This window comes from Cetorhinus maximus, chromosome 6, assembly GCF_964194155.1.
Source record: "Cetorhinus maximus chromosome 6, sCetMax3.hap1.1, whole genome shotgun sequence".
NCBI lineage: Eukaryota > Metazoa > Chordata > Chondrichthyes > Lamniformes > Cetorhinidae > Cetorhinus > Cetorhinus maximus.
The window spans coordinates 18,458,668-18,530,756 of NC_135884.1; the positions used below are offsets into that span (position 1 = coordinate 18,458,668).

General features: G+C 42.0%; 1 protein-coding gene across 2 annotated transcripts; it reads left to right on the plus strand.

Annotated features, from left to right (window-relative positions):
• Positions 1-16,902: 16,902 nt before the first annotated feature.
• On the plus strand, positions 16,903-58,462 carry LOC144681592 (NUAK family SNF1-like kinase 1). 2 transcript variants are annotated; one of them, XM_078543314.1, is made up of 7 exons: positions 16,904-17,706; positions 44,537-44,657; positions 45,460-45,611; positions 47,420-47,485; positions 51,083-51,202; positions 52,404-52,536; positions 54,813-58,462. In XM_078543314.1, the coding sequence occupies exons 1-7, from the start codon at positions 17,482-17,484 to the stop codon at positions 55,952-55,954; spliced, it is 1,959 nt and encodes a 652-aa protein (XP_078399440.1). In that variant the 5' UTR covers positions 16,904-17,481; the 3' UTR covers positions 55,955-58,462. The 2 variants fall into 2 exon arrangements, with proteins under 2 accessions (XP_078399441.1, XP_078399440.1); XM_078543315.1 differs by lacking the exons at positions 44,537-44,657; positions 45,460-45,611 and having other exon boundaries at positions 16,903-17,706.
• Positions 58,463-72,089: the final 13,627 nt, after the last annotated feature.

Below are 72,089 nucleotides of genomic sequence, written 5' to 3' on the forward strand. Positions count from 1 at the left end.
AAAATGGTAAAAAGGCAAAATTAATGGCTCTTTACTTAAATGCATGTAGTATTCAGGACAAATAAATGAATTAACGGCACAAATAGAAGTTAAAGGGTATGATCTTATAACCACTATGGAGACGTGGTTATAAGGAGATCAAAGCTGGGAACTAAATGTTCAGGGGTATGTGACTTTTCGGAAGGATAGATAGGAAGGAAAGGGTAGTGGGTAGCTTTGTTAGTACAAGATAGTTGGATCGGAATATGTAGAATCCATATGGGTGGAGGTAAGAAATAACAAGGGGAAGAGACACTGGTGGGAGTAGTCTATAGGCCCCCTGACAGTAGCTATACTGTAGGACAGAGAATAAATCAGGAGATAATGAGGGCATATAAAAAAGGCAGTATATTAATTTTTAATCTTCATGTAGATTGGGAAAATCAAATTGGTAGAGGTAGACAAGAGCAAGAATTCATAGGGTGTATTTGGGACAGTTGCTTAGAATAATATGTTGTGAATCCAACCAGGGATCAGGCTATTTTGGATCTGGTAATGTGTAATGAGGCAGGTTTAATAAATGATCTCAGAGTAAAGGATCCTCTAGGAAACAGTGACTATAATATGGTAGAATTTAGCATTCAGTTTGAGAGTGAGAACTTGGGTTGGAAACAACTGTGCTAAACTTAAGTAATGGTAATTACAATGGAGTGATGGCAGAGCTGGTTGGAGTGAACTGAGAAAGCAGTTTAGCAGAAAAGACAGTTGATGAACAATGGCAGACGTTTAAGAAAATGACTCTCAACAAAGATGAGGAAGAAGGATTCAAGGAAGGGCATAAACTAACCATGGTTAACCAAGGAAGTTAAAGATCAAATTGAAAGAAAAAACATACAATGTGGCAAAGGTTAGTGGTAAGCCAGAGAATTGGGAAAGTTTTAAAAATGAACAAAAGATGACCAAAAAAAAAAAATAAAGAGGGAGAAAATAAACTTTGAAGATAAACTAGCAAGTAATATAAAAATGGACAGTAAGAGCTTCTTTAAATATATAAAAATGAAGAGAGAGGCCAAAGACAATAAAGGCCCCTTAGAGAATGAGGCTGGGGAAATAATAATGGGGAACCAGGAAATGGCAGAGGAGTTGAATAAATACTTTGCTTCAGTCTTCACAGGAGAAGACACTAATAACATTCCAAAAATACTAAATAATCACGGGGCAAAAGGGAGGAGGAAATAAATACATTAACTATCACTAGAGAAAAAGTACTGTGGTAACTAATGGGACTAAAGGCCAATAAGTCCCCTGGACCTGATGTGTTGCATCCTAGGATATTAAAGGAATTAGCTACAGAAATAGTGGATGCACTGGTAGTAATCTTCCAAGAATCCTTAGATTCTGGAAAAGTCCCAGAGGATCAGAGAACGGCCAATGGAACACCCTTATTCAAAAAGGGAGGGAGACAAAAAATAGGTAACTATAGGCCAGTTAGCTTAACATCTGTCATTGGGAAAATGTTGGAGACTATTATAAAGGATGTAATAGCAGAGCATTTAGAAATACATAATCTAATCAAGCGGTCAGCATGGCTTCATGAAGGGGAAATCATGCCTAACAAATTTATTAGAATTCTTTGAGGAGGTAATGAGCAGGATCGATAAAAAGGGAAACCAGTAGACGTAATATTTTGTGGATTTCCAAAAGGCGTTCAATAAGGTACCACACATAAGGCTACTTAATAAGATAAGAGCCCATGGTGTTAGGGTTAGTACATTAACATAGATAGAGGGTTGGCTAACTAATAGAAGACAGAGAGTCGGGATAAGGGGGCATTTTCGGGATGGCAACCTGTAACTAGTGGAGTGCCACAGGGGTCAGTGCTGGGGCCACAATTATTTACAATATATATTAATGACTTGGATGAGGGAAGTGAATGTACTATTGCCAAGTTTGCGGATGACACAAAAATAGGTGGGAAGGCAAGTGGTGAGGATGACACAAGGAGTCTACAGAGGGATATAGACAGGTTAAGTGAGTGGGGGAAAACATGGCAGATGGAATATAATGTGGGAAAATGTGAGGTTATGCACTTTGGCAGGAAGAATCGAGGAGCTGAATATTATTTAAAAGGAGAAAGACTGCAGAAGGCTGCAGCACAGAGGGATTTGGGAGTCCTTGTGCATGAATCCCAAAAAGCTAACATACAAGTTCAACAGGTAATAGGTAAGGCAAATGGAATGTAGGCCTTTATTTCAAAGGGAATGGAGTATGAAAATAGGGAAGTTTTGCTAAAATTATACAAGGCACTAGTTAGACCACAGCTAGAATACTGTGAACAATTTTGGTCCCCTTATCTAAGGAAAGATATACTGGTATTGGAGGCAGTCCAGAGAAGGTATTTTCTTATGAGGAGAGGTTGAGTAGGTTGGGCCTGTACTCATTGGAATATAGAAGAATGAGAGGAGACCTTATTGAAACATATAAGATGCTTAGGGAGCTCGACAGGGTAGATGCTGAGAGGTTGTTTGCTCTTGTGAGAGAGTCTAGGACCAGAGGGCATGATCTCAGAGTAAGGGGGTGCCCATTTAAAACAGAGATGAGGAAGAATTTTTTCTCTTCGAGGTTAGTCAATCTGTGAAATCCTTTACCGCAGAGGGCTGTAGAGGCTGGATCATTAAGTATATTCAAGGATAATATAGACAGATTTTTAATCAGTAAGGGAATCAAGGGTTATGGGGAAAAGGCAGAAAAGTGGAGTTGAGGATTATCAAATCAGCCATGAATCTCATTGAACTGCAGGGCAGACTCGATGGGCCGAATAGCCTACTTCTGCTCCTACATCTTATAGCCTTATGACACAGGGAGCCTCAGGATGCTGTGGTTCCTCAGGAAGGGGATGGAGCAGCACCAGACCCCGAAGGTCAAGAGGAACCCTCAGAAACCCTCAGCAGAGGCTTGGGGAACTGGAGGAATGGCACCTCATCTTCTGATTAGGCACTTTACAGCCTTCTGGACTTAACATTGAGTTCAGCAACTGCAAATCATGAACTCTGTCCTTCATTTTGATATTCTTTTCCCAATGCCTTCCCCCCACAGGGCCAGTTTGTAACTTGTTTTTATATTTAGCTTTCAGAGAGCCCTGACCCTTGTCCTGCAATTAACACCTTCTGCTATCTGACCTTTATGTCACCATTAGCACCCTATTCTATAACACTGTCATTGCCACTCCCTTTGCCTTGTGTCAATGACATCTTTGTCAAATCTCTCCTGAGCTCCCACCTATCCCTGACCTTCCAATTTGCTCCACCTGCTTCACCTCCTCTTAAACAGTACACAACTCGTTACATTTCTACCTCTCTTCAGCTCTGAAGAAGAGTCATATGAACTCGAAACACTAACTCCTTTTGTCTCTCCACAGATGCCGCCAGACCTGCTAAGGTTTTCCAGCATATTCTGCTTTTATTTCAAATTTCCAGCACATGCAGTATTTCCCCTTTATTTTAGTTAAAATTTAAATTGACTTACCTGGCCAAACTGGGAGATGTACAAATCTTCACTGTATATAGTAGATGTGCTTAATTCATCATCTGATGGGTCAGCTGACTCTGTCAAGTGCCAGGGTGCCTTTTAAAATGCTGACCATTACCTTGTTCCAGGTGCTTGCAGCTTCTGAGACTAGGCACCCGCCCTTCAGCATTCTTTGGGCGGGATGACAGCCTGTCGTTATTGCCGCTAATTCGCGGCAATTAGCATATTATTAGGGGCGGACTGACGGCAAGTCCAGAAGTCCAAATGCAACCAGGTTCCAGGTGCAGAACACACCATTGGCAAGCAACCATTTTATTCAACCCTAAGTCTCCGTATTTGCAAATTTCTGCCATCCAGTACAAATCATTGATGAATGAATCGACAGGTTCTCCTGGCTGCTGGATTTGCTTGTGAAATTCAGCTCTTTCGAGTATTTTATTGCTTCTTAGATCAAAATAAATGTCAAATGATTTTAGTGCTTCAAATTTAGCAGATGATTCATTGATTCCCTGCATTGTAATAATGTCATCTGCATTTGGGCCTACTGAGTAAAGCTGTGTGTTAACCTGCTCTGCTATTGACTTTTTGTCTAAACCTGAAGGAATCTTTTCCTTCAAAGTCCCCAATCATGTGATTGATCTGGACCTTGGATTAGTCCAAATTGATTTGGAAGTGTGGAGCTCTGATCCATGGTTTAATTTCTTTAAGTATGGGTTCTGCTTTAAGAGCTCTCTGAATTTCAAGACAGTGTCACTGTTCACTTGGAGTTTTGGTGGGCTCTACTACAGTGGCGACCACGCCCAACTTGGAAAAAAAAATTAATAATGACAACCTGGATCGACTGCCTGCAGAATTCTCTTGCTCAGCAATTTACTCTAAAGTCATGTATTTATCGAATCCTGACTTTTGCTTTCCCTCAGCTGAGTTTAGAAGCCACGATTCCATGAATTATCTAATGAATTATTTTTTCAGTTTCAGAGTGAGTTCAGACATGTTCAGGCAGTGACTCGGGGATTGGGTTTTAGCAATAGGTTTTCCAAACTGAACTTCTGACTCTGAATTATTTAACAATTTCTCAGGACTTGCTGTAGCCTGGAGTTTTAAAAGATTTATCTCACTCCTGCTAGGTCTCTGGGATTGGAAGCTGGACTTCCAAAGGAGATTCAATGGAGTCTTCTGCTAGTAGTAAGGAATTTTAAATTTCTGCCTCCAGCTTCTACGTCTTTCTTGGAAATTTTTCCTGGAGATTTTTCCTCTGCGCCTTTGCTTCTGGAGCGTCTTTTCATTTCAGACTGTTTTGCTGAACTTTTTCTCAGTTTTCCAGCATGTTAGTTTTTCTCTGCATTTTCTGCGATGTCTCGGGTTTTTCCACAAGCTGCCACCATGTGGTAAGGTGTTGATTACAGTTTGATAGGTCTGAAGAAATTTTCGTAGACATGCATAGGTTAATTGCATGTCTTTATTGACTTTAGAACTACTTATAAACATATAGTAAAGTGTACAAGCTAGGAGCTGTCTCCATGCTTGCTGGTACACACGGCTCTGTCCAACACTAGATTGACCCTGGATGAAGATCATGAGCACCTAATATCACTGTGTGGGCAGTACTGTACTTAGTCCTACATTAACCCTATATGTGCCAAACCTTATACAACATGTACCATGAGGTCTTGCATGTAAATAAATAGTTTAAGAAGAACTAAATACTATTTCCAACTCACTCAGAGTAAGAGAAACATCATCAAATCAGAAGACATTGTCAGGAAAGGGCTACAAGTTGAAAAATTCTAAATTTTTACCACAATGGCCAGCAGATAGGTGTACATGTACAAAGTCCTGAATGTTGTTGTAGCAAAGATTCATGCATTGTGCCCATTATAAACAAACTTGCTAAATGGTGTGTAGATTAGTGATTTATCTAACTGGATGGTGTTCCTAACTAAAACTCCTCTAAGGTTCTGAGATAATTAATGCCTTTCTCCACCAATATTCAGATTATGATTTGTTCTATCATCACTAATGCTTTGTGGACAGCCTGCTTGAAGACTATAACAATCTACATGCATTTATATTAATGTGCTGTCCTGGGATGGAATCTTTGTACTGGTAACATTTTGAAACTGACAGCTTGCTTAGTCAGTTGGTGTTGAATTTGTGATCCAGCACCAAACCTTTCAAACAAAAAACAGAAGGATCCATATAAACCAGCAATCTTAAAACACAGAGTTTACAAACGGGCTAAGCACTCAGTTTGTCCCCAGCCAGTAAAACAGTAGTGGGCGGTATCACTGATTTCAGCTGTTCAGATTTCTGTATTGATATTACTATCTCTGGCAATTCAGGGAAAGAACAGATTTTGAAGCCATTTTTTTGCACTGTCAAAGGCTGTAATGCTGCCTCATTTACCAACGTTGTTTAAGTCAGGCCAATGGTGTGGTAGCATTGTACTGTAGTTGAGAACTCTGCCTAGATATAAACTCTCAGTATGTATAACCACTGACACATTGCTCATCCTTTCAACCCCACTTCCTTCTGTGCCTGCAGTGGAAAGATGTCTCCCACAGAGCGATTACAACTTCACTCTCAAACTTCAATTGCCTAGCCTTAGGCTCTTCATTCATCATGCTCCTTCTGCAGCCACCAATCTGTTCAACAATCCATCGCTTCCACCTTTTGATGCCCTTGTTTCCAGAAATGCCTTTCCTCTCTCCCACTCTGGTTATTCCTCCAGTATGCTGCTCAGCTTCATTCCCCTCAAGACATAGGCCTGAGAGTATTTGGTTTAGTCATTCATCACCAGATATGACTAGGTCTCACCAATCACTGTCACACTTCCCTCTCTTCTGCCAAAACTGCGCACTGCTTCAGGATTATCCTGAAGAGCAAAGTTTATAATCTCCGCTATTTTACTTCCCTTAAAATACCTCTTCCTTGCCATTCTGCCAAATGATCCCTCCATTTCCTCCAACTAAACATTGGGAAGTTTGAAGTCATCATCGCTGTACCCTTGCCACAACCTTAATACCTGTCCATGACTATTGTGTGGAATTATATGGAATATACAGCACAGAATCAGACCATTTGACTAACCAGTCCATGCGCTGTTCATGTTCCACTTGAGCATTCTCCTATCCTTCCTCATCTAATTCAATTAGTTTAATCCACTATTCCCTTCTCCTTCATATGCTTATCTAGCTTCCCCTTAAATGCATCTATACTATTCACCTCACCTACTCCCTGTGTTACCAAGTTCCATTTTCTCACCATTCTCTGGGTAAAGAAGTTTCTGCTGAATTCCCTATTTGATTTCTTGGGGACTACCTTATACGATGGTCAGTTTGGCTCTTCTCCACAAGTGGAAAAATTCTCTCTGTCTACATTGTCTCAGGCTGATCAGACTGTTCACAACCTTGATATCCTGTTCAACTTTGCACTGAGCTTATGACCCTATATCCTCTTTCGCAAAGCGCCTACTTCAAAATCCATTGTAAGGCCTGCATCTGCCCCTATCTCAGCCCATTTGCTGCTATTAAAGTACTCACCTAGGCCACTGTCAGCATTGCACTCAACTATTGCAATCCTCTCCTGGTTATCCTCCCATCTTCTGTAATCTACATTTCATCCAAAGCTCTGCTGTTCATATCCTGTTCACATCAGGTACCACTCACCTATCATCCCTATCCTCACTGATTCCCAGGCCCCTAACTACTCCAATATGAAGTGATCAGTGAGAGCCATCATATGTTTTTAAAGGGAAGGTCATATCTAATGAACCTAGTTGAAGTTTTTGTCGTTGTAACTAATGTGGTAAATAAAGGAGTGTCTATGGGTGTTATTTATATAGACTTCTAAGAGGCATTCAATAAGATTCTACATAAGAGACCACATGGAATTGGAAGTAACCTAATTGGTTCAGAGACAAAGTGGGGAGTATTCTCAGGCAAGGGGAGGCAGGTTTGGGTGAATGCAGGAAGTTAAATCCCTAAAAAATGATATTGGGCTTGGATTCCAACATCATGGAACCCCCACCGCAACAACACCACCCCTGCCCCCCATCACCCCCACCGCAATAATTCTGGCTTTAAGCCAGGGCACCTGTTTCCCGATCTGCATTGTGGGCTGAATGAACGTACAGTGGTAAGTGCTTCCTCAATGGAACTAAGAGCTCCAACCATGACCAGGTGAGAGGCTGCTGTGCAAAGCACTTTTTTTTTCTGAATAAGGGTGTTCACTGCTTGTCAGATGACTGCCAACTCCCTGGAAGGCACTTCACCTGTCTAGCATATCACTCACCTTCAGCTGCACTTCCCTGCTACTGGCCTTCAACAAAGCATGGGTTGTACCTCCCACCTCTGATGAGGGGCAAGAAGAGAAGCAACACCAACAGCAGCCGCTGCTCCACATGGCAGAGGGGGCGGACATAGATCAAGCTGCAAGGAGGTGAGATCCCCAGCACAGGATCTACAGGCAGACAATCAGTTCCCTCAATGGAAGTGAGCACCAGTGCCTCAGGAGGCTCTGGCTGCCATGGTGGGCTGTTGCTGACATCTGCTGCCTCCTGGAACAAGATCTTGCTCCCATTGGAATAAGTGCACATGCAGTGCCAGTGGCCATCAAGGTGGCTGTCATTGAAGTCTACCCCCTCCTACACCCCAACCCCCTTGAGGTTGTATGCTCTCTTCCCCTGCAAGGAGAAAAAGTGGAGAATCATGAGTGTTTAGAAAGTATGGACAGGAGGGAAAGACAACATTTGTAGTGGGTGTCTGTGAGGCTTTGGTGTGAGAGGGCAATAGGCTGAGGATGAGTGTGAATGTTGGCTGCTCGGGTGGGAATGTGAGGCACCTGGAGAAAGAGGAATGAGTGGATCGAGCTGCAAACTGTGTTAATCTGAGGAGTGCTGTGCAGGAGAATGCTGGGAAAATCAGAGTGAGGGACTTGGCACCTGAAAGTGTTACATCACTCACCTGACCTACCCCCCCCCCCCCCGCCCCCCCCCCCCTTGAGGTCCTGGATCCTTGGTTGATTGTCTCCAGGTCAGAGGGACCACTCTTTTTCTGCTGACTACTTCAGCCTCTTCTATCCACTTGGCTGGAGTGGTTGTCCTCTTCCTGCCGTCTTTGGATAAGATCACCTCACTGCAGTCCCTCTGATCTCACAGCAGGATCTCTAGGTAATAGTGAGAGAGCAAGGGAGCTGCCTTCCCCGGTATTCTCTCCAGTCCTGTGGTTACTGCAGCCTCAAAAATCCATGTGCAGGTGAGCCATTTTAACCCATGCCATGGTCCATTTAATTAGAAATCCTTCCTTTCACAGACCCCCAATCCCACCTGCCCTCCCTGTTTGGCTGGGGAACCCCCAAATAGGGTTGCCAACACTCCAGGATTGGCACGGAGTCTCTAGGAATTGATGATCGATCTCCAGGACACTGCTGTGTGCAACCCTGGAGAAAAATCATAGGGACCTGAAAAAAGATTGGGTTTTTTTGTCATTTTCTTCAGATATTTCTTTTTATCAGATATAAAAATATTGAAAATGGGGGGAAAAAAAGGCTGTTTGGCTGACAGTCAAGCATTGCTCAATTGGGTAATGAGTCTTTTTGCTTTCCAATTGGCATAGGATGGCAGTACGTCACAAGGATGGATGTGTTGGCTGAATAATGGCTGGAGCATGGGGGCATGTGATGAAATCCCCAGGAATACATTTAAGTACAGCCCGAGGGGAGAAGCTAATCCTGTGGTTCAGTTAAACAGTCATAGCAAAACCTGCTCCAGCTGTCAAAGGGTTCCCGACTGTCTAACGGTCCTGCCATTTCGGCAGGGGCTACGTTCTGATAATTTCTCCCTGAGAGTAGGGATAATTGTATGCACTCAATTTGGTAAGATGTGACTAATGGTATTCCCCAGTGGCCTGATATGGGGCCTCAGCTTTTCACAATGTTTATAAATGACTTCGTTGAAGGAATGGAGGGTCTTATCAGATAATGCAGTACAATTTGAAGAACCTCAGTGGTTATACAAATGTCCCTGATTCAGGTGATATTTAAACTTATATAAGCGACAGAGTCCCTGATTAAATGAGCTGTGCGAGAATTTGGCCGGCAAGAGAAGTCTGCAAACCTTTGTCACTGATTTTCTATAGCAATATTCTGATTTAATACATAAGCCAATATTATGTAAACATTATTAACAAGCTAGTATCAATTTTTTCTCTCTGCTATTTTAATGAAGGCATTTTATTCTAAGTGCCTCTCATAAAATCACAGCGTGATTGAAGTGTAAATGCAGCAGCCGCTGAGTTTCTGACATAAACACGGAGGTTCGTATTAAGCATCAATAACATCTGTTGCGCTGATCCATTTAGAACCATTTTGAGGGTGACTGTCCGACCACATCTCTCTAATGTTGGATAGTGGGTCGGGGTATTCATTACATGGCCCTTGGACCAAATGGGCCCTAGCTAGCTTCTGTTGTGCTACTCAGCAGGGCTTGTTGCCTGCTGTTTTGATGCTGCCAGTCCCAATGTAACATGAATGGAGGAATAAAATGCTCTCATTGCACTTTAGAGTTATCAGCAGCAGCAGCAGCAGCAAAATCCACATCAAAAGCAGCAGAAGGGGTTGGATCCTGCTGAGGGCCTGTAAGAGAAGTTCTCAGCAGTATTTTCTTAATATAGAGGAGAACTCTTTCACTGCTGACCACTAAGAGACCTTGAGAAAACTAGTTCAACTTAGTTCATGTGCAAAGGGAGGAAGCTGAAATTAAAACTTTGTTCATCAAATCTAAGTGTTTTAGGAAAACACAACACGCAATTATGGCCACATGTTCAGGAGTCTAAAAATATTTTGACAGTCCCAGAAACAATTAAGATCTGGATGAGATTCAGCTATCTTTGGTTCCTTTTTTCTCACTGTCCTTTTGTTCAAACAGTTGCTTTCTTCTGCTGGGCTATATCCTCTCAGCCAATAAATATTTCTGGTTGCTATTCTTATCTTTTAAAACATCTTCATCTTTTTACCATGTCTTCTCCTCCCATCTTTTTACTTTTCAGATCAACCATCTGTATTTTGAAAGTTTAATTTTCATTCATCTCCATCTATTTTCTTCTCCTATCTGAACTGCATCATCCTGTCTCTGGATTCTCGTGTATATCTCTTCTGCTTTAACATTTTTTTTCATTATTTTCTTTTTGAGCTTTTGAATTGAATTGCCCTTTTAATTCATTTACAGAATTTATTTCCCTACCTGCTTCCCTCCTTTCCATGGAATGCTTATCTAAGCGAGCTAAGATAAACTAAATTAGCTTCGGTAAAGTCGATAATCCACCTGGTGGGTGGGGAACTGTTTGCTATTCTATCTGGAATAAAGATAACAAATTACTTCAAATGGCTCCACTTTGAAAAGAATTGAAGGAGATTCCATTGCAGCAACATCTTGATTATAGCCGGCAGCATTTGGAGAAGTCACGATTGAGGATTGTGGCCTTTGACCAATAGTTAATGAGTACCCCAGGAGCTGGCCACCCTTATTTTGAATCCATTGGTCTGCACGGCTTTCAAATGTACTGAATGCACAGGGCAAAGAGCTACCTTTTGCTGTCAGTAAACAGTGTCAGAAAGTATGAGGCAGGTTTTCCTGTTTCTACTTTGGGGCACAATGCTGGTCCATAAATGAGCATGTTCAATTATAGGTCCATTTAAATGAATGCACATAAAATCAGATGGACTTCCTTATGAGCATGTGATGTTCCCTGTCCAGTTATCCTCTGGCTGTGACCTGATCTTTTTATAGATCCAGGCACAACAACAGGATTATTCACTCTCCTTGTGTATGTGTATAAAACTCAGGGTGTTGACTGTGATAACTAGAGTCAAGCTTCCTTTATACTTTTCATTTTTCATCTGGTCACTTTTACCAATTATTTATTTCAGTATGGTTTTGATTTTAATACCAAGCTGATGGGGGTTGAATGTTTGTAACCAAAGAGTAACCTTATACAGAAGAGATGGATGTACAACAGGCTGTCAGTGTTTCTTGACAGATTTCTCTTTCAGATGGGGAATACATTATCATGTAGTGAGTTTCAAGCAGAGAAGGCCAGATGGTCTTCCCTTTCCCCACCCCATGATGTAATGTCGTATAATTGATGATCTATCTGGTGTCTTGACTGAGACCTAACAAAGCATATCCAACTGAGGTACGGGATGAGTGACAAGTAGAGCTCACACCCATGGCCATGACATTTGCTTAGGCCCATGAGTGTGAAATGGACCCCCTGGGACTAGAGGTGATAAAACCCACCCAGCTGAAACAGACAGATATTAAACGACAAGTAACCCTGGGACTTGTTATGATAAAACTTACCCAACCAAGGCATACACTACAGTTGACTCATGTTTGTCATTTTCTCAGTGGGAATGCACATTCAACTGTTTCAAATATTGGGTCTATACATAAAGACACTGTGTTCTAAACACTACAGGAAAGATATTTTTGAATTAGACATTCCTTTTGCATCATCTATGGGAGATTTAGAAATAGAAATCTATTTTAAAAAGTCAATATATTTTTAAGCATCAATATTTAATATTGCGATGACACTCGTGCTTTGGGGAAGAGCCTGTATTTTCTTTTGGGCATGTCCCTTTGTTTCCAAAGCGAAACTGGTGAGTATTCTGAAAGGAGTGTAATTGGACTTCCTAGCAAGCATTTTAGTTCCAAGAAATGCCCATGGGACCTGAGGTTGCTATGGGGATGAAAGCTAAAAAGGAGAGGGTAAATAGAAAACTAATTGGAGGTCAAATTACAGCTGGTTTCAGAACCTGCAGTTCAGAACACAGAATTCATGTGAGGGGAAGCAAGCAAAATTCTCTATGAATAGATCAGTTTTCTGTTTGACAGTAAGAAGAAAATACAACTCCAGATACGCTTGGTGAAGCAACGTGCAAGTGACCTGGATGTTTGAATCAGAGGACCAGATCATGAAATGGGTGTTTTGGTTGGCCAGTTGAAAAAGATCTCTGGAAAACTATGTCATCAGGACTGTTGTGACCTTGGATGTGCGCCTCGTCAGTGGTAACTGTATCCGGGAATTTCAGATAGATATAGCTGCCAGTGAAAGTGACTCATGGGCCAAATCTAATGGGGAGAATTTTACGGCCCCGTTTTGGTGGGGACGGAGCCATAAAATGCAGCGAGCCATTCTAAATCCCATTGACGACAGCGGGAACATAAAATCCCGCTGTCTTAAAATCCTGCCCAAAGAGTGGGAAATGAGAGTCCTTACATACTGGAGGCTGAGTTGAAAGGCTGAGATTGCATGTGGTGCCATGTTTGTGCAGGAAGCGATACAAGTGCTTGCGACTACAGGGCATATCTTTGTTGTATCGACTATTTAAATTGAAATTTATCTTTTTATTTAAAGTATCATTCACCTGTCAGTGTTTGAATTTTGTTGATCTTAATTGGTTTGTTACAGTAAAAGTTTTAAGAAGTGAAATTTTGTCCATCGGTTTTCTTTCCATTGGCATTGTAGGGATTCCTTTCTTTTTAGAAGGTGTCAGTCTCTATGGAGATCGTAACAATAGATTTTAAAACATATTTTAATTTGCCCTCCCTTCATTGAAATAAATTGCAGTTACACTCATTTAATGAGTACCAAGCTTGAATAAATTTCTGCCTATAGTATACAGATTTACATGTTCAAAGATTGTGTGCAGTATTACTGAATGGTAATACCACTTACTCTAACTGAACAGATTATCCATTGTGCAAAGCTATGAGTGCTGAATAATCAAGCTTTGTTTAACTAATTTCAGATAAGCCATACCCGAAATCTGTGGTTGAGTCACCAACCACCACCTTTTTCTTCACATGCATCCTTCAAATTCAAAAAAACTCGAATGTCCAAATTATTCAAAGATAAAAAAAATTAAATTTTACAGTATGTCCAAGAATAGGTAAAGATTGAGGAACTAGCATTTCTAAACAGTAACTTCTGGGGGATGGTTAAAATAAAGTGAAATGATTTTGGATGGCTGGTTGAGAGAAAGAATTCCACAACTTATATCGAGTTTGCTGACAGGAAATAAGAAATGACTCAAATGCCAGCCAGAGACAGTCATTTATAAAGTATACTCACTTCAGTAGGTAAGTTCATATTTATTTTATTCATATATTTAAATGACAACACTTAAAAAAAGACAGATGGAATATATGGATGAAGTTACATGAAATATGTCTACATTAACAATGAATGGGTGACCAACATTGGGGACGATGGCAGTTTTGGAGAACTTGCACTGATTTATGGAACCCCAAGAGCAGAAACTGTCAGAGCAAAGTCCAATGTGAAATTGTGAAGTATTGACTGAGATAACTATAGGAGAATCTTAATGGGAATTATATTGAGTAAGAGAAAGATGTGTAAAGAGTGCCTCAATAAGGTCTCCATTTTAGAATCTCTGTCAGCTTTTGAATGAGAGAGATATAACAGAAGAACATGCATTTTCATAGCACTTTTCACACCTTCAGGATGCCCATTTTACAGCCAATTGAATAGTTTAATTTTGAAGTGTGGTCGCCAAAGTACTCTATTTTTTTTTTGGAGCATGCATTAAAGCAAGCAGCCACTTAATTTTTTTTTGGGTAGCTGTGTACACGTGATATCTTAAAGGGGCTGACTTGTGTGTAGCCAACATAGAACTTTCAGGTTGCTGCACACATAGCTCGCACAGGACATTGGTAGTCACCGTAATATAGCTAGTTTTTAGATAGCAAAGTCCCACAAACATCAACGTGATAAAAGGCCAGATTAATCTGTTTTAGTGGCGCTGATTGGGGAATAAATGATGGCCAGGGTATTGGGAGAGATCTCCTGCACTTTGGAGTTTTACATGAGATATTTTACTCATGTTCAACAACCATGACTGTAAGCAATCTTGACCCTCACAAACCCAAAGTGTGCCCTTACATACCCAATATCTTGGTTACTTTAGTAAGGTCAGAGGTTGGCCTTTGTCACTGTATCCATTTTACTGGATATATCACATAATACAAGATCTCTTTGACTTTAGAAAGCTATAGAATAACAACTGCACCAGGCCATTCCCTAAGTTTTAAACTACAGAACAAGCAATAAACAAGGGTAAGAAAACAAGGGCAAAGACAGACTGTTAATTTACATTAATATATGGACCGTAACTAATCCTCCTTAAAATATAGAAAATAATGTCACAGAAAAATTGGACTCAGTCTAGAGCCCCAATTTTAACTTTGGGTAAGTGATGAGTGAGAAGTGGTGGGTCAAGCATCAGGCTCACCCCAAATCATGTGGACAAGGCCCAAGCTAATTTAACACCTGGACCTCATTTAAATACACCAGTCCTGGCTTTCACCCAAACCCAGCTTCAAAGACATGAGGCTGGTGGTCAGGTGCAGGGTGAGCGTAGCAGGAGACCGCTCCAGGGATTCACAGGAATATATTCCAGAACTAAGGTAGGTCAGCAGAAGGGGGACAGAGACAATCATAGTCAGGGAAGAGAGGGGAAACCCAGGTGCCCTTTCCTGACCCATAATGTACTAAATAAACACATCTTCCCAGGGACTCTTCTGGGCCTGCTGCACCAGGCCTAACCTTGCTAAAAGCATTAAAATGCTGTCAGGCCTAAATGACCTCATCAGAAGCCAATATTTGCATTTGATAACAGACCTGCCTATTAAATGGTGCATGGTATGACTGTGACATAATGGCTAAAGTGACTGCTACTCTGCTGATACTTTAACCCCTTAAAGGCCTTGGTCTTGGAAGTTGGTGGGTAAAATCTGGGTTTAGGTTCCAGATTACAACCTTACTGCCACCCCTCCTTTTTGGTGGCTTCAAAGAGATTGCTGAATTGAGATAAAAATTGTTTGAAATTATGCCTTCCGAGTCCTTTGAAGTTCAACCAGTGAACAAAAGAAAACAAAAACAAAAATACCTGGAAAAACTCAGCAGGTCTGATAGCATCTGCGCAGAGGAACAAGGTTAATGTTTCGAGTCCGCATGACTCTTCAACAGAACTAAGGAAAAATAGGTGAAATATAAGCTGGTTTAAGGTGGGGGGGGGACAGGTAGAGCTGGATAGAGGGCCAGTGATAGGTGGAGATAGCCAAAAGATGTCATAGACAAAGAGGTGTTGACGGTGGTGATATTAGCTAAGAAATGTGCTAATGGTGACATTAAGGGTAGAAAGCAGGATGAGCAAGGTACAGATAGCCCTAGTGGGGGTGGGGTGGGGGGAAGGGATCGAAATAGGCTAAAAGGCAGAGATAAAACAATGGATGGAAATACAACAAATACAAAGAATACAAATACAATACAAAGAAAACAAATATGTATCCGGCTATCAAACATCCTTAGGATGTCATAGAGAATGCCTGTGGCTTCCCAGATGCTGTCTTCAAGGTGATAACATAGGAATCTGCCCAATTTAAATCCCTGGGTAAATAGCTTACTGGAAATGTATACAAGTAAACCCCATCAAAAAGCCAAGATACACGGCCACCTATCTAACGGATGCTGGATCAAATCAATTGCCAGCCTATCTTGAAATGAACAAATAAATTAGGTAATCTAAACAATGATACAATTTATGGCATTTACATATTAATATTTCCCTGATACCCGCAAGAGGCGTATGTTTTTTTCCCTGAACTATTAAATATAAAACAGACTAGACTTTTTTATTAAGTGAATCTGGTTTTAGCATTGAGTGATAAATGGAAGCAAAACGCGATAAAGCAATCCATCGCGGAATAAAGATTGCATTTTGTCACAGGGAGGGGCAACCCGAGATGGTTCAGGGGGCTAAGCTATCCAACCGGACTTCCATGTTTGCGCCAGTGAGACAGACTTCACGAAATTTTTGTTGGGCCATTTGCAACTAAGTTTTGTTTAATCCTCAGTGAACTTATTCACAGATCATTCCTATTTACACGACAATTGGTCTGTTTCAGAAGCCTTTGGTTCCTCGATTTTCTGAATTCCCCATTTAAATGGACCAAACTGATCAAAATAAAAATCAGGAACACGCAGCTTGGAATAAATGAAACATGACCAAAGATAATTAACTCTTTTAGAGCAAAGATATGAAATATCTTGAACAGAGCCGAAAGTTATAAAGACAGAAGCGAGTAAGGTTTTGAGATTGGGGCGTTGTTATAACTAGAAATCAAGCATTTAGAAAAGAGAATTAGGGAAATTGCAGGGCTTGGGAGCTGTTGGTACCTATTGTTAAATGTGGGGTAAATGCAATTAGCATCTAGCAGGCAGTGTGACTGACTGGGAGATAAACAATGACAGACACTGAGACCAGGAGCGGCCGGAGCTGGCAAACAGATGGCGGAGATGGTGAGACTGAAACAGATAAAGAGGCGGGGACACGGATCATGAGGCAGACACAAGGCAAGATAAAGCGCAGGATGGAAGAGGCAGAGAGAGAGAACGATGTCGTGTGGCATTGTCTAGTTGTGGAGAGTGTGGGAGCGGAGACATTGCCCAGGAGCTGCTGTGACCAGGAATGCTGGCGTGTCTGGAGGCTGATTCATTGGCGTGCTGGCAATTGCAGACCTGCCTGAGCGCTGATTCCTGACCTGGCGAGGGATAGACTTAAGAGAGGTGATGGCTGAAGGCAGATTCTATTTTATTGCGTCTGTTTGAAAGTTAAGGTTGCGGAGCGTTTACGGAAGGCAGTCTGACTTCATACAGCCACAAGGCTGGAGCATTTTTTTTAACCCGATGCTAACGTGCACGTTCTGAGCTCAGGCTGAGGCTGTTTCAGTTTTCGTGGCTTTTTGAGTTCTTGACCTTACACGCGGCTGTCTGTGGGGGCTCCCCCAGCAGCCTGATCTCTGCGGAAGAGCCTTTGAACCTTTAACCGAGCGAATCCCCTGACCCAGAGAAGTTGGCGAGAGCGGATGGAGGGAGCGATCAGGAAAAGATGAAGAAAGAGAAGTGTCAGGGAGACAAGATGATAACCAGGGAGAAATACGGCTGTCCCGAGGACCAGGACTGGGAAGAGACTCCCGACAGCAAATCCGGTCCAATTGTGAAGAAACACCAGCACAAGCACAACTTGAAGCACAGGTACCAGATCCTGCAGACCCTGGGCAGGGGAGCCTATGGAAAAGTCAAGAAAGCACAGGAGACTGCCACAGGCAGGACAGTAAGTAGTAATCTCACCAAAATAAGCTGTGTGTGGAAACAATCTCTTGTAAACTGCCTTAATGGGTTGAGGTATACACTGAAACAAAAACAAAAAATGCTGGAAAAACTCAGCAGGTTTGGCAGCATCTGTGGAGAGAGAAACAAGAGTTAACGTTTCGAGTCCGTATGACCCTTCTTCAGAGCTGTTCACTGATCTGCTTATGGGATTGGACAGGGTTTCCAGTTATTGTGAAAGTCCTGTGTGTTTGTTGTAAGCACCGATCCCAAAAACCTGGCACTCCACTTGAGTACTCAAAGTTATAAACACCGCTTTTTAGGGGACAACCAAATGAAAATGGAATCAATAAGATAACAGGAGATGCAAATAGTTTCCAAATAGATACGTAAATATGTATAGTCTATTTCCAAAAGTTTGCATGGAATTTAAATGAACGGGGTGATGCAGCAGGAAGAGATCAGGGCTGGAGATAGATATCTGGGTGTATTTGAATTCCGAGGATTATCCTGTAATGATCTCTGTGGTGAGCCATGGGATATCATAAATAAAGGCTTTATATAAATGCAGGTTACCGGTGGATAGTTTATGAGAGATCATTATTGTCATTTGCATCATGATCTTGCTAAACAGCCAAACCTACAGGTTAATGGCCCAAATTGAACCAGACCCCACACAACCTCACTTTTTGTAGCTCTGTTTGCATTTTTATATATTTTGCCTTGTTCTTGTTAACCTTCTCCCCTTGCTCCTGATGGCAGCTTGCTGGAGTACAATGCAGGGTATCCTCGGATACTTCTTCCATTAGTGCATTTAGAAATTCAGTCAAGCCTGCTAGGAGGCCCACGGCCAGTCAAAGTTGGGCCTCAGTATATATTTAAGTGCGAGCCTCTCTCCCTTCTACAGGCACTTTACACATTGAAAATGCCAATGTGGGGCCATTGGCTTTGAAGGTACCTTCTGGGAGGTGGTTGCAACAGGCAAAGTGTGGGGCCAGTGGGGGGTGATTACAGTGGAAACTTAGACAGAACTCTGTCCCTCATCAACATTTTTTTGGTGGCAACTGAAGAATAAAGTTGGCCGTATGAATTTAACTGGCCCATACGCATAAACTTCGGGGTCAAAGTTTAAAAATAAGGGGTCTCCCATTTAAGACTGAGATGAGGAGAATTTTTTTTCCCTCAGAGAGTCATTAATCTTTGGAACTCTCCTCCCCAGACAGCAGTGGAGGCAGGGTCATTGAATATTTTTATGGTAGAGGTAGGTAGATTCTTGACTAACAAGGGAGTCAAAGGTTATCGGGGGTAGGGGGAATGTGGAGTGGAGGCCACAATCAGATCATGCCATGATCTTGTTGAATGGTGGACCAGTCTTGAGGGGCCGAATGGCCTACTCCTGCCCCTGATTCATATGTTTGTATGTACACAGATTAGGGACAGAAGCCCCTCTGCAAACTGTCAGCATTATGCCTGTTTTACACCTGATAAATGTGTACAACACATTTCTGCCTCTTAATGTCTGCAGGCTATTTTACCACATGGGCATTACAACTGAGACCAATCCGAATTTCATCCATACCAAAAAGATTGTGGTCAGGAGCTAGAATTCAAGCCAATTTTGTCCACCCTACTCTCGCATTACTGAGACCAATTGCAATGTCCCAGCTGCCACCTCAACTAACTTAGCATAGATTGGTGCTTTTAGTTTCCTGAAATTAGGGTGGATTATGGGGTTTAAAATAGCTCTGGTTTGGAGCGCTATAAGGAATGTGCCAGTGTGGTGTTAGGAGGATGAAAAGCAAACAAATGTTAACCTGAGTGTAAGTAAAAGAGAAGCTCAATCTGTTGTTCTGCCACTCTAAGTACATCAATGTATGTCTTTGGAACTGGAGAAACAGGAAACCAATTCTGTACCCATGAATAACCATGCATTAATTCATTGTCAGCATTGCACAAATTCTAGATGCGAGTGTTTTAATTGCAAGCTTGAAATGTCATGAGGTTAAGAGAGGTTTCAATAATTACCCAAAGAGTCTAATATTAATCGACAGAATCAGAAGACATTCCCAATAGTAGAGTTAGGTACAGATCAATCCCATTATATACTAGCAAATATGATAAATTAACAACTGATACATTGAACACAATCCAGCATATAATTTAGTAGAATCGTATTTCAGCAAAATATAAAATGAAGTTTCCACTTAGCAGGTGAGTGTCATTATCTTTTTAATTGGGCAATTTAAAAAATATGTAAAAAGATATATGGAGAAACGCTTCTTTAGAAATAAGTTTGATTTTGGATCTGCTCATGATGAGTTTTCTATCAGTCAGTGAGTTAAGACACTGCAACCTATCAAATTGTCATTTCCAGTGATACCACCTCCTACATCCCAGAACTGTCTGATACCCCATTTAGCAACAAAGTTTGTAGCATTTCCTCAGGCCTTGTCTGATCCATCACATATTTTTCACATTTATTCTCAGGATGTGGGCAATACTGGCAAAGGAACATTTCACTAAATCCTACCGTATCGGAGAAGGCAGTAGTGGAGCCTTTCCTTAAACTGCAGCAGTTTTCATGCTGAGGTTGGTGGCCATGGAAATAGATGATGTGTTGGTTGTCACCTTCCAAAATTCTGTAGATTCTGGAACAGTCCCGGCAGATTGGAGGGTGGCAAATGTAACCCCACTATTTAGAAAAGGGAAGGAGAAAACAGCGAATTACAGACTGGATTAGCCTAACACTAACATCAGTAGTAGGGAAAATGCTAGAGTCTGTTATAAAGGATGTGATAACAGGACTCTTAGAAAATATCGGCAGGATTAGACAAAGTCAACATGGATTTATGAAAGGGAAATCATGTTTGACAAACCTACTGGAGTTTTTTGAGGAAGTAACTAGCAGAATAGATAAGGGAGAACCAGTGGATATGGTGAATTTGGATTTTCAGAAAACTTTTTTATGAAGTCCCACATAAGAGGCTAGTGTGTAAAATTAAACCACATAGCATTGGGGGTAATGTATTGGCATGGATTGAGAATTGGTTAGCAGGTAGGAAACAGAGAGTAGGAATAAATAGGTCTTTATCGGAGTGGCAGGCGGTGACTAGTGGGGTACTGCAGAGATCAGTGCTTGGGCCCCAGCTATTCACAATATGTATCAATGAACCAAATGTAATATTTCCAAGTTTGCTGGCAACTTTGAACTTGGTGGGAATGTGAGCAACGAGGAGGGTGTTAAGAAGCTTCAAGGTGATTTAGACAAGTTGAGTGAATGGGCAAATACATGGCAGATGCAGTATAATATGGATAAATGTGAAGTTATTCACTTTGATAGGAAAAACAGAATGGCAGAGTATTAGTTAAATGGTGACAGAATACGAAACATTGATGTACGAAGGGACCTGAGTGTCTTTGTACACCAATCACTGAAAGCAAGCATGCAGGTGCAGCAAGCAGTTAAGAAGGCATTGGTATGTTGGCCTTCATTTCAAGAGGACTTGAGTACTGGAGCAAGGATGTCTAACTGCCGCTGTATAGGACCATGGTAAGACCACACCTGGAGTGTTGTGTGTCGTTTTGGTCTCCTTACCTAAGAAAGGATGTAGTTACATAGATGGAGTGCAGCGAAGGTTCACCAGACTGATTCCTGGGATGGCAGGGCTGTCATATGAGGAGAGATTGGGCCGACTAGGCCTGCATTCACTGGAGTTTAGAAGAATGAGAGGGGGATCTCATTAAATCGTATAAAATTCTGACATGGCTAGACAGACTGGATGCAGGGATGATGTTTCCTCTGGCTGGGGTGTCTAGAACAAGGAGTCGCAGTCTCTGGATATGCGGTAGGCCATTTAGGACTGAAAAGAGGAGAAATTTCTTCACTCAGAGGGTGGTAAACCTGTGAAATTCTCTACCACAGAAGGCTGTGGAGGCCAAATCACTGAATGTGTTTAAGAAGAAAATAGATTTCTGGACTCTAAAGGTATCAAGGGATATGGGGGAAAGGGCAGGACTATGGCGTTGAGGTAGAGGATTAGCCATGATCATATTGAATGGTGCAGCAGGCTTGAAGGGCCGAATGACCTATTCCTGCTCCTTTTTTATCAATTTACAGGATGTGGGTGTCATTGGATAGGCCAGCATTTATTGCCCACTGCCTTCAAGAAGGTGGTGGTGAGCTGTCTTCTTGAACTGCTACAATCCCTGTGGTTTGGTACACCCAGAGTGCTGTTGGGGAGGGAGTTCTGGGATTTTGACCCAGCGACAGTGAAGGAACGGTGATATATTTCCAAGTCAGAATGGTGAGTGACTTGGAGGGGAACTTCCAGGTGGTGATGATCCCATGTATCTAGATGGTAGTGGTCCTGAGTTTGGAGGTGCTGCCTAAGGAGCCTTGGTGAGTTCCTGCAGTGCATCTTGTAGATGGTACACATTGCTGCTACTGTGTGTTGGTGGTGGAGGGAGTGAATATTTGTGGAAGGGATGCCAATAAACGGGCTGCTTTGTTCTGGATGGTGTCAAGCTTCTTGAGTGTTGGTTGGAGCTGCACTCTTCCAGGCTAGGGGAGAGTATTCCATCACACTCTTGACTTGTACCTTGTAGATGGTGGATAGGCTTTGGGAAGTCAGGAGGCGAGTTACTTGCCACAGGATTCCTAGCATCTAACATGCTCTTGTAACCACCATATTGACATGGCTAGTCCAGTTCAGTTTCTGGTCAATGGTAGCCCCCAGATTGTTGGTAGTAGGGGATTCAGTGATGGTAATGCCATTGAATGTCAAGGGGCGATGGTTAGATTCTCCCTTGTTGGAGATGGTCATTGCCTGGCACTTGTGTGGTGCAAATGTTACTTGCCACTTGTCAGCCCAAGCCTGGATATTGTCCAGGTCTTGCTGCATTTGGACATGGACTGCTTCAGTATCTGAGGAGTCGTGAATGGTGCTGAATATTGTGCAATCATCAGCGAACATCCCCACTTCTGATCTTATGATGGAAGGAAGGTCACTGATGAAGTAGCTGAAGGTGATTGGGCCTGCGACACTACACTGAGGAACTCCTGCAGTGATGTCCTGGAACTGAGATGATTGACCTCCAACAACCACAACCATCTTCCTTTGTGCTAGGTATGCCTCCAGCCAGTGGAGAGTTTTCCTTCTGATTCCCTTGACTCCAGTTTTGTTGATAATCCCTTACTTCACTTTACTGATGATGGAGAGCAGACTAATGGGGCGGTAATTGGCCGGGTTGGATTTGCCCAGCTTTATGTTTACAGGACATACCTGGGCAATTTTCCACATTGCCAGGTAGATTCCGGTGTTGTAGCTGTACTGGAACTGCTTGGCTAGGGGCTTGTGAAGTTCTGGAGCACATCAAGTCTTTAGTACTATTGCTGGAATATTGTCAGGGCCCATAGCCTTTGTAGTATCCAGTGCCTTCAGCCGTTTCTTGATATCACGTGGAGTGAATTCAATTGGCTGAAGACTGGCATCTGTTTTGCTGGATCATCCACTTGGCACTTCTGGCTGAAGATTGTTGCAAATGCTTCAGCCTTATCTTTTGCACTGATGTGCCGGGCTCCTCCGTCATTGAGGATGGGGATATTTGTGGAGTCTCCTCCTCCAGTGTTTTGTTTAATTGTCCCCACCACCATTCACGACTGGATGTGGCAGGACTGCAGAGCTTAGATCTGATCTGTTGTTTGTGCAATCACTTTGCTCTGTCACTTGCTGCTTACAGTGTTTGGCACACAAGTGGTCCTGTGTTGTAGCTTCATCAGGTTGACACCTCATTTTTAGGTATGCCTGGTGCTGCTCCTGGCATGGCCTCCTGCACTCTTCATTGAACCAGTGCTGACCCACTGGCTTAGTGGTAATGGCAGAGTGTGAGATATGCTGGGCCATGAGGTTAATTGTGGTCGAGTACAAATTTGCTGCTGCTGATGGTCCACAGCACCTCATGGTTGCTCAGTCTTGAGTTGCTAGATCTGTTCGAAGTCTATCCCATTTAGCACAGTGGTAGTGCCGCACCACAAGATGGAGGGTATGCTCAGTGTGAAGACAGGACTTCATCTCCACAAGGAATGTGCGATGGTCACTCAAACCGATACTGTCATCGACAGATGCATCTGTGGTAGGCAGATTCCCTCACTACCTGCCACAGACCCAGTCTAGCAGCTTTGTCCTTTAGACAGCTCGGTCTGTGGTGGCGCTACCAAGCCACTTTTGGTGATGGACATTTAAGTCGCCCATCCAGTGTGCGTTCTGCGCCCTTGCCAACATGTTTCCTCCAAATGGTGTTCAACAGGGTGGTATGTGGTAATCAGCAGGAGGTTTCCGTGCCCCATGATGTCATGAGACTTCATGGGGGCCGGAGTCAATGTTGAGGGCTCCCAGTGCAATTCCACTGTGCCACCACCTCTGCTAGGTCTGCCCTGCCGGTGGGACAGGATGGTGATAGTGATGTCGGGGAGATGATCTGTAAGGTATGATTCCGTGAGTATGACTATGTCAGGCTGTTGCTTGACTAGTCTGTGAGACAGCTCTCTCAATTTTGACACAAGCCCCCAGATGTTAGTGAGGAGGACTTTGCAGGGTCGACAGGGCTGGGTTTGCCATTGTTGCTTCCAGTGCTTAGGTCGAGGCAAGATGGTCCATCCAGTTTCATTCCTTTTTATTGACTTTGTAATGGTTTGATCCAACTGAGTGGCTTACTAGGCCATTTCAGAGGGCATTTAAGTGTCAACTGCATTACTGGGGGTCTGGAGTAACATGTAGGCTAGACCAGGTGAGGACGGCAGATTTCCTTCCCTAAAGGGCATTAGTGAACCAGATGGGGTTTTTCCGACAATCGGCAATGGTTTCATGGTCATCGTTAGACTTTTAATTCCAGATTTTTATTGAATTCAAATTCCACCACCTGCCATGGTGGGATTTAAACCCTGATCCCCAGACCATTACCCTACGTCTCTGGATTTACTAGTCCAGTGACAATACCAATACACCACCGCCTCCCCTATTTTTTTATGTTTCTACGAATTTCAAGATTTTGACCCAGCAATGATAAAGGAATAGCAGTTTATCTAAGGATGAGGAGTGAGTGACTTGGAGAGGAAGTTGGAAATGATGGCACTATAACCTTGTGCTCTTGCCCTCCCTGCTGGCTGAGGTTGGAGGACTGGGCGGTGCTCTGGAAGTAAGCTTGGCAAAAGAATGATGAAGGGGGCGAATATTGAGCACATTGTCAAGCTGACTACTCTGTACTAATTGGTGTCAGGGGTACATAATATACTGTAGATGGGGCACTAAGAGTGGCTCAGTTCACCACCACTGACCGAGCTGGCAAAGCACTGAAAGATATGGCTGCCACACTGAGCTGGCAGCAGGTGGTGAAAGTACCAACATGAGGGAAAAGCCACAACAACCTGTGTATTGCAGTGGCATTGCACATTCATTGTGGAGACAAAATCCTGTTGGTAGACTGAAGACACCCTCCATCGTGCTGTTTGGCACTATCACTATGCTAAATAGGATAGGTTCAGAACGGATCTAGCAACTCAAATTTCCTTGATCAATGAAGCACTGTGGGCCATTGGCAGCAGCAGAATTTTATTCTGCCACAGCCTGTAACCTCATGATGCAGCATATTCCTCACTCTACCATTGCTATCAAGCCACAGGAGGAACCCTGGTTCGATGAGGAAAGTAGAAGAGTATGCCTGGAGCAGCACTAGGAGTACCTCAAAGTGAGGTACCAACTTGGTGAAGCTACAATATAGGAATACATGCATGCTAACTAGCAGAAGCAGCACGCTATAGGCAGAGCTAAATGATCCCGCAACAAACAGATCCAAAAAAAGTTCTGCAGTACTGTTGCATCCAGTCATAAATGGTGATGGACAATTAAACTACTAAAGGGCAGAGGCTTCATTAGAACTTAAGGAAATAAAAAAATAAGATATAGGAGCAGGAGTAGGCCATATGGCTCCTCAAGATCATTCTTCCAGTCAATATGTTCATGGCTGATCTTCTACCTCAACTCCCACTTTCCCACCAGCTCACCATATTCCTTAATTCCCTGAGACCCCCAAAGTCTGTCTATCTCAGACTTAAATATACTCAATGATGGGGCATCCACAACCCTCTGGGGCACAGAATTCCTAAGATTCACAACTCTTTGAGTGAAGAAATTTCTACTCTTTAACAGTCCTAAATGATCGATTCCTTATCCTGAGGCTGTGTCCCTGTGTTCTAGATTCCCCAGCCAGGGTAAACAATCTCTCAATGTTTACCCTGTCGAGCCAGAGTCTTGTATGTTTCAATGAGATTAACTCTCATTTTTCTGAACTCCGTAGAGTTAGAAGCCCAATTTATTCAGTCTCTCATCGTAGGACAACCCCAATCTTGTGAACCTTCGCTCGACCACCTCCAATGCAGGTATATCCTTCCTTAAATATGGAGACCAAAACTGCGCATGGCACTCCAGGTGCGGTATCACCAAAGTCCTAAATAATTGTAGCAAGACTTCCGTATTCTTGTACTCCAATCCTCTTGCAATAAAGTTCAAAATACCATTTCCCTTCTTAATTGCTTGCTGTACCTGCATGCTAAACTCCTGTCTTCTTTGTACACCCAAGTCTCTCTGAATATCATCATTTAGAAGTTTCATGCCTTTTAAAAATATTCTTCTTTTTTATTCTTTCTACTAAAGTGAATAATCTCAAGATCCCCTGATTATATTCCATCTGCCAATCTGTTGTCCACTCACTTTACCTTTGTACATCTCTTTGCAGCCTGTGTCCTCACAGTGACATTCCCACCTAACTTTTTATCATTAGCAAACCTAGGTACATTACTCTCAGTCATTTCATCTAAGTCATTAATACAAATTGTAAATAACTGAGGCCCCAGCACGGATTCTTGCAGCACTTCACTAGTTACAGCCTATCAGCTTGAAAATGACCTGTTTATCCCTACTTTCTGCTTCCTGTCTGTTAACTAATCCTCCACCCATGTAATCTCCAGTTCTATGAGCCTTTATCTTGCATATTAACCTTTTGTGTAGCACCTTATCAAATGCCTTTTGGAGATTCAAGAATACGACATCTACTGGTTCCCATTTGTCTACCTTACCAGTTACATCCTCAAATAACTCTAATTGTCAAACATGATTTCCTTTATGTAAAACCATATGATTTTTGTAAAACTATGATTATCTAAGTGCGTTGTTAAAACTTCCTTAGTAAGAGATTCCAGCATTTCCTGATTATATATGTCAGGCTAACTGGTCTGTATTCCCTGTTTTGCCTCTCCCTCCTTGCTTGAATGGCAGTGTTACATTTGTTAACTTCCAATCCACTGGGACCATTCTAGAATCTAGGGAACTTTGGAAAATAATAACTGGTACAGCCATTATTTCTGTAGATGTCTCTTTTAGAACCTTAGGATGTTGGATGGCAGGTCTTGGGAATTTCTCAGCTTCTTATCTCTTAACTTTCTCCCATGCTTCTTCTCTGCTGACATTAATTACCTTAAGATCCTTACCCTTAATAGCCCCTTGGTTACCCTCTATTTATGGTATGTAAGCCAGACACAATGGGCAGAATCGTCCTAGATTTGCATTAAGCGTGGTGGTGGGCGGGTAAAGTGACGTTTTACCACTGGCCGCGATAGTGGGTTTTCATGCCGTATCATCCCAAACCACCACATTATTTAAGCATTCCCAGGAAACACGCCGTTTCCATGACGGGCAGGCTCCAATTAGCCTACCACACCATCACCTCGCTGCTTCATCACTGCAGGCATCACATTTAAAGTACAGCCGCGCTCAGTGCTTCCAGCCCAGGGCTGCTACAAAGAAGACATGGCCCCGGAAGGCAAGAAGACTTCAGCCCTCAAGTGCCTTTTGGATGCCATGGAGGCCCGCTGTGATGTTCTCTACCCTCATTCCTGCTGCAGGAGGAGCAGCAACATTACCACTACGGCTTGGTGGGCGATGGCAGTGGTGATCAGTGCCAATGCTGCACAGAAGAGGTTGGCCATCCAATGCAGATGGAGGATGAATGATATCATCCGTGCAGCCAGGGTAAGGCAACCACCTCATCACCACTCTAAACTTATACACTCAAGCCCATCACATATTCACTGGCATATCATTCACTGCCTGCTCAAGGGACATCACCACCATTCTCACACACATACCCTCACATGTCCATCTGGCCTCATCCCCTCTTGAGACTGCCTCCTCAGGCATCACCATCTTGAGTCCACTTGCACAAATCAACATGTGCCCCCACACACACGCTGGGTTACCCTTCTTCCCCTTTACAGCCCTCGTCTTGCAGCCTCTTCCCTTGCCTGAGGCCACTTCTCTCCCTTCACCAAGCAAGCCCAAGCCTTGCAATAATTGAAGTCACCCAGATATGGCTGATCTGTTAGGTAGAGACCTACCCGTGAGCCCCCCTAAAAGTGATGTGGTGCTGTTTATGTAGCCTGGCGCTGATGACTGAGAGTGCTGACTGAAGCAAGGTAGGCAAACAACCTTGAAGTCCCAAGCGAAGTGCAGCCCACTCGGTGTAGGTTGTTTATGTACTGTTGTGAAACAGGTCAATGTGTCCGCTCACGCCACTAAACACACTGGCGGGCACGAAAATCCCAGCCAATGTCTCTCCCATTTACACATTCCCCATGATAATTTCTCCTGTCTGCCTCTAAATGACCCAACATTTTCTTTAGCTACTCTCCTCCTTTTTATAAACTGGTAAACGCTCTTAGAATCTGTTTGTATATTCCTGGCTAGTTACTCTCATATTTTATCTTCTTTTTAAATCAACTTATTGTAACCTGTTGCTGGTTCTAAAACTGTCCCAATCCTCAGGCTTACTACTATTCTTTGCAACATTATAAGCCCCTTCTTTTAATCTAATACAACCCTTAACTTCCCTAGTAAGCCACATTCTTTCTTGCTGAGGTTTGTTTTTGATGGAATTTATTTTTGTTGACCATGAACATCCCCATCCTCAAAGATGGAGATCAGCACAAAAGTGCAAAAGACAAGGATAAAGCATCTGCAACCATGTTCAGTCTGAAATGCCAAGTGGATGATCCATCTCAGCCCCTTCTCGAGATCACCATTATCACAAAAGCCAGACTTCAGCCAATTTGATTGACTCCACATAATATAAAGATTCAGCTGAGAGCACTGGATACCACAGCATCTTGGCTATAGTGCTGAAAACTTGTGTCCCAGAACTAGGCTCGCCCCTGTTTCAGTGCAGTTACAACACCAGCATCTACCCAAAGTGGAAAATTGCCTTAGTATGTCATGTCCGTAGAAAGCAGAACAGATTTAAGCCAATCAATTTTTGCTGCCCCATCAGTCCAATTTCAAATATTGGCAAACTGATGAATGTGTCATCATCATTACTGTCACACAGCACTTACTCACCAGTTATGTTCCACTAGAACCACTCAGCTCCTGACCTCATTACACCTTGCCCCGAACATTGTCAAAGGAGCTGAATTCCATAGATAAATTCCATAGATGAATGACTGCCCTTGTCATCAAGCCAACATTTGACTAAGTGCAGCATCAAGCAGCCTTGGTAAAATTGAAGCCAATAGGAATCAGGGAGGCGATCTTCAGTGGTTGGAGTCATACTGAGCACAATAGAAGATTGTTGCTGTTGTTGAAGGCCAATTATTGCAGCCCCAGGACATCACTGCAGGAATTCCCTAAGGTCATGTTCTAGGCCCAAGACATCTCAATTGCTTCATCAATGATCTTCCTGCCTCCATCATAAGGGTAGAAGTGGATGCACAATGTTCAGTTCCATTTGCAACTCCTCAGGTAATGGAGTAGCAAGACCCCTGGTTAACATTCAGGCTTAGTCTGATAAGTGGCAAGTGACATTCGCAACACACAAGTGCTGGGTAGTGACAATCTCCAAAAAGAGAGAATCTAACGATCTCTCCTTGATGTTCAATGGCATAGGTGAATGACTATTTGTCAAATTCCCCTTTGTCAACATTCTTAGGGGTCACTATTGACCAGAAACTAACTGGTCCAGCCACATAATGCTGTGGCTTTAACAGCAAGTCAGAAGCTGGAGATTCTGTGGTGAATAACTCACCTCAGGGCTCCCCAAAGCCTTTCCACCATCTACAGGACGCAAGTCAGAGTGTGGTAGAATATTCTCCACTTGCCTGGGTGAGTGCATTGGCAACAACACTCAAGAAGCTCAACACCATTCAGGACAAAGCAGCCTGCTTGATCAACACCTCATCCACCACCTTAAACATTCACTTGCTCCATCACAGTTGCAGCAATAGTGTGTATCATCTAGAAGACGCACTGCAGCATCTCAGCAAGGCTTCTTTGAAAACACCTCCCAAACTCGCAACCAATACTGCCTGGAAGAACAAGGGCAGAAGGCACATGGGAATACAACCACCTGCAATTCCCCTCCAAGCCACACACCGTCCTGACGTGGAAATATATTGCTGCTGCTTCAACATCACTGGGTCAATATTCTGGAACTCTCTACTTAACAGCGCCCAAGGACTTTCACCACAGTGAATGCAATGGATCAAGAAGATGGTTCACCACCACCTTCTCCAGGGCAATTAAAAACTGAACCTGCCAGTGGTGCCCAAATGCAATAAACACATTTTTAAAAGTTGGACCTGTTCAAGTGGCTGGTGAGTATTTTATTGCAGTCCTTCTTGAGCATTGTAGCTGGTGGAGAAACATTAAATGGTTGGGAAGTGAGCCACACATTGCAGAGTGCCCAGGCTTTCTCTGCTCTTGTAGCTGCATTGTTAAAATGGTCAGCCCAGTTAAGCTTATGATCCATAGTGGCCCTTCAGGCTATTGATGGTGATGGTAGCATGTACTACAGGAGATCAGAGGGATGGGGTTGGGCCTTTTCTAGTTGGTCATTTCCTGACAATTATACTGTGTGAATGTTATCTGCCACTTGTGAGCCTAAGCATAGATGTTGTCCATGGCCTGCTATAGGTTGGCATACCTGCTTTAATGATCAGAAGAGTTGTAAATGGAGCTGAACACTGTAGAATTAGCAATAAACAAAGTACTTCTGACCTTATAATGGAGGGAAGACCATTGATGATGCAATTGATAATGGTTGGGCCATGGACACTTCCCTGAGGAATTCCTGCAGTAATGTCCTGAGCTGGTATGATTCATCTTCAAAAGCCATGATCATTCTCTTTCTTGTCAGTTCTAACACCAGTCTCTGGAGGGGTTTCCCCTGAACCTCGCTTAACCTCAGTTGGTACTGAACTCCATCAGAAATGCTGATCCCACTGTAGGTCATTTCAAATGAGATGGAGGATATGAACCTGAATGAACAGTAAGGCTAGTTCCTGTTATTTCTGCAGTGTTGGGACAGGGGGTTAAGTATTTATTTTACTTACTGAGCCCTACCCATCTTACCCCTCACTTGATCACCATTGTTTACCTTTAATTAAATACCTGCAGCACAAGTTCCAAAACTTCAAGAAATTCTCAATTCTTTTAATTGCATAAGATCTCTATAAAAAAATCAATTTATGTTGAGGTTGCCATTTTGCTTCAAAATACTGTTCATTAATCAAATTGGAATTGATGTTGCAGTATTTATTCAGGTACGTGTGATTGAGATATTTATATTGGCTAGGCTGAACAAGAATGAATCACACTACTGCCTCAATCAATCTCAGCAAGTGAGGCAAGTATATTCAACTTGATCACAAACTTTTTTGAAAAGTCATAACGTCATGCTTAGCAGCACCTCAGATTTACAAGACATTCCATGTTAAAGCTCAGCTATGTCCCTAGTGCCAGACTGTCTCAGTACATCAGTGCTTTCAAAGGGACAATAACACAAGTGAATATTTTTGGCTTCTTGTCAGTCTTCATATTTCTATACAAGGTTAATTTACACAGGATCCACATTCCTCACATTTCCTCAAATAATATTACGTTATTTTTGGAAACTGTATTCCAGTAAAATTTGCTAAAAATGTATCAGGAATGGGAATCTTTCCAGATCTGCTTTAATTACTCTGGATTGAAGCCAATGCCTCTAAGCTGCCAGCCTGTCTCAGGGATGATTATCTCTTGCAGTTTCAACCCTCAGAGATTGATATTTCCTCCAGCTCAGTGTTAGTTTGTCCAACACCTTCAGTCTTTGTGTCTAGTGTTGTTTCCAACCTGTCTGGCTGGTTGGTATCATTTGCAACTTCATACCCCAGGACAAGAAACCCTTAGAAGGTTTAGTCTTCATGGCTAATATATCTTCCCAGCCTGCTTTGAAAGCTGGTGGCTCCTTAACCTCATTTACTAGAATAGATCTGGCCACACAGCGACCATTTTACAAACAATGGCACCCCCTCCATCCAACCCCATCCTCCTATCTTGACCCGCTACCTCTTATCAATCCCATCCGACCTCTGATCATCGGATCTCCAGCCTCCTATTCTCCTCACAAACCTTCCCCCAACCCAACATCCAATTCTGATTCTCAACTTCACTTATTTGAGGACCACTTCAATGCTGGTAGCAGCCTGATCTTGGCGTGTTTGCCAGCTGGCTATTGACCCACACTGGTCCCATTGTAATGGGACCCAATATATGGGGTTGCCTCAGGCCTTACCATCCAGGTGCAGGGCATGCATTCAGTACTCCCAAAATTGGGATTAGCCACACTTCTAGGCCATGGTCTCTTAATAGTCTGAGACCACATGGCTGGTAGTATTTCCTAGCTTACTTGGTTCACGGGGCTCCTACCTTTCCCATCTTCTCCTCGAGACTTGTAACTCTCCTCACTTTATCTCCAGCTTGCTACTGCTTAAAACCTAAAGAATGAGAGCACAGTGATCTCTCCCAGTTTTCAGTAAGCCGTTTAATGTATATTCCCAGACTAGGGACAGCCATTTCCCTTTTTCTCCATCTGGATTCCAATATTGCCTTTCCATCCCACAGCCTGGGTCAATCATGTGTAGCAGTGTTGCTACTGAAACATATTGGTGGAACATGTGAAATTTATACTTATATAATGGAACCTCAATTATCTGCGGTCCCATTATTCACACTAGAATTTTTCACGAGAATTTTCATGGGAGTTGGGAGACCAGCAGGAGTTGGGTCTTATTTTTGAATAAGCCAGCTAACATGCAATTAAGTATTTTAAATTGATTCTTCACAGACCCTCGTCTATTGATCCAGTGGGATAAGTAGTTGTAATCTGGATATTCATTCCCTGATAGAATTCACATCTATAGCATTTAGTTTCAAGTTAGGACACCAGCAAGAGTCAGGGTTTCAAAAGCTGGTAGTGATAGGAGAAATTTGAAGTAACAAATTAAAAGTATAGCAGAAAAATATTATTGTCATTGCATCAAGTGAATTGGCTTGAGTGCATTTCCTATAGAATATTCTAAATTAGGCTAATGACTACAAAAGAAAGAAATACTTGCATTTATATAGCACTTTTCATCACCAACATCTCAAAGCACTTTACAGTCAATGAAGTACTTTTGAAGTGTAGTCACTATTGTAAAGTAGGAAACAAGAGCACAGCAAACTCCCACAAATAGCAATGCAACAGCGTCCAGGTAATGGTTTTTGTGGGGCAAAATCTTTAGCTTGGCAGGCGGGCGCGCGCACGCCCAACCCGTTCGAGCGTGAAATGACGAGCATTGACGTCGGGCGAGCGTCTCTGTGCTGGAGTCGGCAGTGCACCCGCCAACAATTCAAATGCCTATTAAGACCATCAAATTTTCAATTAAGTTAAATTTTTCGCTGCCTGTCCAACCTTATGGTTGGCAGGCAGGTGAAAATGCCAAGCAGCCTCTGTATTTTTTAGGAAACCTCATCCACGGGCGGGATGAGGTTTCCTAAAGCAAATAAAAATAAAATTAAAATTTTAAAACTTAATTTATAACATGTCCCTGCTTATGTGACAGAGTCATGTGAGGCGACGTGTTTTATGACATTTTAATTTCTTTATTTTTTTTAAATCACTTTTCATCTCCCCAAGGCAGCTCTGTGGCTCAGGGAGATTACCAAGCCTGTCGCCCTCCTCCCCCTGCCTGCACAGGCACCATTGAGTGCTGCTGCTCGCCTTAATTGGCCCACCAGCGTGAAATCACCCTCCGGCCCCGATCACCCCCACCCGCCCCTGCCAAGCCTGCGCGACAAGGCCAAGGTTCTGCCCGTGATGTTGATTGAGGAATCAATATTGGCCAGAACAATGGGGAGAACTCCCCTGCTGTTGTTCAAAATATTGCCATGGGATCTTTTACATCCATCCAAGCAGGTAGATGGGGCCTCAGTTTAACGTCTGATCTGAAAGAGATTAAATAGTCTGACAGTGCAGCACTCCCTCAGCGCTGAACTGGAGTAGCTTTGATTTTTGTGTTCAAGTGCTGGACTGGGACTTGAACCCAGAACCTGGTGACTCAGAAGTGAGAGTGGTGCCAACAGCCAACAGCTGACACTCAGTGAATTTCTTCTCTCTCGCCCTGAAGAATATTGCGCCCTGTACCTGAGGCTACAGGAATGCACTTCCATTGAGAAATTGAGCCAGGCTATAATCCTCTACTACAGCTGTGACAAGCCCACATATTGGACCAGCACACATCATTTCCCCCACAATGAGAAATTAGAGCTTACATATGATAAAGTACACCAAAAAATATAGGTTTTGTTTCATAGTAGACTCAGTAAGCTTATGAAAACTGACTTTCTGCTATGATCACGAGAAAAGTAATGGGAGAAAATTGTAACCATGACAGCCATTTTGACCATGTTATACTGCAGTCGTAGTACTTGTAGTCATTCAGCCCTTTCCCCAATTCCTCTGCTTCATTCCTCTGACTCCAACCTCTTGTGTAACTCCTGTCCCTTTGTAGGCACTGAGCAATCTCATTTCTAAGTACCTGCAACTTGTAAAACTCATTAAGTGAAAAAGTAGCAAAAAGATCACATCATCAACAGACTGTTCCAGACAGATGTTGAAATTGTGCAACTGTGGCTTGTTAGCAAACTAATTTAACTTATTTCATATGTAACTGCAACAAAGGCACCTGTCAGCATGTCTCTTACATTGAATGCGGTTAGAATGTGGTTAGTTACACAGGAAACAGCATCAGTTACTTAGGCTCTGATAAAGATTTGCATATTTTAGTTAATCGGAAAATGATTGACAAACAGCTTCATATCCAATGTGCACAGGTCTGTACCTGAGTTCTGTGTTTGGTGACAATATCATTAAGTGTTTGAGTTTTTATGTTATTGGACTGGTAATCCAGAGACCTGAACTAATAACCCAAAGACTATGAGTTAAACTGCAGCGTGGCACTTTGAGAGTTTGAATTCATTCTTTTTTAAATCTGTGAATAAAATGCTGTTATCAGTAAAAATGGCCATGAAGCTATTGGATGTGGTAAAAACCCAACTGATTCACTAATTAGGGAAGGAAATCAGCTGACTTACTCAGTCTGGTCTGCGTGCGAGTCAGACCCTCCCATACCCGATTCTGGCCCTGCCTATACATGATTCTAATCCCACGTAAATGTAGTTGACTCTTAACCGCCACCTGAATAGGTTTAGCAAGATGCATAGTTGTATCAACTTCAAAGTACTTTAGCTATATGGAGTGCAACGGTTCAGCAAGATGATCCATCGCCACCTTGTCTGGACAACTAGCGAAAGACAATAAATGCTGTGCTTGCCAATGTGCCCAAATCCTGAGAATGTTTTATTTAAGTGAAAAGTCCACCCAGCTTATGCCATTTACCGAATTGATGTTCTGGTGAAATCAATGGACTTATTTGCCACCTGCCTTTATATTTTCACTGGCGAAGATTAGAAATCTATTTACCTAATTTTTGAATGGTTTAAGTCAAAATTCATCGAGTCCAATGAGTTTGTTGTTAGGAAATAGAGACAGTTTAAGTTTGTATTTGTAGTTTTTAGGAATGAGTTTTAGCTTTTAAATTTAAGTTTGATTTGTATTTCTGTGTGTTAAGAAGAGGTCAAGTTGAGTTTTAGTTTCACTTTAAAAGGTGCTTGCATTTTGAATGAGTTTTAGGACTGTTGCAGCTAAGTTGAACAAACAAGAGGAGACAAACTGGGCTGTTGCCTAGCAACAGGGGTCCAGAGAGGCAGGTCCCTCCCACAGACACACAGAATAAACTAGAAATAGCAGTTTGATTTGAAAGCTGTTCTGAGTTCAGTTGGTTTTGAAGACAGATGCCAAGAGAGAGTGCAGCAAAGGGGACAGATAGCCAGTCCCAAGCAGAGAAGACCCCAAAATCCAGGGGAGTGGTACAGGAGAAAGTCCCAAGCAGACCTTCTAGTCAAAGGAAGGACAGGAACCTGGAAATGGTCCTGTTAAGTAAAGTTAAAAGTGTAGGGAAGAGAGAAAGGTTCCAAGTTTCAGATTTAAAGAGCCAAAGCTGCAGAAAGCAGATTTAAAGTGAGAACAGCTTGCAAGAGGCCAGAAGGTCCAAAGAGATGGCTGAAGATCTGTACTGTTGACAGCTGAGTCAGTGAAAGAGAGAGTATGTGGAGGAAAGCTTGAATGCATGTGGTGGCCCAGGGGAGAGGAAGGAGAGCTTGAAACCCTGGAGGTGAACCCTTGCGGAAGGCATCTGAGAGAAAGTGTCAGTTTGGGAGAAGATTCCAAGGCAAGGTCTTGGAGAGTGTAGTTGGAAACGCTCATGTGTAAGACTGAGTGCAGTGAGACTGGTTGGCTCATGGTGTGACAAGCGTCTGGGGGGGGAGTTAAAGTTAGATCAATTGCATTTGCTTGAGGCGGCATCTGTCATCTGATTTCAGAGTGTGGTGTGTCTGACCACAGATTGCCATTGGTTTACATGGATAGTGTACTTACTGTGAAAATTAGAGTATAAGATAGCTTTTGTAACTTGTGCTATCCTTACAAATCTATATATATCTGTAAAGGTATAGATGTGGGTGAAGGAATATTGTAATATAGTTCACCTTTTCTTGTTTAATAAGTGCTTTATGCTTTTGTTAAAAGTTCATTAGCTGACTCCGGTGGCTCTGTTCAGTAGCCCCTCTGAACTTATCTAAACAAACAAATAAAAGTTAGGATCTGTCAAGTCAGGTTCCACCCTGGGATCAGGTTTGTCCAGTGGTAACCTCAGCTGGGGATCATAACATTGTCCTGTAAACTTATGATTTGAAGAATTCTGAAGTTGAAATTGGTGCACCATTCTCTTAGTGTGTAATTATGTCCTTGCTTCTTTTCTGTTGATTCTACACAGAAATGTTCAGTTTTATCAATTACTCGTATAATTTTAAGATGAGTTAAAATTGTGTTTCTTCAGCATTTCCTCATAACTTCACAATGTAAGTTGGGTGGCATTCTTTGGTAACTTTTCAATACATCTGTTACCCACTGGATGAAACGGTTCTACATTCTTACACTTAGGGCAGGATCTTCCAATCGGTGAGCGGGGGCAGGGCCTGCTCGCCGACATGTAAAATGACCCCACATCATTTCCATTTTCAGGCCTGTGGGGGCGCAGCCAAGTTAGCTGTGCTCCGGCCGACCTGTCAACGACCTATTGAGGCCATGGAGACACTAATTAAAATCATCAATGGACCTGCCCGTCCAACCTTAGTGTTGGCGGGCAGGCTGGGAGCTCTGGCGGGCTTCAGAAAAAGCATGAAACCTCATCCATGGGCAGGATGAGGTTTCATGAGGGTATTTAAATCTTTAATAAAGGTTTCAGTTAAAGTGATGGACATGTCCCAACTCATGTGACAGTGTCACATGAGGGGACACGTCAGGGAAATTTTCCTATCATTTTTATTGCAAATTTTAATTCAGAGCCGATCTCCCTGAGGCAGCACTTAGCCTCGGAGATCAGTGTGCTCTTTCATGCGCATGTGTGAAAGAGCGCACTCCCAGCTGAGGGAATCCACCCCCCCCACCGCCCGCACAGGGAGCGCATAGCGTTTCCTGGTGGACGTCACGCTGGGCAGGCCTTAATTGGCCCGCCCATGTAAAATGGCGATCAGAGGTGCGCCCACCTGCGCCCACTCCTGCACTACCCCCCCCACCCCCCAACGGGGGGGGGATTTTTCTATTAACTTTCCAAATGTTTAACAGTTATCCCCTGCTGTTTGAACCCTACATCATGCTGCACAATTTGATCAAATACTTGCATAGCTTTGAAAACTTCAAAAAGATCACGTTTTGCATTTTCAAATAAACATGCAAATTAAAAATAAAATGCATGGCTTAATAACGTTAATTTATGCACCAACCATCAAGCTATTTTGGCAAACATAATTGCAAATAATAAGAGCCAATGATCACTTTGACAACCTTTACTTCAAAGTAAATGAATGGTGAATGTTTGATGCACATTCAGTAGTTTTCATTTTAAGGTTTACTACATTTTTCCAGAAATGTCCATCTTTTGTTCAATTATTTAGCCTTATTGGTCATAGATTTACTATTAGACAGTTTTAGTTAGATACAAAGGTGAACTGCTAATAACTTCAGTAGAGAAGAATTAACCTTGAGACCAGAGCAGGACAATATCTCTCCTTGCACTTTGTCGAATCATTTCTTTTTCCTCCTTAATTGGCAACATAACCATTTATGTATTCTCCTGGTGGATCTTTGAGATCTATCCTGAATTTATGGCATACTATGGCAAAAATGCTCCTGGTGTCTGGCAAATCTGAGTGTGGAGAACAAACTGTGTCAGTGATTATCAACTCCATTTTACAACAGCTGTAGGCTGAGACTCTGGAGGATTTTTCTGGATTCCATAATTTTCTATGATTTATCTGGTGCCAAAGTTCTGATATTACACCAACTCAAACTGGAGCCAGCATCACATCCTTTACACAGCGGTTGTTCTGCTGCTGACAAAAGGCTTGTTCACTTCATTACACTTTATCGTTGCCTTGAGGTTAAATGCAGGTTTAATCCATAATGTCAGGGAAAGACTGTGAGAGTCACAGAGTTACACGAGAGCAGAAAATAAAACATGGCAACATATGAGCATCTCATTTAGTGGCATAATCGGGCAAATTTTCTACATCTCAGAGGTAATGTAGGCATTTCATGGTCAACTAAAAGATATACCATAAAACTAAAACCAGAAATTACAGTCTTGAATTAGTTTGTAATGTTAATTAATACATAACCATTAAGTAGTTTGAGAGATTGAGTATCATACATTTGAAAAATTGTTACAGTCATTAGCCATATAAAATGGGGCTGATTTCTGGTATGTACTAGATGCAAAGAGTCATAAAGAGGGAATTAAAAATCTGAAACAGGAGCTCAACCTGATCTCTTTTTAAAAAATTAATTCATGGGATGTGGGCATCGCTGGCTAGGCCAGCATTTATTACCCATCCCTAATTGCCCTTGAACTGAGTGGCTTGCTACGTCATTTCAGAGTCAAACACATGGCTGTGGGTCTGGAGTCACATGCAGGCCAGACCAGGTAAGGGTGGCAGATTTCCTTCCCTAAAGGACATTAGTGAACCAGAAGGGTTTTTCCAATAATCAACAATGGGTTTTTTATGGTCATCATTAGACTTAAAAGTCCAGATTTTTATTGAATTCAAATTCCACCATCTGCCACAGTGGGATTCAAACCTGGGTCCCCAGAGCATTACCCAAAGTCACTGGATTACCAGTCCAGTGACAATATCATGACATCACTGCCTCCCTGCACACTACCTGTGCACTTCTGGTTATAATGGAAGTTGAATGAGGCAAGAGGAGAGGAGTGATAATTCACTCTTAGGAGATGTGTTGGTTATTAAAATCTTTTAAAGGAACATTCCATTTTTATGATGGTTCTATTTTTAACCCATGTTGGCTTGTTTCCTGAGCCTCGGAAAACCCGGTGTCAAAAAATGGCAAGAAGAGTGGGATTCAGAAGGTAAGTGTCTTTACAGCACTACTGGTGGGCCAGCAGGAGCAGGAGTGTTTTGGTCTGGCCCCACAAGCTTACCTGTAAACATCCTACCAACCCCCATGATCTCCTCTAACATGCCATCACATTGACACTGTTCTCTGCAGCAAAGAGTGAGGAGCCCAGATGGCTGTGTTGCCTGCCTGGTGCAGGGTTTGGGACATCTGCTCAGGGCAGGAGGGGAACTTGCAGTGGGAGGGGGAGAATCCAGCTGTCGAGGTCCATGTAGGTACCAATGACATAGGTAGAACTAGGAAAGAGTTCTACATAGAGAGTATGAGGAGCTAGGCACTAAATTAAAAAGCAGAACATCAAAGGTAATAATCTCTGGATTAATGCTTGAGCCATGTGCAAATTGGCATAGGGTCCATAAAATTAGAGAGCTGAATGCATGGCTCAAAGACTGGTGTGGGAGAAGTAGATTCTGGCTTGTGAGGCATTGGCACCAGGATGGTGGGGCTATACCATTGGGATGGTCTACACCTGAACCATACTGGGACCGATGTTCTAGTGAGCTGCATGACTAGGGTAGTAGGGAGGGTTTTAAACTATATAGTAGAGACAAAGGATCAAAGGTAAGTCAAAGGCAGGAGAGAAAGGTATTAAAGTGGGAAATGATAAACAGACCATGACAGGAAGGGACAGAGTGCACCATGAGTACAAATCTAAGAGTAAATCAGTATATAAGCCTAAATGTTACAAAAATAACAAAGGGACAAAACTAGTGTGATTTCTCTCTGACTCCCCCTGACCATGCTCAACCTATCCCTCTTACATCCCACAACAAGTACAAAACTTACCTAATCCTCAGGTGCAGAGAAACTCCACGGCATTTAGCGAAACCCGCCCTTCCGGGTTTTCTAACCATAATACATCAGGGCCAAAGGACAAAATCCATTTCCCAAGGATTAAAATGTTTGAATGGCCACCAGAAACATTTTATTATTAAGAGGGATAGACATCAGTCTGTCAGAAAAGTCTTGGTTGGGGATTCATCCTGGTTTCTAATCCTAGGCCAAAATTCCCTATTTCTAATATTGATGACAATTACTACATTAAGTAAATCTTTACTGATAAGTGAAATGTTCTTAGTGACTAACCAAATGTGTTCCTACAAGATGATGAAATATTGAAACCACAGATATTGGAAGTAGTACTGAACACTGTTGTACAAGTTGTTCTAAACTGCTCCCCTTGGAGAAAGTTCTGATGATCTTTGTGTTAATTTCTGTCAGTTGCCATTGTTGATGTGCAGAGAAAAACCATCTGCGTAAACACATGAGAATGAGAGGATTTAGTAGTGCTGAGACCTCCCCCCAGTACTCACCCTCAATCTGTCTCCTGTCATTAATCTTCCACCAGTTTGAGGCGCGTGGCTGGAGTCAGGAATTAGAACAAGAACATGAGTTTCTCACTTCAATGCAACCAATTCTGAAAATGGTTAATCTGTGGCTTGCGTGTTCTGAGGGTGGTGTGGAGAAATGTGTGAGCAATGAGGAACTTCCAATAAAGAAATGGATTAAATTATCTAAACAACATGTCAAGCAGAAGGTTTCCATTGGAATAAACACACAAAGCCTTTAATGCTTCACACGTTCTGTGAAGTCAAATGCTGCCAAATTAAATTAAGTTAGAGATCCCTTAAAAACACAATGATGCCATGCAGTAAGACTCTGAACAAAACTATGAGATCAGAAAAGAATATATAGTATGACTACACAGTCAGAATAGGCAATAGATTTTGAATACAGGCAAATGTAAAATGCCGGGACAGAATGTTGCAACGATGATAACTCAGTTGGGTATTCTGAGGGTGGTGTCTTGATAATGCTTGGAGAGGACTATTATTGTGCATGATCATGAAGATGAGTACAAATGAAAGAAACTATATGGCCCTTCTAGTATAACCTTACAAAGAAAACTATGATTCCTCCATCACAGTTTCCAACAGCCTTCCAACGCCAAGTCTCTCCCAGTCTTATCCTCCTTTAAGCACCTCAGCCTGTTTCAGTCCTCTTGCATTTCCTTTAAAATCATATCTACTCCCAAAATAGCATTGAGATTTTTCCTATTTGCCCTTTCCTGAGCAAGCAATTTCTCATCACAACATTTTCAATCTTCATCTCAAATCCTCTGACAATCTCTGTCACTGGCCTGCTTAAAATGCTCCTTCCATATAAAATTTCCCATATGTCCATCTGCTTGACCTGCCATTTCCCCATGGTCTCTCTATTCCCATGGTCCCACTAATTACATCACCATCACCAATCACTTAACACTAACCTTCTAGCTTCTTTCAACCACACAGACCGTCACCTCTGCAACATCCACTTCCACCTGTCTGGGCTCATTTGGTGCTGAAATACTCATCCATCTCCTTGTTGAAGTGTAGTCACTGTTGTAATGCAGTAATACCCTGTATAAAAAAAAAGCTGTCACCTCCAGACACAATTATTCATTACAGCGATGAATATACTTAAAAATCCTTCAGTGGTTGTAAAATACTTTAGGATGCCCTGAAGTTATGAAAGGCATTACATAAATGCAAGTCTTTTTATTCCAATGTTCTCTTGGCTGGTTCCATCCTCTACTGTCCACTTCACTTATTCAAAACTCTACTTGTTCACATCCTATCCCACATCAGATCCTACTCATCCACCCATCACCCCTGTGCCCAATGACCTATTCTGGATCCTGGTCCTCAGCATCTCAAACAAAATTCACATTTTTTTGCTTAAATCCCTCTATAGCCTCACCCCTCTCTAACTTGCTGGAAACAAAGCAATTGACTCACAGACAAATGTGATCTAGAGTGAAATATAGGGCAACTTAATGGACAACAAAATACAAAGGAGTTTGGTTTATATTTTAAGCAGACTGGGGGTGGAATTGTTCAATTTTAATGGAAAAGCAATTTGAGGATAAGGTAAAGTAGACAGCTGATATCCTACCAGCCTGTTACCATGCTACTAACCATGAGCAATTTCATCCTCACTTTGTACAAAGCTTGTGAAAATTGCAACTTGTTTATTTTAAATCAGCTAATGTCTCATTAAAATAGTAAATATAGGAATTTCATCAGGACATGTTAAGTACTTGTCCATTAATAACACCAAGAGTAATTCTTGGCTTTGTATGTCACTTATGTATTTTATCCCAGAGAAGTCAGGTATTTGGAGCTGAGTGAAAAGCAAAGTTAAAAAGTGATAAAAAGGCAATCAAAGGGAGGAAAGCTGAAGCAAGATAAGGAAAACCATGAAAGAGGTATGATAAACAGAGATAATGAGGAGCTGCAAGCTAGGGAAAGGTTAGACAGGAAATGGCACAGGTAAGATGAGGAAATAAGGTAAGAAGGGCCAAGAACTGAGCCATTATTTACAATAGTTAGAGAATTTAATTTTTAGATTTATTTGTACACACTGAAAGTTGATGGGGGAAAATTGCTTTACAGGAGGAGCTGAGGTGGCCAAGCATCAGTTTTTAAAGATATCTTCAAGAAAATAGGGACAGATTGTCCCTAACAAGCCAAATATTATAAAGACAAGTGTCTGAGAGCACATAGTAATTGTAAAAACATTCATTAAATGATTGTTGAGCAGATTGAGGACAGAGCAATTATTAGAAACTTTCATTAAGTCAGCAGCAAGTCAAATATTTACAGTTAGTTTTCACCATTAGTAAAGCCTTATTTTAGTTCTTCTTAGTATTGTTGAACATACACTGCCCACAAGCTCCAACAGCCACAAAAAGCCAAGAACTGAAATTCAGTAATGGTATCTGCAAACATTCCTGGAGTGAGGTATTCTTGAAGTAATCCTTGTACATTTCTGGAATTGCAGAGTTACATGCTTTTCTCTTTGCCCAGTAGATAACTGTATAAAAATAAACTGGAATGGTCTAACACCATGAACTGCCTGATAAAAGTTATCAGAAAGTATGTGGAGTCCTATTGAAAACAATATAATCTTGCTTGAGAACGAGAATTGTGTCCGATAGTGATAACCGTCTCGGTCTTTTTTATCTCCTTCAAAGAAACTTGATTAGACCAGAGAAAAAATTCCAAATGACAACACCAAATCTGAATTTGGAATGCTTAGGTTCTGTCAAATAATTAGGGAGGAGCTAAGTGAACAGCATCCTAAAGAGACACAGCACTGTATAGTGTTGTTTAACAAAAGAGAATTGCTGTACTACTTAGCAACAGAGAATAAAGCTGAAACTTTTGTGCATGGCATATAGATAAAGAACTGACACTCTTGACACTTCAGTATTTCCACTGGTTGTTGTGTAAAAAAAAACTTGAGCAAGATTTCCTCTGCTTTTTTCTTCCAAGTGAATTCATAAAAGCATTAAAAATTTCATTAGAAATTACTAAGCCAGAGGAAAAATTTGCTTATGATGCCGCTACAGAGACCAGAAGATCTCTTCCCCACAAGTGTACATAGGAACCTAAGTATTTGCATAGTTTACCAGTGAAAACACCAGGATGCTTGGGGTCTTAGAAACATTAACATGCCAGCTGTGCACAGTGGAAACATATACCTAGAAAGTGTGATCCTTGACTCTCAGTTAAGATCCTTGCTCACAGTTAGGATTGGTCAGAGATCAGGCAACACTGTAGCCTCAATTCTTCAACCTGCACTTGCTGTCCACTGGAACAACTTGTTCACAAAATATCCTCTAATAAGTGTACAGAGCAGAGAAGAGCAATTCTAAATCCATCTCCATGCACAACCTTTGTTTAGAGGGTCTGAAATAAATGCTTACATCTTCCTTGTTAAGGTTTTGAACTGAATTTTTTATCAACACCTGATTTGGGTTCTTATGAGTCATCTCAAATTCCTGTTCATAGGTAGCTATTAAATCTGTCCGAAAGGATAGGGTTCAAGAGGAACTGGATCGGATCCACATCCAGCGAGAAATGGAGATCATGTCATCTCTTAACCACCCTAATATCATACGCATTAATGAAGGTGAGTGTCATCATAACTTAAGATGATGATGAAAATGCCACACGTGCTCTAAAGGCAAAATATTATACATGATAGGTATTATTTAATCTATAGTCTGTCATATTACCAGTCAGGCTGTGAAAATGATGATTATCCCCAGAGTGTGAGCATCTCTCGTTGGTCCTGAGAAAAATAACAGTGTAGATTTTAACTTTGGTTAGGGTGGAAAACAGATGGTAGCAGATCAACTATATACCCTAGAAAGGAATATCGGGCAGAGTGAATGAAGGACAGCTAATCTGCTACTGCCCATCTTCCACACCCATCAAAAATTAAAATCAGCCCCATAGGATTAGCATGTCTGTAGGACTGAGAGCTATTACTGTCAATATGGGGGCCGGGCTACATCATTACTATCTACCTATGAGATTGAAAGATGCAAATATTGCCCTCTAGCTATGAACTATGGAGATACAGTTTTATGTCTGTGGATGTAGAAATATTGCATTGCTCTGTACCTTTGGGATGGAGAGATATAATGTTAATCTCTTCATAAGGGGTAGAGAAATATAGTTTTACTCTATGGTGTGGAGAGTTACCATATAATCTCAACCTAAGGGAATTGGAACATGCTGATTTATTTCCTTGGGAAAGCAATTTTTGGCTTAGATCCTTTATTGTGCTTATTGTACATGCCCGTAGAAATGAGCGTGGAGCTAAAATTCATGAACTAGCACATGGTTTTTCTTTGTGTGATTGGTAATATTAAGTGATAAAACAATATGTTCCAGATTCAGTGATCATTTGTGTTCTTTTTCTGCAGTTTTTGAAAATAAGGATAAGATTATCATTATAATGGACTACTGCAGTAATGGTGAATTGTACGATTATGTAAACGAGCATCATAGGCTTTCGGAGAATGAAGCACGCAAAGCTTTTAGGCAAATCGTCTCAGCAGTTCACTACTGTCATAAGGTAAAAAAAGGTTCCACCCTATTCTTGGTAGGAACTTTGTGTGTGGTACCCACAAGTTACACTTACCAATGCCACCATATTAATAAAACCTTACACATTAATATATTTCTGCCCAGAAGGATTAATGGGAGCGGAGGTAATGGGGGTGATGGGAACTGACTAAATTCTAAATAGCTAACAGGGTTACTCAGTAGCAAGTGAATAGTTTGATTTGTCCGTTCCCGTCCATCTCTCACCACCAAAACAAAGGATAGGATTTTCCAGCCGCACCCGGCACTGGGATCGTCCAGTCCTGCTGAAAGTCAACGGACTTTTGGCTGGGCCACCGAATCACCCGTGACAGGTCCCTCCATGACAGGGCCAGAAAATCCCAGCCAGAGATATTTGCGCAGTACACCACATAATAATGTCCCACCCATATAAACACACCTTGATCGTTATGTACAGCCATAAATACAGACACTGACGTTGCAACTACTCCAAAAAGTTTGAAGTTGCAACTATTCCAAATGCCAGTGATATAGTGCTGACCAGAAACTTGAAGCTGCAAATGCTCTGAATAAACAGCGATGGCAACATTTATTTAATAATTTACTTTGGTGCTCAAACTGATTTTACTGTAATGCTATTGCCAGTTTTCTGAAAGCCTGCTGCTAGTATTATTAATTTTAATGAAAAAACAACTTGCATTTGCATAGTGCTATACCATCCTAAAGACTTTGCAAAGCAAGCAAACACTTTTGAAGTTATGCAACTCAATCTTTGTAAGCTAATTATGGGCACTGTGACTGTGATTTTCCAAAATGTACAGCCATTAGATCAGGCTTCTTGACAGTGGTGATCATTCATAAAATTGTCCCTGTATTTGTTTCTGCCATTTGTTTCTTGGCAGTGTTCCTCCAAATGTTTTGTAACAGATATAAGAGATACAGGTATATGGGTACATTAAAAAATGAAGTTTCACAGATTGACTACAGTTGCATTTACCTTAAAAATCTGTTCCACATGAAAGTGTTTAATTGAATTACAAATTTGTCCCAAAGTAAGGAATAAGATGTTAGTTTAACAGGATCACTGTGCTCACTGAAGCACTTCATTTCACTTAAAAAAGTGTTGTTTTCAGATGGACCAATATCCTGAATTTAATTAGATATTTATCTCTATCAGTGAGTTAAATTATATGATTTAAAATTATTAAACTCTAATCCATCTGACAATCCCTTAGAAAAAAAACTTCAGAAATTTTGCTAAAACAAATTCTGATTTTGTACAATTTACATGAAGGATTGAGCCCAGCACTTTTTGGTTTGTGGGTATTCTGCTTAATCTGCATTATGCGCTTCCTTATATCCTTAAGGTAGATTTATTTTTATGACAAAAAAAAACAATCAACTGGAACAGGGTCTGATCCTGGAAGAAGGATCGAACAATCATAGAGGCAAACAGGTAAGCTTGATAGCCTGGGAGGAAGCACTCCTGGCCCACAAGCAGTGCTGAAAAGTCACTTACCTGTTCCATGCAGCAGTTCCCACTCCCTTTAACTGCTGGGTTTCCTGAGGCCCGGGAAACCTGGAAGGAAAGTAAAATCTGAGACACACAGACTTATTTTAATATTTAAATTATGAGCCTGCCTCCTGGGAGCGGGTTAGTTGCTCAGCCCTTTTCCTGTCTCTGTTAAAACTGAGAGGAACCGCTTCAAGGTGGATTGGGTTTGGGTTTGAGATTTTTAAAGTTTTTACATCTGACCCAACCCAAACCAATTTGGTCCAATTCACTGACTCTGCCATTTGTCTTTTTCCCCCATACAGAAAGGAATTGTGCATCGTGACTTGAAACTAGAGAACATTCTCCTGGATGAAAACTTTAACGTAAAGGTTGGAATTTTTTTCATATTACTTATTCCCCTTTGTGTATTGTTGATTGAATCCCTTCAAAACACATTTTTGTACATATAGGGGATTGTGACTTGCCAGCATTCATTGAGCAGAACCTGCTCAACTCACTATGAATGGGGTAGATCCACCAATGTAATATTCAAGTAACAGAAAAAGCTGCAGCAACTTAGACCAGATCCAGAAGCTGAAAATGTCTTCTTCATTCTTCTTCAGCTTGCTTGTACCAGTGGACTCATCAACTTCTACTGCACAGCTTGGACTGATGTGTGACTTTTATTATCTTTCAGCTAGGTTCAGTTTGCCAGATGTTTTGGTTTCCAAACCTCAGTTTATTTTTTGTTTCCTTAGAAACTGGGAGGGTCAGTTTCATTTCTATGTTTACCTTTTCTGTTTCCCTTTTTAGTTCAGTTTCTGTTTTGGTTAGGGTCTGCCTTAAAAAAAACAAATTAAATTGAAAAGCACCGATTTCCTCACAGCCCTTGGGGAAAAAAAGAAAGCTTTACCGTAGTGAATGTTTCTGTACAATAGCTTTGAAATACAACAAGTTTTTATATCATAAACATTTTAACAAATAGCTTATTACCTACTGTACAGGTAACCTGCTCATATTTCACAATTACACAAATATTGGGCAGAATTTTACACCCCCCCCACCACCTCCCCAGCCAGTGGGTTTGCAGGCAGGGAGGAGGGCCGCAAAATTCCTCAAATGGCCTTCCCACGAGGCTTCTGCCCGCCCTGACCTCTCCACAATTTTATGGTTGGACTGGCAGGGCCTAGGCCGACCACCATCCTTGCCCCAATTGAGGCCCTTAAGTGGTCAATTAACCCTCCCCAAAAAAAGGACCCTCCCCCTCCCCCCAAAAAAAGGTCTGGCCCCCTGTGTGTGCTCTCTCCATCCCCGGCCTCTCTACCAACACCCAGTCTACCTCTTGCCCAATTCCTGGGCCACACTTGCCCTCCCCTCCCCGAGACCCCCACACTTACCTAGTCCTGGAGTCCCAGGACTGAGACTCTGGGGACCGCTTGCAGTCCCAGTCCTGTCCACTGCAGCTTCTGGCACTGTTGGTATGCGACAGCTGATGGCCAATCATTTTGGTCAGCAGCTCTCTGAGGCAGGACTTTTGTCCGAGTGAGGTGCAAGTCAATTAACACTCCGAGCATTAAAGGGCTGTAAGGCTGCCGTGATCGGAGGGGATGCATTCCCCACTGACTCTTTGGGTGGCGGGGCAGGAAACCACAGCATGCGAAAAGTCCTGCACAAGGATACTAGCATATAATTGAAGTCTTACAGTGCCTTTGTACATAATTTCCCCATGAGATCAGTTTCAACGCTAAATAAGCACAAAGCCACAAGAGGAGGAGAGCTGTAAGATCACTATGATATCATTTAGCCATAACTGTCACAGTAAAACAAATCTAATGGCTTAAATGCATGGTCAAGTAAATGTTTCCCTTTAATGTATATTTGCCAGATGCAGTGACTAATTTATATTTTATTAAATAGAGAGAGTCTGCAGAGCTTATTCCTATCTAAATGTTCTCAAATCTTTATGGTTTCAGCAGCAAAGAATTGGGTGACTTTGGCTTCTTTCAGTGTTGATATTTTTTGGTCTATAGTTGTTTATCAAACCACTATGAATCTGACCATTGGAAGCAATCCTTTGCATCAGCACTTCTTTGATATAATTAAGATGTTTACAGGTAATTGGAGAAGATTTGTTTATGGATGTTATAGCATGTAATCACCAAATCTCCTGTATGTTTATTCTAATTGTGCAAAGAGCTAGTTCAAATTATTGCTACATTTCTGGCTACCATTTGTTCCTCCTCCAAGAGCCATCCAGCTCCCTTTCTGTAAGATGTAGTTTTACTATTGTAATATCCCTCTATTCAATTTTCCAACCAGATTACCAGTGAAGTTCTTTTAAGAATTAGTAGAGAGGGGAATGAGAACCAAGGATCTAACTTCCAAAACATGGTGAAAGTCAAACTGAATAAATGATGCCATTATATGATTGTGTATTTTAAATACTGATAACAGAAAAAATTCCCACCAATATAAACATTTCTATCATATAAAAATGTGGCTATTCCCCAGAAGAACACCAAATTAATTTAATACTCAAAACTGGATGAAAATGGAAAGCTTCATCCTTAACATTTTGATAGAGTTCCTGCACCTTTAGTAAAAATAAAATTCCATGATTTTTCCACGACAATTCCATGAATTTTCCATTTACCATGCGTCAGCTCAGAGGAAAGCGGCTGCCGTGTCCTCCATCTCCCCACAACAACAAAAATCTGCAAGTGACAAATAAACACACCTCTCCCCACACAAGGAAAGCAAGGAAGGAAGGACTGGGGATTCTGGCGCACACCACTCGGTCAATTACTGCTGTTATTCTGGCAGTCTCCGAAGCAGCGAATCAACAGAGTCAATGGATGGGATCAGGCAAGAAGAGAACAAAACCTGTACTGGATTCCAGACATACAACCGAACCAAGCGATTACGAGAGGGCGAAGTGGACGCTGGAAAAACATTGGAAAAGCTTGGAATTCTGCCCAAAGTCAGAAAAGCTTCATCCCTTTCTATATAAAATCTCATGACTTTGTCAGATTTTCCATGACCAGCAGGAATCCTGTTTTGAGGACAGCCCAGAGAGAAGCAGACAATAATCAATGGAAAGTATAAGCACGTGCCACCATAATATTGGTCGTGTGCCTTGAAGAATAAACATCTCATTTAAATTTTTAATGGTGGCAGAACATTTAACATACTGCTGTATGAAAAAAAAAGGTATTAGGAATAAGATTCAATTGACATGTGGCCATTATTTAACTTCCGATTTTCTTCATGAGTTTAACTGGTTGAAAAAAGTACAAAACATTATGTTAGCTTCCAGACTTCTCTAAATAATTTAAAAATAGCTAAGAACACAATGCCTTATTTGGCAAGAACTTCAAGACTAAAATAAATAAATGGAATTTGAAGAATGCCAATCTTGCAAATATACTTTCTAAGATTAAAATTCACCTCAGCAATAAGAATTCTTCTAACTTCACTTACACAACATTTTCACTCGCTCACAAAAACATTTAAGAGACCCTGCGATACCCAGGTGAGAGATGAGCAAAACCATTTTATGAACTGCCACCCAAATTCCATACCATTTTGAATGTTACTTGGATATTAAGCACATCCTAATTCACTGGTGCAAGTACTGCACAGCATTGTTCATGAGTCTTAAATAAAAGTGATGGAATGTTGCTGGAAATATCACAGACCTTTTCATCACGCTCTACTGCAACTCAGATTTATACAACTGCATTTGCACTACAGCTTTATAGAAACTTGATGCAATTTGATGAATGTGACTATTGCTTTATTATCAATGAACCTCCAATTTACAGTACGCACTGCAAAATATTATAGAAAAATCCTGACACATATAGAATCTTTTGCACAACCAAATGAAATATTATATAACCCCTTTTCTGTGAATCTCAAATGTGAATAAACAGCTGAATTTATCATGTAATCCAATATCCTTATTCCTTGTGGGTGTTTTTCAGCTTGCTGACTTTGGGTTGTCAAATTTGTATCACAAGGATCGACTGTTGGAGACATACTGTGGAAGCCCCCTTTATGCCTCACCTGAAATAGTGAATGGATTCCCATATCAAGGACCTGAGGTGGGCTGTTAATTAAATCATTTAAAAAGCTTTTTCACAACCCAAAGATGCTACAAAACACAATTATCACGCAGCTCCAGATAACATTTCTGATAATGACTAAATGCAGTCCCAGTATGGAATATGTCCATACATATCGGGTGGACCCATTTTGTGGGAGGACGTGGGGCGAGTCCAGACTCCTGGCTTTTTATTATCTGCAACCGGTACACTTGCCAGATTAGGGGGACATCCAAATATTTTGGCTGGGCACGGATATCTTTTACAGTACAGACATGGCACCTGCCTCAGATGGGGAGAGGGTTTACTGTGGCATCGGTTAGAAAGTTGATGGTTTTGAAAAAATTACTGGCACTTTAACACTTATTAATTAAAAGCCGAAACCGAATTAATTTTGTTTAGTTGACACAAAGAAACACATGTAGATACTCTATAGGCAGAATTTTGCCCTTGGCGTGCGGAATCGGCGGAGGCCAGAGGGAGGGAAGTTTTCCTGACCAACCCTACAATCGGCAGTGCTCTGCCATTTTACATGAGCAGGCCAATTAAGGCCTGCCCAGCGTGATACACCAGCGGCAGGGCTGAGCGATGCCTGTGGGGTGGAGGGCAAGCAGGCCTAGCGTGAATTTCACGCATGCGCGTGAAGGAGCGCTGAATAATCTCCCTGAGGCATGGAGCTGCCTCAGGGAGACGAAGACTACATTGAAAAAATTATTAAAGAGCAGAGAAATTTAATGAAACGTGTCCCCCTCATGCGACTCTGTCACCCGAGCAGTGACATCAGCAGTTAAAAATTAAAGTTTTTATTTCATTTGTATTTGATTTTGGAAACCTCCAAAAAAAATGCAAAGGCCGCTTTGCCTTTTTGTCTGCCCATCAACCATTAGGTTTAACGGGGCAGTGAAAAATTAAGCACAACTGATAACTTAATGGCTTTAATAGGCCTTTTAATTGTCGGCGGGTGCGCTGCTGGCTCTGGCGTGCACCCGCCGACTGAACTATCACGCGACTGCGCGTTGACGTCGGCAGGCTCAGCTGATGTCATCGCGCGTCATTTCACGCTCGGTCTGGTCGGGCGTGCACCCACTCGCCAAGCTAAAAATCCTGCCCTATGAAGTGGAATTAACAAGTTGAGTTTGAAACAATCTTGTATTTGCTTTGTTCACTGGAATTGATGATCAAATGTTTTATTGTGTGTTAGGTTGATTGCTGGGCCTTGGGAGTTCTGCTGTACACACTGGTGTGTGGAACGATGCCATTTGATAGTAGGAGTTATAAAACCTTAGTACAGCAGATCAGTCACGGAGAATACAAGAAAGCTCACCAGAGTTCTGGTAAGGAATTATAGAGATTTCAGTAAACACAACATCTTACAAAGTAGTTGCAGATTTCTGCACGAATAATGATTACACTGTGGCAAGTTTCTGCGTAAAGGTCTAATGTTTATGGTGCTGAATTATAAACTAGAAGCCTGGAGCTCAAATCTTAACTGAGCAGTGGGTGAAATTGAATTGATCTGGTAACCAGGTTATGAGCATGAAAGTTACCAGACTGTTGTGAAAATACAACTGGTTAATTAATGCCCTTCAGTGAATTTGCCACCCCTGTGTGATCTGACTTATACGTGATTCCAGTCTTAATGTAGTTGACCTCATTGCTCTGGGAGCAACCAGGGATTGGCAACAAACGCTGCCTTGCTACTGTTCCTCATGTCAAGAACAAATTTTTAAAAGTAATATAACGAGCTCTGGAGCAATAATGCTTTTTGCATTTGTATAACATTAGGATATAGGATATCCCGAAACACTCCAGGACCAATGCATTACTTTTGAAGTGTAACCACTTGGGATGTAATCATTTTGACAGCGTATTTGCATATAACAAAGTCCTACAAACAGCAAATGAAATAAATGTCCAACTAATCTGCTAAAGATCGTGTTGTTTGAAAGAGAAATGTCAGCAAAGACACCATGAGAACTCTTATGCTGTTTGAAAAACATCATGGGATTCTTAACTTCAGTCGGCAGTTGAAACTTTAGTTTCACATCATTTACTGTATTAAAGTGTCTGTTTAGATTATGTGCTCAAAGTCCAGATTGGGTTTGAAGTCATAATCTTCTAACTCAGAAGTATCCACTGAGTAAAAATGGCTTTTAATCGTGTTGTGCAAGAACAAATACACCAGGTCAACAGATCAGTTGTTTTAATCACAACTGATGTTACTATTTGTTTTCCACATGACTAGGGCCAAGTTTATTTAGGGAGTGGAATTCCATGTAACTGTTTTTGCTGGCACTTAAATTGATTATAACCTATGATTTGTGAATTTTACAGTAGATAAGTTACAATATACAGATGTTAGAGGGGAAAAGAAAGTGATAGAAAGCAAGGAAAAGATTTTAAAAATGTGATATAATAAAACAACATTGAACAATTCAAACAAACATCATTGTGTTTGCCTTCCCTTAAAGTTCTTGTCCCCATTAAGTCAATATTATTTCAGCAACTACTCTGTTCAGGTTTTCTCAATTAGGCAAGGGAAGGACTGGGGGGAAAGTTGTGATTTGTTCTGTCATACTGGAGTGTTTTTAGTGATGGATTGAAAATTGGTAGGGTGGTAAATAGTGAGGAGGATAGCCATAAACTGCAGGAGGATATCAATGGGCTGGTCAGGTGGGCGGAGCAGTGGAAAATGGAATTCAACCTGGAAAAGTGTGAGGTAATGTACTTGGGGAGGGCTAACAAGGCAAGGGATTACACTATGAATAGTAGGACCCTGGAAAGTACTGAAGATCAGAGGGACCTTGGTGTGCATATCCACAGATCCCTGAAGATGGAAGGGCAGGTAGATAAGGTGATTCAGAAGGCAGATGGGGTACTTGCCTTTATTAGCTGAAGCATAGAATACAAGAGCAGGGAGGTTATGCTGGAACTGTATAAAACGTTGGTTAGACCACAACTGGAGTACTGCGTGCAGTTCTGGTTACCACATTATCGGAAGGATGTGATTGCACTGGAGAGGGTGCAGAGGAGATTTACCAGGATGTTGCCTGGGCTGGAGGGTCTGAGCTATGAGGAAAGATTAGATAGGCTGGGGTTGTTTTCCTTGGAGCAGCAAAGGTTGAGAGGGGATCTGATAGAGGTGTGTAAGGTTATGAGGGGAATAGATAGGATGGATAGCAAGGCACTTTTTCCATTAGTAGAGGGGTCAATAGCCAGGGGGCATGGATTAAGAGGTAGAGGGCTAAGAGGGGAGTTGAGGAGAATTTTTTTCACCCAGAGGACGGTGGGTGTCTGGAACTGACTGCCTGAAAGGATGGTCAAGTCAGAAACTCTTGTAACATTTAAGAAGTATTTAGATATTCACTTGCATTACCATAGCCTCCAGGGCTATGGGCCAAGTGCTGGAAAATGGGATTAGTGTAGTCAGATCTTTGTTGACCGGCACAGACACGATAGGCTGAATGGCCTCCTTATGTACTGTAAATGTCTATGAGTCTATAGATTGTGGTGGCTACTCTCTTTTTTTCCATTTTCCTAGTTAAAAATGGAAGAATTGGAAAGTCTTGTGTTGATTCATTATAATATGATGGCATGTTTTCACCAACAGATGCCTGTGGCCTGATTGACTGGATGTTAACAGTAAACTCAGAGAAACGTGCAACAATTGAAGATATTGCGAACCATTGGTGGGTCAACTGGGGCTATGATACAAAGATTTGCGACTGTAGCTCTGATAAAGACTGTCACTCACCATTACTGGCTCGTTATATTGACTGGCAAAACAGGGAAGGGTACACAAATCAAGGGATGAAGGAAACTGAAAATATACAAGGAGGGGAGAGTTCTGGGCATGAGATTCCTACCCATATAACAGAGGCTAGGCAAAAGGCTTGTTTAAAGAAGTCAAAAAAAGAAAATGATATGACACAACCACAAGATGTGAAACTGCAGAAACCAACTTCCAAAGATGCAAAGAGAAAACCGAAGGGGATTCTAAAAACTAGGAGCAGCTTTGACAATGACCTTCTTTCACCTGTAGTTATGGATATACAATCACAATGGACTGAAACCAGCGCATGCATCATAAAACCTGTAAACACCTTTCACAAGGAGCACACAGTGCAAACTACAGTCTTCACTAGCTCGCCAAAGAAAGGGATCCTAAAGAACTCATACCAAAGAGAGTCTGGCTATTCTTCTTCCCCAGAACGCAGTGAACCTATAGACAGGGATACAGCTGCCATTCCCTCCAAAGCAGGTGGCAAAGAGTCAGAAATGCCTTCAACAGGAGAGGTTAAATACAGGAAAAAAGGAATTCTGAAACGCAATGGAAAGTTTTCCATCAGTCTAGATTTGCCAGATGATTTTTCATCACTAAAACTTTCTGCTTCTTTAAAGGACCTGATCTTTTCAAACGGGAGACATCAGAGAAGTGTGAGCCGCCCCTCTAGTGTAATTAGTGATGACAGCATACTTTCTAGTGACTCATTTGACCGTCTAGATCTCACAGCAGAAGGCAAAAGAAGACTCTTCACTCAGAATAAACATGGTAGCCTTTATAGTTCAGCTTCAGAGGAAGATTTGTTGGAGCTGCATAAAACAGAAGAAGTAGAACCACAGACTGCCAGAAAGAATGGAAACTCTGGAAAAGATAATATCGGGAAAATTTTCTCAATAATGGAACTTGAAGATACACAGGACATTTATAATAAGGCCCAGGAGATCTGTAATAATTTAAAGGAAAAGTGAATGGGCTATGGGTACGATGCTCCATAAACTGTAGCCAAAAATTATTTCCACTGAACCAATAAGGAAGATGTCATCCATGAGGCATATCAAGAAGAAAGTGTTATAGCGAAGTAATTAAATGTATTGTCACTTTTACTTGAGGATAAGGGCACTTGCTACCAGAAATCTGTTTATGTTAGTGATGATGCTAAAATGTTAAGTAGTTCTGTGAATTATTTACATGCATATTTTGCTAAGATTGGATTCAGAATATTGACTATTCACTGAACGTAATGCAAGATTTGTTTTGAGAATCAACCAAATGAGCGATTTTCCAAAATCATAGTATGAAATGCTGAGTGTACAATTGTATTCCTCAAAATGGCTCTTGATTTAGACATATGTGCCTGAGTCAGTACTATGGCAGATAATCTTATATGCAAATGATCAGTCTGAGAAGTTGACCATGATTGCCATCTTACAACAGTGGAACAAAAAACTATTATTAAGCTTCAAAATCAGGCTATTGCATTTGGATATGTTCTAACAATGGAGCCTAATTGCATTCGAAAACTGGCCAGGTATGATTGGTAACAAAGCAGAAGCAGGCAACTATCAACCCCTTATTCTCGCTTCAATAATGGGTCAAATAATGGACTCATTTTCAGGAGTAAATTAGAGGATTACCTCTATGATAATAACCTAGTAAGCAGGAGCAAACATAGGTAGGCTTTTCCCATTCTAAATCTAACAACCTTCTTGTTTTTAAAGAAAGTAACATTCCATGTGGACCTTGGAAAGTGCTGTAATATGGTGCACCTGGGCTTCCAAAACTTCCTGAAACACTGCTAGTTAAAATCAAAGCAGTGATGATTGAGAAAAGAATTTGGGAATAGATAAATATTGGTTGAAGGTTAGAGGGCACTGGGTTATTTGCTAAAGTGGGGATTGGTGGGACTATGGAGTGAGATACCTCAGGGATCAGTGGTAGGGCTCATTTTGTTTCTCATTTGCATTAATCATTTGGAGTCAGAAACTGAATAAAAGTTGGTACCATCTAAACATTTGAGCCAACTGGGAGAAACATTTGATTCTCATGATTCAGCTCATGTGTTGGACAAAATATATAAGTGGGCAGACACAATGCAGATTAAATTTAATATGCAAAAATGTAAAGCACTGCTTCTGAAAAGCTCCTCATATGGACCATAGAAAATAGAAAACAAGTAAAATAAGCACAAAATATGTCACTTTCACTAGTACATATCAGTAAGTCTATAATGTGTACCAATAAATGATGGAACTTAATGTTATATAGGTGTGTGAAAAATTATTAAATTAGTTTATTCTGTAAAGCACTACACTAGGAAGAAAAAGTAGGTGACATAACGGTAGATATGAATGGTGTTGAACAGTTAATAATTAAGTTGAAGATTAGGGCTGTTAGCAGATCTGACAGCCAATCTGCCCAACCACTATAGAACAGCAATCAATAAAATGTTACAATCCCTGTGGGGAAACTATAGACCAAAATAACTAAACAACCTCTAAACGAAGAAATTGTCAATAAGATTTCACTTCGTAACTTTAACACAAATCAGGATCAGCATGAATTAACTAGTAACTTACGGTCGGTACAAACTATAAATGACACATGGAATAGCAGATACAACAAGGCTACCTCACAAGATTAAAAGCATTCGCACCACTCCCCATGCAAATGTGACAGTACATGCAATATCTCAGTATTTTCAATATGCAAAAGTGTCTCCCGTACCTTGGATTTCACTTTTCTCACTCAATAGTTTTGGGGCTTTAGTCACCTGCAACAGTAGCTCCATTCCTTCTGAGTTTCTTGGAGACAGCCATCACTCAAACAGCATACTCCTGCAGAACCTCCTTAGCTAGGTTCATGACAGTCTTGATGGCACAGATTGCCCAGAGGCTCCTTTAGTTAACCCTTTAATAAACCTTAAACAGTCTGGTCAGCTCTGGCATAACTGAAGCACAGCTGTAGAATTATCCAATTCCCAATCCCTGTTATAATTTTGTCTTCGCCTTCCTGTCCCTTTTAACTGTATACACACAGCTCCTTCTAAATGTGCCTTCGCTGTTCTTCCCCTGCTGCTGCTGCTTTGCCTCTGGTCACGTGAGCGTGCAGATCATAGCTTCCTTCCTGTTGATACAGTTTCCAGATCAAGGGTCAATAGGTCACAGGGACCAGTATTAAGAAATTACAACTGATCCTTTTACAATTGATGCAAGCTCTTAAAAGTATTCTTGAAACCAATTACAGATTTCCTAGACATTTTAAAGAAATTACAGATTTTCATTACTGTACTGTTTCTCGGCCAAAGTTCATCACAAAAAACAAATAGAATGCTGCACTATAAGCCCAAGACAGTAACCTACAAATTATATGGTCAGACCAAACCTCAAGTAACTAACTGCGTTGAGTAAAAACACTGCAGAACATATACTCATAGATTCCACATGTTAAAGTATAAAATAAATTTGGATTGTTCTACACTTCCACATTTATTTATAATTTATTCAGAGTCTGGGACTATTTTCCCACCTAACATATTCTCAATTTCCACAACTTCTGCACTCAGCTTGAAAAATATATTTTGATGGATTCTCTCAAAGTCAGTTGAAATTGCTTTTATTAATTCTTTCATGGGACGTGAGCATCACAGGCAAGACCAACATTTGTTACTCATCCTTAATTGCCTTTGAGAAGATGGTGGTAAGCCGCCTACTTGAACTGCTGCAGCACCCCTGCTGTCAGGGAGGGAGTTCCAGGAGTTTGACCCAGGGACACAGAAGCAATGGTGACATAGTTGCAAGTCAGGATGGTGAGTAGCTTGGAGGGAAACTTAAGGGTGGTCCTATTCCCATGTATCTGCTGCCCTAGGTAGTGGAGTTTGTGGGTTTGGAAGATCCTATCAAAGGAATTTTGGCGAATTGCTGTAATGCATCTTGTATATGGTACACACTGGCGTCACTGTGATGGAAGGAGTGAATGTTAAAGGTGGTGGATGGGTTGTCGATCAAGCGGGCTGCTTTGTCCTGAACGGTATCGTGTTTCTTGAGTGTTGTTAGAGCTGCACTCATCAAGGCATTGAATTCAGTTTTGCTAGGGACAACATTAATTGGGATAGACATAGTGTTAAAAGCTTGGATGGAGTGGATTTCTTGAAATGTGTACAGGAGAACTTTTTGGGTCAATATGTAGAGGGTCCAACAAGGGACAGCACAGTGCTGGACCTAATTCTGAGGAATGAAGCCGGAAAGGTGGCTGAGGTGGTGGTGGGCGAGCATTTTAGCGATAGCGATAGCGACCACAACATGGTACAGTTTAAGTTTGTTACGGACAAAGAAATTGACAAGTTGCAAAAAAATGTTTTGGATTGGGGGGAGAGTGGATCTTAGTAAAATAAGGCAGGATCTGGCCAAGGTAGGCTGGGAACAGCTACTTGTGGGGAAATCTACAGAGGAGCAGTGGAGGGCGTTCAAAAAGGAAATGGGGAGGGTACAGGCTCAACATGTTCCCTCTAGGGTGATAGGAAGGAGTAACAAGCCCAGAGAACCATGGATGACCAGAGATATTCAGGTTACGATGAGAAGGAAAGAGAGGCTTTTAGCAGGTACAAGGGAAGCAAATCAGCCGAGGCATTAGTGGAGTACAGAAAGTGCAGGCTGGGGCTTAAGAAAGCAATTAGGAGAGCAAAGAGGGGATATGAGAAAGCTCTGGCTGGTAAAAGTAGGGAAAATCCTAAGATATTCTGTAAGTATATCAATGGGAAGAGGATAACCAGGGAAAGAGTAGGGCCCATTAGGGACCAAGTGGGCAATCTATGGGTGGAGCCAGAGGACATCGCTAGAGAACAGCTAATCTGGTTCCGCTATTTAAGAAGGGTTGTAGAGATAAGCCAGGGAACTACAGGCCAGTGAGTCTCACATCAGTGGTAGGGAAACTATTGGAGAAAATTCTGAAGGAGAGTATCTATCTCCACTTGGAGAGGCAAGGTTTGATCAGGGATAGTCAGCATGGCTTTGTCAGGAGGAGGTCATGCTTAACAAATTTGATTGAATTTTTTGAGGAGGTGACCAGGTGTGTAGATGAGGGTAGTTCAGTTGATGTAGTTTATATGGATTTCAGCAAAGCATTTGATAAGGCCCCACATGTGAGACTTATAAAGAAGACAAACGCACATGGGATACAGGGTAATTCGATAAGGTGGATTCAAAATTGGCTTAGCTGTAGGAGGCAGAGGGTGATGACAGAAGGATGCTTTAATGACTGGAAGCCAGTGTCCAGTGGCGTACCACAGGGATCTGTGCAAGGTCCCCTATTATTTGTCATTTATATAAACGACATAGATGACTATGTGGGGGGGGTAGGTTTAGTAAGTTTGCTGGTGACACAAAGATTGGCCGGGTGGTTAACAGTGAGGTTGAGTTTTCTGGGCTACAGGAAGATATAGACGGGATGGTCAAATAGGCAGATAAGTGGCAGATGGAATTTAACCCTGAAAAGTGTGAGTTGATACACTTTGGAAGGAGTAATTTGACAAGGAAGCATTCAATGAACGGCATGCCTCTAGGAAGTTCTGAGGAACAAAGGGACCTTGGCGTGTGTGTCCATAGATCTCTGAAGGCGGAGGGGCATGTTAGTGGCGTGGTGAAAAAGACATATGGGACACTTGCCTTTATCAATCGAGGCATAGATTACAAAAGTAGGGAGGTCATGTTGGAGTTGTATAGAACCTTGGTGAGGCTACAGCCGGAGTACTGTGTGCAGTTCTAGTCGCCACATTATAGGAAGGATGTGATTTCCCTGGAGGGGGTGCAGAGGAGATTCACCAGGATGTTGCCTGGGATGAAACATATAAGTTATGAAGAGAGGTTGGATAGACTTGGGTTGTTTTTGTTGGAGCAGAGAAGACTGAGGGGCGACCTGATCGAGGTGTACAAGGTTATGAGGGGCATGGACAGGGTGGATAGGGAGCAGCAGTTCCCCTTAGTTGAAGGGTCAGTCACAAGGGGGCATAAGTTCAAGGTGAGGGGCAGGAGGTTTAGGGGGGATGTGAGAAAAAACTTTTTTACCCAGAGGGTGGTGACGGTCTGGAATGCGCTGCCTGGGAGGGTGGTGGAGGCAGGTTGCCTCACATCCTTTAAAAAGTACCTGGATGAGCACTTGGCACGTCATAACATTTAAGACTATGGGCCAAGTACTGGTAAATGGGATTAGGTAGGTAGGTCAGGTGTTTCTCACATGTCGGTGCAGACTCGATGGGCTGAAGGGCCTCTTCTGCACTGTGATTCTGTGATTCTGTGATAGGGCTTCAGGGCAGTCAAATGCTGCCTTGATGTCAAGGATAGTCATTCTCAGCTCATCTCTTGAATTCAGCTCTTTGTCCATGTTTGGACCAAGGTTGTAATAAGGTTAGGAGCCACGTGGCTCTGGTGGAATCCAAACTGAGCATCGGTGAGCAGGTTATTTCTATGTAAGTGCCGCTTGATAGCAAAGTTGACGACATCTTTCATCACTTTGCTGATAATCAAGAGTAGACTGATGAGGCGGTAATCGGCTGGGTTGGATTTGCCCTGCTTTTTAAGGACAGGACATACCTGGGCAATTTTCTACATTGTCGGGTAGATGCCAGTGTTGTAGCTGTACTGGATCAGCTTGGCTAGAGGTATGGCTGGTCTGGAACACAAGTCTTCAATAATACTACTGGGATATTGTCATAGCCTTTGCTGTATCTAGTGCCTTCAGCTATTTTGTGAAATCCCACTTGAAAAAGTAATTATTGCAAAAAATATTAACAAATATTAACCCTATTGTGTAAAAAGTAGGTCTTGCTTTCTGCTTCAGTTTCTCACTTGGGCAATAGAGACAGGTGAATGCAGAAAATGAATAGAAAAAATGTCACTTTCACCAGGGCTTATTTGTAAGGCTACAACATGTATATGTGCCTGGAGCATGAAATTATAAATAGCCTTGTGAAAAATTATTACATTAAAAAGTATTATATTCTGGAGGCTGTACATGACCACTTTCCTAACTGAGCTATCGCTTGCAAAATTGCAGAACTGTGGCCAAACTCCAGAGGAATATGTGGAAATCTATCTCACAGAGCAATAAAAAAATTCACTGAGGGCGGGAGAGTGCGAGAGGAGGACCCTGGCACAGGCAGTCAGCGGCACCTAGAGGATCTAGTCTATCTAGAGGATCTAGTATCTAGACTATACTCAAGTATGAGTAAGGGTAAAATAAAAGCAAGGGTCCATATTCTATTTAATTAAAAGAAGCTCACACCCTTGATTTGCACATCCTGCGCTATGTGGGAAATCCTAGACGCTCCAGGCGGTCTGGGTGACCATGTGTGCAGGAGGTGCCTCCGACTGGAGCAACTCGAGCTCTGGGTTTTGGAGCTTGAGCATCAGCTGGGGGCACTACGGTGCATTCATGAGGCCAAGAGGTTCGTGGATAGCACGTTTCAGGATGTGGTCACCCCACAGCTTAAGGAAGTGCAAACAGAGAGGGAATGGGTGACTGCCAGATAGAAGAAGGGGACCAGGCAGGTAGTGAGGGAATCCCCCGAGTGCATCTTGCTCGCAAACCGTTTTTCAGCCTTGGAACGTGGTGAGAGTAATTGTTCCTAGGTGGAGGCCAACCAGAGCCAAGGCCTTGGCACTATGGCGGTCCAGCTGCTCAGGGGGGGAGGAAGAAGTGTGGAACGGCAATAATGGTAGGGGATTCATTAGTGAGGGGAGCAGACAGGTGCTTCTGCGGCTGTAGACGTGACTCCAGAATTGCATATTGCCTCCTGGGTGCCAGAGTCAAGGATGTCATGGAAAGGCTGCAGGGCATTCTGAAGGGGGAGGGTGAACAGCCAGAATTCATGGCCCATGTTGGGACCAATGACATAGGAAGAAAGAGAAATGAGGTCCTGCAAGCAGACTTTAGGGAATTAGGCAGGAAATTGAAAAGTAGCACTTCAAAGGTAGTAATCTCCGGATTACTCCCAGTGCCATGCAGCAATGAGTATAGCAGCAGAAGGGTAGAGCAGATGAATGCGTGGCTGGAGAGATGGTGCAGGAAGGAGGATTTTAGATTCCTGGGGCATTGGGACCATTTCTGGGGGGTGGAGGGACCTGTACAAGTTGGACAGGTTACATCTGAACAGGAACGGAACAAACATCCTTGCGGGGAGGTTTGCGAATGCTGTTGGGGTGGATTTAAACTAAATTGGTGGGGGGGATGGGATCCTGAAAAGTAGTTCAGAGGAGAGGGAAGCTGAGATGGAATTAGAAATTAAAACTCTGGTAAGTGAGTCTGGAGGGCAGAGGAAACATAGGCTAGATAAGAAAGAAGTGAGTTTAGCAAGGCTAAATGGAATATATTTTAATGCAAGGAGCATGAGGAATAAGACAGACGAGCTGAGGGCAGAGATAGGCACGTGGGAGTATGATATCATAGCTATGACCGAGACTTGGCTAAGAGAAGGGCAGGATTGGCAGCTCAACATTCCTGGTTATAGGGTGTTCAGATGAGTTAGAGAGGGGGATAGAAGAGGAGGGGGCGTCGCAATATTGATCAAGGAATCAATTATAGTAGTGAGGAGGGGTGATATCCTGGAAGGATCATCAAATGAGGCCATATGGGTAGAAGTAAAAAACATAAAAGGGGCAAACATGCTGTTGGGTGTGTACTATAGACCCCCAAACAGTCAGGGAGAGATAGAGGATGAAATATATAATCAAATTTCAGAGAAGTGTAAGAATAATAAGGCAGTAATAGTAGTGGATTTTAAGAACCCAAATATTAACTGGGATTGTGCAAGGTAGGAAGGGAGCAAAATTCTTAAGTTGCATCCAGGAGAACTTTTTTAGACAGGACGTAGAAATCCCAACACGGGAGGGGGCAGTTCTGGACCTAATATTTGGAAATGAGCCCGGGTATGTGGAAGGCATATCAGTAGGCAAGCATTTTGGAGATAGTGACCATAACTCAGTTAGATTTAGGGTAGTTATGGAAAAGGATAAGGTTGGGCCGGAAATAAAAGTTCTAAACTGGGGAAAGGCTAATTTTACTAAGATAAGGTATGATTTGGCCCAAGTGGACTGGGAGCAGCTACTTGCAGATAAAATTGTGTCAGAGCAGTGGGAGGCATTCAAGGAGGAAATAGCGAGAGTACAGGGCAAATATGTTCCTGTAAAGACAAGGCGGGGGGACTAAGTCCGGAGAACCCTGGATATCAAGGGACATAAAGGTTACGATTAAGAAAAAAAGGAGCTTATGGCAGATACCGAGGACTCAATATAGCAGAGTCCTAGAGGAGTATAAAAAGTGCAGGGGGAGCTTAAAAAGGAAGTTAGGAAAGCTAAGAGAGTGCATGAGAAAGCATTGGTAGGTAGAATAAAGGAAAACCCAAAGGGGTTTTTAAATTTATAACGAGCAAGAGAATAACTAGGGAAAGAGTAGGGTCAATTAGAGACCATAGAGGTAATCTGTATTTGGAGCCGGAAGACATGGGTACAGTCCTCAATGGATGCTTTGCGTCGGTCTTCACAATGGAAAAGGATGTTGCAGGTATAGACATCGGGATGGAGGACTGTGAAATATCAGAGGAAATTAACTTAGAGAGAGGAGGTACTAGTGGGTTTAGTAGCCATAAAAGTGGATAAATTCGCAGGCCTGGATGAGATGTATCCCAGGCTGTTGAGGGAGGCAAGGGAAGGGATATCAGGGGCCCTGGTAGTAATTTTCAAATCCTCTCTGGCCATAGGTGAGGTGCCAGAGGACTGCTAACATTGCCCCATTATTAAAATGGGAGGAAGAGATAGACCAGGTAATTGCAGGCCAATCAGCCTAACCTCGGTGGTGGGGAAGTTACTAGAAAGACTTCTGAGAGACAGAATATATCTGCACTTGGATAGACACGGATTAATCAGGGATAGTCAGCATGGATTTGTTAAGGGAAGGTCGTGTTGGCCAAATTTGATCAAATTTTTTGAGGAGGTAACCAAGAGTGTTAATGAGGGTAATGCATTTGATGTGGTCTACATGAACTTTAGCAAGGTTTTTGATAAGGTCCCTCATGGTAGACTGATCAAGAAAGTAAGAACGCATGGGATCCAAGGCAAAGTGGCACGTTGGATCCAAAATTGGCTGAGAAGCAGGAAGCAGAGGGTGATGGTAGAGGGATGTTTCTGTAACTGGAAGTCTGTTTCCAGTGGGGTTCCACAGGGCTCAGTGGTGGTGCCCTTGCTGTTTGTGGTGTACATAAATGATTTGGACTTAAATGTAGGGGGTATGATCAAGAAATTTGTGGATGACACGAAAATTGGTAGGGTGGTAAATAGTGAGGAGGATAGTCATAAACTGCAGGAGGATATCAATGGACTGGTCAGGTGGGCGGAGCAGTGGAAAATGGAATTCAACCTGGAAAAGTGTGAGGTAATGCACTTTGGGAGGGCTAACAAGGCAAAGGATTACACTATGAATGGTAGGACCCTGGAAAGTACTGAAGATCAGAGGGACCTTGGTGTGCATATCCACAGATCCCTGAAGGTAGCAGGGCAGGTAGATAAGGTGATTAAGAAGGCATATGGGATACTTGCCTTTATTAGCCGAGGCATAGAATACAAGAGCAGGACGGTTATGCTAGAACTGTATAGAATGCTGGTTAGGCCACAACTGAAGTACTGTGTGTAGTTCTGGCCACCACATTGTAGGAAGGATGTGATTGTACTGGAGAGGGTGCATAGGAGATATACCAGGATGCTGTCTGGGCTGGAGGGTCTGAGCTATGAGGTAAGATTGGACAGGCTGGGATTGTTTTCCTTGGAGCAGCGAAGGTTGAGGGGGGACCTGATAGAGGTGTATAAGATTATGAGGGGTATAGATAGGGTGGATAGGAAGGCACTTATTCCATTAATGGAGAGGTCAATAACTAGGGGGCATAGATTTAATGTAAGAGGTAGAAGGCCAACAGGAGAGTTGAGGAGAATGTTTTACACCTAGAGGGTGGTGGGAATCTGGAACTCACTGTCTGAATGGGTGGTCGAGTCAGAAACTCTTGTAACATTTAAGAAGTATTTAGATATTCACTTGCGTTGCCATAGCCTCCAGGGCTATGGGCCAAGCGCTGGAAAATGGGATTAGCTTATTCCAAAGGTAAATAAATACCAACAGCCTCTTAGTTTTATGGTGTCCTCATCAGTTACACATTCCATGAATCCTATTTGTTTCAACATAGCCATATCTTGGATGATAATTCTTAGTAACTAATAACAGAACGTTTGTGTCACATCTGTCATTACTGTATTTGTAATTTAAGGCAGCAGTAAATGCAAAAAAGAAAATCTGAATGTTTTGGGAGCTGAAGTACTTTGAATTATCAGCTGTGGCTCATTTAGTAGTGGTCTTGCCTCTGAGTCACTAGTCTCTGGGTTCAAATTCCAATCCAGAACTTGAGCACAAAAATCAAAACTGACACGCCATTGCAGTACTTACTGAGAGAGGGCTGCATTTCAGCAAGTACCACCTGTCAGATGAGATGTTAAACCAAGGCCCTGTCTGCTTTTGCTGATGAGTGTTAAAGGTCCCATGACATTATTTTAAAGAACAGCATCAGAGTTATCCCTGGTGCCCTGGTCAATATTTATCCCTCAATCAATGTCACAAAAAAACCCACGCTATCTGGTCAGAATTACATTGTTTTTGTGGAAGTTTGCTGCATGCAAATAGACTGCCACATTTCCTACATTGCAACAGTGAATACACTGCATAAGTAATTTATTGGATGTCCAGTGGTTGTGAAAGGTGCTATATAAATGAAAGTCTTTCTTTTCCTTTTATGAGAAAAAAACAACAAATTACAAAAAGAACAAAGGTCACAAAATCCTAAAATTAATTGGCAAGTTTTGGGAATGTGACTGTATTACTCCATCTTTTGTTTACTTGTGAGAACCTTCTCTTCACAAGTCAGTCCACAGTGATCATAGTTTATTCCGTTATGGCAATTTTTTCACAAGTCAGTGATTATGTTTGCTTCTCCAGATCTGTCAATATTTCATAAGGGAGTAGTAGGAGGATTGTGTTTCATTTTTAACTATCAGGCACCCCATAGCAGCATCATAATTTTCAACAAAACCTTTGCTAAAACTCCTTTTCAACTTTGAAGAAATTACAGTGAATTGACTGTTCTTTCAAACTATAGAGAACATCATCTTAATTTTCTAAGTAATCAAAAGAACATGATCACAGGTTTCTGCAAAGCTCTGAAAAGCTACAGTGTTGGGTGCCTAGTAGGCAGCACACGTTTTTAAACAGAATGCTGCTGGGGTTGTCTATTTCTGGTTAATTTGAGATATTTACCTGACAAACAATTCGGCTTAGCTGCTAAGAGCCTTCACCAGAACCTCAAAACATGAGGATGGCACTCAATCACATGCTTTACAACAACAAATTACTCACACTCAAAATCAAAGTGGAAAACTTTAATCACGTGGCATCCTTCAGGCTCAGGTGATGCCAAAAGCCGGTGTCTGTTGAGGTAGCTGGGCTGGGTGGAGCTTTCACTGGCTCCAGGCGCCTCTGTGCCCACTGCACATTCCCTGCTTCTCACTGCTGAGGCACCCAACAACAACTTGTTTTCATGTAACGCCTTTAATGTAGTAACTCACCCCCCACAAAGGTGCTTCACAGGAACATTAACAAACAAAATTCCATACTGAGCCACATAAGGAGGTATTAGAGCAGATGACCAAAAGCTTGGTTGAGAAGGGATTTTTAGGTAGTGTCTTAAAGGAGGAAAGAAAGGTAGAAATCTGATACCATACATTGCCTGAGGATTACATAAGAATGTAATTTGATCCAAGCAATGGTTGTCTCTCCTGCTGGCTGAGCAGATGAAAGCTCCACATCATCTTCTTTGTGGAAGACCTGCTATATTAAGTGCCAGTCAGGCACTTAAATGGCCAGCAGTGGGTCTTCCCCAGGATCAAGGACCCTGGGGGTGGAAATCCTGGCCCCAGGAGGCTGTCGGCCAACCAGAGGCCGTCAGCTCCCCATTGCCATCAGCGCTACCAGGAGAGTGTTGGTAGATGCTAGTAATTTACCCACTGGAGGCCCAGATTCAGCGAGGGACCAGGTCCCCACCCCCACCCCCACTCCACCCACCTAGGGACCTGTAAGCAAATACAAAAGGGTTTGCTTTTTGGGTTTCCTGCATGATGACATCCCACCTGCCGTTAGTTGAATATCAGCAGTGGTGGATGAGGCCTTTAATTGGACATTAATTGCCCACTGTTGCAGGGTGGCCGATTAATGATAGAGTTGATCTGCAGACACTTCTTGGGTGGAAACATTAAGTTTATTTACAATATACTCAGCAGCTTTCAACTCTAACTCTATTTCTACACTGACTGCTGAGGTAGCCCACGCTAATCTCTTATTTATTACTACAGATCATGTGATCTTCCTTAACAAGTATTATTCTTAAAGGTACATTACACACAAAATAAAACCTTAATTACTACATTCCTCCCCCTTTAACTCGGCTATACGTATTATATTTACAAGTACATATTTTTTAAGGCAACATAATATTTACACTGGGTAAGGAATTTACAGGCTCAGTTTTTCAGGTGGTTTCCTGATAATGTGTGGAATGTCGCACAACTTCATATTCTTTGTTAGGAACCTCCTGTTCCAGATTTGCCTGTACATCAGGTGCTTTGCTGGGCACTTACAGTTCTGTAGCCTCAACTCTTACAGGAACATCATACCTGTCAGTTCTGGGTTGAGCATCCTCAATAGGAAACGCAGACCAGGTCATGATCATGGGTGGAACCATATCTTGATGATTTGTCTCTCTTCCTTTATTGTTCCACATGTTTACAGATGATCCGGCCTTCCACCTCCACGTGGTAAGATAGAGGTCCAGTCATCGCACTTATTTCACCTGTAACCACTTTGGTCCTTCCCTAAAATTTTTCACATACACTGGTTCCCCCATGGTAAATTTCCTCTTGCGACTATGCCAGTCATGTCTAGTTTTCTGGCTTCCATGACTCCTTTCCACCTTCCCCTCTAAATTCAGCATTATTAAGCTCAATCTCATCCTGAGATAATGTTTCAACAATAACTCCGCAGGTGTGACACCTATTGTTGTATGAGGAATAGTCCTGTAATGAAAAAGAAAACATGCTAATTTGGTTGCTAAGGAATCGCCAGTTAGCTTTTTCATGCCTGCCTTGAACGTTTGAACCGCCCATTCGGCCAGTCTGGTTGAGGAAGGGTGGGACAGTGCAGTTTTCACAAGTGATACTGTTGAGGCTGATAAACTGTTGAAACTCAGCACTCATAAATGCCGTGCCATTATCGGAAATGGCTACTTCTGGTAGACCATGAATGGCAAACTCTGACGTAGTTTCTCAATTGTAGCGGCCGACGTTGGTGACTTCACCTCAAATACTTTCAATCATTTTGAATGGGCATCAACAATGAGCAGAAACATTGTTCCCAGGAAAGGCCCAACGTAGTCAATGTGTAGGCATACCCAGCATCTACCTGGCCACTCCCATGGATGTAACGGAGCTGTCACTGGCAACTTTTGCAGTTGCTGACATTGCACACAGTGCTTTACTAAACTCTTTATTTCGCCATCCATTCCAGGTCACCATAGATAGCCACGTGCTGTGGTCTTCATTCAGGAAATTCCTGGATGGGCACTATGTAGTTCAATTAAAAGTGGCTCCCTTCCCTTTGGAGGAACTATCATTCATGCTCCCCACAAAAGATGCCATCCTGGCTGGTTATTTCATGTCTTCAGTTGAAGTACGGTTTCATTTCATTAGATACAGGCTCCTGTGACCAACCATGTAGCACTTGTTCTTGTACTTAAGGTAGGACTGGGTCCCAACTTGTCCAGTCTCTGATCTGTCGAGCACATACCGGCAAGGAATCTAAGAAATTTTTCAATAAAACAAGTTCCTGTGGAACTGGGACGTGCTCATCATTTTCTTGTAAAGGCAAACGATTAAGGGCATCGGCGTTTACGATTTAATTGCCTGGCCCATGTACAAAGTGTATTCGTACGCTGCCAGAATTAAGGCCCTATTAGTATTTCTGTATCTTCCTTCTATGTGCCTTCTCCTTTCTAGTGCAGACTTTAATCTTGGCCTTCTTTTTGACTTCACTATTGGCCAGACTTCTCTCAGATGCAAGCTCAGCTTGTCTGAGCTCAGTGGCTGAGTCTCCCAAAATTTCATTATCTGTCTGCTTCTTGGGAAATTCTGCAACTTTTGCTTCCAAAGCCTCTTTGGCTTCATTTAGCTGATTCTTCAGCTCTTCCATCTCATTTTTGTATTTGTTTGCTGCCTCCTGGAAAATTGAGCATTGTTGTGCCTTCTCTGCCAAATCATTCTTCAGTTTGTTCAGAGAAGTGCTGAATTCTTTTTGATTCTCTTCATGCTTTTCCTGAGGTACAAACTTTGGCCTGAGGGAATCTTGTAGTATGTGAAGGTCTTTCAGCAGGTTTTCTTTTTCCCTTTGAAAGTTGCTCACCTCGTCTCGAGCTCTGTCATCAAGCAGGGTCTCTTCGAGTTGCTTCTGCTGTTCTTCCAGGTTTTGGTTTAAGGCAGCCTGCGTTTCTTCAGGTTGTTGAATCCTTACACATTCCTTTGTCAAACAGGAATGCTTCCAGCTTCCTTTTGGACTCCCAGTGGCCAATCAAGGTTGATTTCCCTTAGCCAATTTCACTCCAGAAGACTTGGTCCTCTGCCTGTCAATACCAACGCTGGTAGTTTTGCTGACTGGCTTCCATAATGGACAGTTACTCTGCTTATTCCTTTCACTTGAATGTCTTCATCTATATATGTTTTTAGTTTGGAGGCTGTTTCTTCTAAACCTAATTGATATGCACCATTATTCAAATATCCGAAGGTATGTTCCCCAATACTATAGTGGAAGCTCCCGTGTCCACTTCCATTCTAACGGGTTTGCCATTTACTTTCACTGTGACGAAAATTGGTTCTGTCTTTCCAACTTTCAGACTAAACAATGAGTAAATGTCTGAATTTGTTGTTTCAGGCTCTTCTACATTGTAGATTCCATTGAGCTTCTTCTTTTGTTTACAAGCCTGCCTGAACCTTTCCTTGCACTGCCTCATTATATGTCCATTTCTATGACAATAGCAGCATTCAATTTTTTAAAGCTGCCAATTGCTAAAAGACTGATTGTTTCCACCTCTATTAAAATTATTTTTCGATTTCGCTGCTAAGTTATTTTTCTTTACTTGTTGGCTAGTGGGGCTGCTCCCCGCTTCTCGGTGGAGTCTCACTTTTTCGCGCCTCTTTTGGCTGAGATTTCCCACCCGATGTGGAGGACGGCACCATTTTGCACACCTTGTATTGCTTTTGAATCTTTCACTACACTTTCTATGGCCAGCACTTTCTCTTGCACCTTCTCAAAATTCAGATTTACTTAGGACAATAATCTTTTCTGAATAGTGTTCTTTTCACGCCACACACTAAACGATCTCTGAACATGTCGTTCAGAGTCATACCGAACTCACAATGTTCCATTAGCTACTTCAAATTTGCCATGTAGCACGCAATTGTCTCACCTGGGGCTCTATTTTGCGAATTAAACCTGAACCTCTGCACTGTGACTGAGGGCCTTGGTTGAAAATGACCCTTCACGAGGTCCACCAATTCATCAAAATCCTTCAAATCTGGGGCACTAGGTACCATCAAACTTTGGATCAAGCTGTAGATTTTACTCCCACAGGTACTCAAGAAGATCGTTCACCTCTTCTCTTACCCCGTATTCTTGTTCACTTGAAAAAAGAGCGTGAGATGTTCTATGTATTGAGGCCAATCGTCTGTGGCTGACTCAAAAGGGTAAATTCTCCTAAATTGTGGCATTTTGAGAGAGGATAACTTCTTCAATTCTAACGGGGCTTGCTATTTACAATCACTGGGTGAGGTACAGTGCTGTTTTCTTTTTAACTTGATTTCTTCTATTCAACCCTGTTTTATCCTCATCGCCAGTTTGTTGTAGGGTGGCGGAGTTGTACTATTAATGATAGAGTTGATCTGCAGACACTTCTTGGGTGAAAACTTTATTTACAAT

Excerpts from the sequence above, each read along its gene's own strand:
- LOC144681592 (XM_078543314.1), top strand. The coding sequence starts at position 17,482 with ATGAAGAAAGAGAAGTGTCAGGGAGACAAGATGATAACCAGGGAGAAA. Across the intron at positions 47,486-51,082 it reads ATGAAAACTTTAACGTAAAG|CTTGCTGACTTTGGGTTGTC; the intron begins GTTGGAATTTTT and ends GGTGTTTTTCAG. Across the intron at positions 51,203-52,403 it reads TCCCATATCAAGGACCTGAG|GTTGATTGCTGGGCCTTGGG; the intron begins GTGGGCTGTTAA and ends ATTGTGTGTTAG.